This window comes from Oncorhynchus mykiss, chromosome 18 (assembly GCF_013265735.2).
Source record: "Oncorhynchus mykiss isolate Arlee chromosome 18, USDA_OmykA_1.1, whole genome shotgun sequence".
Classification (NCBI taxonomy): Eukaryota; Metazoa; Chordata; class Actinopteri; order Salmoniformes; family Salmonidae; genus Oncorhynchus; species Oncorhynchus mykiss.
Window position 1 is genome coordinate 68,314,386 of NC_048582.1, and position 72,089 is coordinate 68,386,474.

At 43.9% G+C, this 72,089-nt stretch overlaps 2 protein-coding genes, 1 long non-coding RNA gene and 1 pseudogene across 7 annotated transcripts; 3 read left to right on the plus strand and 1 right to left on the minus strand.

Annotated features, from left to right (window-relative positions):
• Positions 1–17,862: 17,862 nt before the first annotated feature.
• On the minus strand, positions 17,863–40,755 carry LOC110496744 (homeobox-containing protein 1). Of its 5 annotated transcripts, none has more exons than XM_036953595.1 (10): positions 40,621–40,755; positions 39,199–39,640; positions 37,037–37,122; positions 32,368–32,478; positions 27,617–27,904; positions 26,399–26,555; positions 22,211–22,293; positions 21,908–22,003; positions 21,278–21,396; positions 17,863–19,359 (listed from the first exon to the last, which is right to left on the minus strand). In XM_036953595.1, the coding sequence occupies exons 2-10, from the start codon at positions 39,630–39,632 to the stop codon at positions 19,213–19,215; spliced, it is 1,521 nt and encodes a 506-aa protein (XP_036809490.1). In that variant the 5' UTR covers positions 39,633–39,640; positions 40,621–40,755; the 3' UTR covers positions 17,863–19,212. The 5 variants fall into 5 exon arrangements, 4 of the variants coding, with proteins under 4 accessions (XP_036809490.1, XP_036809489.1, XP_036809493.1 ...); XM_036953594.1 differs by lacking the exon at positions 40,621–40,755 and adding an exon at positions 40,015–40,093; XM_036953598.1 differs by lacking the exons at positions 27,617–27,904; positions 40,621–40,755 and adding an exon at positions 40,015–40,093.
• LOC110496745 lies at positions 40,043–46,762 on the plus strand. The gene is made up of 4 exons (XR_002469603.2): positions 40,043–40,136; positions 40,649–40,865; positions 43,137–43,423; positions 45,316–46,762. It is a non-coding gene; the product is annotated as an uncharacterized LOC110496745 (long non-coding RNA).
• Positions 46,763–49,113: 2,351 nt separating this feature from the next.
• Positions 49,114–51,682, plus strand: LOC110496746 (gap junction beta-3 protein-like). Its single transcript, XM_021572779.2, has 2 exons — positions 49,114–49,243; positions 50,129–51,682. The coding sequence occupies exon 2, from the start codon at positions 50,222–50,224 to the stop codon at positions 51,008–51,010; it is 789 nt and encodes a 262-aa protein (XP_021428454.1). The 5' UTR covers positions 49,114–49,243; positions 50,129–50,221; the 3' UTR covers positions 51,011–51,682.
• A 15,164-nt stretch (positions 51,683–66,846) lies between these two features.
• Positions 66,847–72,089, plus strand: part of LOC118941010 — a 7,133-nt pseudogene continuing 1,890 nt past the window's right edge.

Below are 72,089 nucleotides of genomic sequence, written 5' to 3' on the forward strand. Positions count from 1 at the left end.
AACAAAAGGACTTGAGTTGCTGTATGTTATCACAATCACATCATGAGTAGTGGTGCCTTTCTTCTTCCAGGAGAGTTCATTATTCCTGTCTGCGCGATGTGCTGAGAACCCAGCTGGCTGTATGAACGAGGACAGTATATCCTGAGAGTGTTTCCATTTTAATGGGATCTGGTCAAAAGTAGGGTCATCAAGGCAAAGGGTTGCTATTTGAAAAGCATTCATCATGAAGCTGATTGAGAGAATGCCAAGAGTGTGCAATGCTGTCATCAAGGTTGGCTACTTTAAAGAATCTAACATCTAAAATGTATTTTGATTTGTTAAACACTTTTTTGGTTACTACATGATTCCATAATGTAGAAAATAGTACACATAAAGAAAAACCCTTGAATGAGTAGGTGTTCTAAAACATTTGACCGCTAGTGTAGCTTCCCTTTTTAACAGGAAGAGGGAAAATGAATATCCTCTGGATGAGCTGCTTTTCAGGTTTCTCTTTGATCATGGTGTGTCTGCCTGTGGTGTGTGTGTGTGTGTGTGTGTGTGATAAAGATCTATGCTGTGCCTCATCGTTAATGACACGCCAACATAAAAACATGCAAAAAAGAGAGAGAGAGAGAGAGGTATATAAAGAGAGAGAGAGAGCGAGAGAGATGTAGAGAGAGAGATAGATAGTGCGAGAGAGAGAGAGACAGAGATATAGAGAGATAGATAAAGAGAGAGAGAGAGGGGTAGATAGAGAGAGAGAGACAGAGAGATATAGAGAGATAGATAAAGAGAGAGAGAGAGAGGGTTAGATAGAGAGAGGGGTAGATAGAGAGAGAGATAGAGAGAGAGGGGGGGATATACAGTATATAGAGAGAGATAAAGAGAGAGATGAAGAGAGAGAGAGAGAGAGAGAGAGAGAGAGAAAGAGAGAGATTAGGAGGAAGAGAGAGAGAGAGAGATTAGGAGGAAGAGCGAGAGAGAGAGAGAGAGAGAAAATGAGAGAAAAGAAAAAGGAGAGTGTCTGGTTTTCTATTAATGCACCCAAATGTAATTCATCACAACTCTGAATATCACGAGAAATGATTAATGGGAATGTATAATTAGGCATAGAAGCCATTTTCCTGTTCGTTCCCCAATAAAAATATTCACCATCTCTGAGTTATCAGCAGTTCTCGTTCTCTCTCCAATTCTCTTTATTGGCATGACGTAATAATGTACATATTGCCAAAGCTTACTTTGGATATTTACAATATTAAAATAATAAGAATCAAAATTGTCAACAGGACAACAGTAACGACAATAACCAAGGGTCAAAACAACTGTACATTGACCAATAACAATAAGCATAGAGGACATGTACAGGTTGGCTGGTCTGTCAGACACTGTCCCTCATTTTAAGGCAGGCACCAATGTAGTGCACTGCCTACCCACAGTTCTCTATATTTTCCCCCAACAGGACGGGTAGCCTACTCTCATCAGAGAGGTCTTTGAAACCTTGAATAAGAGTTTTGCATTTTGGGAAATTACACTAGTTGTTTTATATTTTGTACATTTTGTCAGGAAATGCAGCTCTGCCTCAGGTTCTGCTGTTGTGTAGTGGTTGCACAGCCTTTCCTCTACAGGGAGCCAGGTTTTCCTGTCTACCCTTCTTAATGGCAAGGCTGTGCTCACTGAGCCTGTACTTTGTCAAGTTTTTTCTAAGGTTTTGATTAGTAACCATGGTCAAATAGTTAGCTATGGTGTACTGTCGATTTAGGGCCAGATAGCACTGCATTTTGCTTTGTGTTTGTGTTTCCCAATAAGCAATGTAGTTTTGTTTTGACTGTGTTGTAATTTGGTTTATCCTGATTGATTGGATGTTCTAGTCCTGAGGCTTCAGTGTGTTAGTAGAACAGGTTTGTTGCCCAAAAAAAGGGGACTTGTGTGAACTTAAGAACTGGAGACCTGTGGCATTGCTCTGTGCGGACTACAAGATATTTGCCAAAGTCCTCTCTAACAGACTGAAGTCCCACCTGGACTCGATAGTACATAAGGACCAAACATGTTGTGTACCGGGACGCTCAATCACGGACAACTTGTTCTTAATCAGGGACATGTTGGACTTGTCGAGAGGTTCTAATGTGAACTGTGGACTGGTCTCTTTAGATCAAGACAAGGCTTTTGATAGAGTGGACCATGAGTATCTGTTTAATGTGACGTCTGTGTTTGGGTTTGGGGAGAGGTTTTTGACCTGTGTGAAGCTGTTGTATGCTGGGGTGTCATGTATGGTCAAGGTGGGAGGGGGGCTCAGTAGGTCAGTCTGGGTGAGACGGGGCATTAGACAAGGATGCCCTCTATCTGGGCAGTTATATACACTAGCCATTGAGCCTTTTTTGAGACCGCTACGTAGGAGACTGCAGGGAGTGTGCTGGACAGGCATGGGTGTGGTGACAGGCATAGCAGTGTCAGCATATGACGTTTCTGTGATGGTCAGCAATGGTCAGGATATGCAGGCACTAGAGACCAGTTTGTAGGTGTACGAGGGAGCTTCGTCAGCTAAGGTAAACTGGGGAAAGAGCAAATCTCTGTTATATGGGGCATGGGGGGATAGTGCCCCTCCTCTGCTTCCAGGGGGTTGTGAAGGGCTTAAAGTGTTGGGGGTGTACCTGGGCTCAGAGTGGTGGGTCAGGAAGAACTGGGAGGGCCTGTCACAGGCAGTGGTGTCAAGACTGGCCAGGTGGAGGTGGCTCCTGTCCCAAGTGTCATATAGAGGGAGGGTGCCGATAATAAACTGGCTTGTCATCAACCCCCAGCTGCTCGCAGACCTGCATTGCAAGCTGGTGGACTTTTCTGGTTGGGCCATCACTGGCTGAGGGTGGCAGTGTTGTACATGACCATTCACGAAGGAGGACAGGGCCTGGTGGAACTGGAGAGAAGGGTGGCTGCTTTCAGGCTAAAGGCGGTGCAGAGACTGCTGTACCATGCTGATGTTGGCTGGAGGGAACCAGCATGCGCGCTGCTGAGGAGAGCTGGTGGATTAGGGTTGGACCGGCAGCTGTTCCTCATGAAGCTGGAGAGGCTGAGTACAGCAGGTCTCTCTGATTTTTACTCTGCAGTGCTGAGGGCCTGGCAGCTGCTAAGGCCCATTCGAGAAGGGGGGTGGAGCCTGGGATGTGGGAGGAGCCTATCTTCCACAACCCAGCCATCCCTTTGAGATTGGTTCAGTCGGCCACCCTGCAGAGGCAACTGATGGCAGCGGGTTCACTAAGGCTGGGTGACCTGCGACTGCTGGGAGAGGGGTGTAAAATCCCTGGAAGTCCTGGCAAAACAAACAGGAATAACGTATCTTAGGCTGCTGGAGAGATTCCTGGAGGAGGTACAGGAGGTACTGTCTGAGCCGGTAAGGGGAATGTTTGAGCGGCCTAAGGGGAGGGGCCACCAATGTTTCCGCCACTGCAGGTGACGGCAGAGACTGGAGACTGGCAAGGGGGTCTGGAGGACTTGTTAGATTTTAACACTCCGAACCTGAGGTAGTTTGAGGATGTGGGAGGTAAAGCCCTCTACAACCTCTGTGTTAAGGTGAGGAACATTAGGAGCCTGGGGGAGTTTGAGGGGGTGGGAGGTAAAGCCCTCTACAACCTCTGCGTTAAGGTGAGGAACATTAGGAGCCTAACAGGAGTGAAGGCACATCAGTGACAGGAGGTATGTGGGGCAGAGAGTATGGTAGGTTTTAGATGGAGGGGGTTCTACAAACACCCAGTACCAAAGAGCTCAGGGGACCTCCAGTGGAGGGTTCTACATGGAGCACTGGTCACTAACAGCTGGTTGGTACGGGTTGAACCGGGAATCGGGCAGGGGTGTCCTTTCGGTGTAATGAAAGAAATTGTGATTCATGTGTTTTCTGTGTGCGTCAGGTTAATGCCATTAATGTCTCTGTTGGAATGTCTGTGTGAGAGGTTGGGGTGGTTTTTACTGTTGGGGTGTTTATACTGGGATACAGGTATTCAAATAAGGAGAAGGCCAAATGTGTTTTGTTGAATTATCTGTTTGCTCAGGTGAAGTTGGCTATTTGGCTAACAAGGAGGAACAGGGTCAAAGGTGGGGGGATAACAGACCCTTTACTATTGTTTAATGGGATGGTCTCTGCGCGCCTCAGGGTTGAGTTTGAGTTCTATAGAATCATAAAATGTGTGGAAATGCTTCAGGAGATGTGGTGTGTTGGAGGCTGTCTGTATAGTTGGGGAAGGTGTTTCAGGAGATATGGTGTGTTGGGGGAATGTCTGTATAGTTGGGGAAGGTGTTTCAGGAGATATGGTGTGTTGGGGGGGCTGTCTGTATAGTTGGGGAAGGTGTTTCAGGAGATATGGTGTGTTGGGGGGCTGTCTGTATAGTTGGGGAAGGTGTTTCAGGATATATGGTGTGTTGGGGGGGCTGTCTGTATAGTTGGGGAAGGTGTTTCAGGAGATATGGTGTGTTGGGGGGGCTGTCTGTATAGTTGGGGAAGGTGTTTCAGGAGATATGGTGTGTTGGGGGGGCTGTCTGTATAGTTGGGGAAGGTGTTTCAGGAGATACGGTGTGTTTGGGGGCTGTCTGTATAGCTGGGGAAGGTGTTTCAGGAGATACGGTGTGTTGGGGGGGCTGTCTTTATAGTTGGGGAAGCTGTCTGTATAGTTGGGGAAGGTGTTTCAGGAGATACGGTGTGTTGGGGGGCTGTCTGTATAGCTGGGGAAGGTGTTTCAGGAGATACGGTGTGTTGGGGGGGCTGTCTGTATAGTTGGGGAAGGTGTTTCAGGAGATACGGTGTGTTGGGGGGGCTGTCTGTATAGTTGGGGAAGGTGTTTCAGGAGATACGGTGTGTTGGGGGGGCTGTCTGTATAGTTGGGGAAGGTGTTTCAGGAGATACGGTGTGTTGGGGGGGCTGTCTGTATAGGTGGGGAAGGTGTTTCAGGAGATACGGTGTGTTGGGGGGGCTGTCTGTATAGTTGGGGAAGGTGATTCAGGAGATACGGTGTGTTGGGGGGGCTGTCTGTATAGTTGGGGAAGGTGTTTCAGGAGATACGGTGTGTTGGGGGGCTGTCTGTATAGCTGGGGAAGGTGTTTCAGGAGATACGGTGTGTTGGGGGGGCTGTCTGTATAGTTGGGGAAGGTGTTTCAGGAGATACGGTGTGTTGGGGGGGGCTGTCTGTATAGTTGGGGAAGGTGTTTCAGGAGATATGGTGTGTTGGGGGGGCTGTCTGTATAGATGGGGAAGGTGTTTCAGGAGATATGGTGTGTTGGGGGGGGCTGTCTGTATAGTTGGGGAAGGTGTTTCAGGAGATACGGTGTGTTGGGGGGGCTGTCTGTATAGGTGGGGAAGGTGTTTCAGGAGATACGGTGTGTTGGGGGGGCTGTCTGTATAGCTGGGGAAGGTGTTTCAGGAGATACGGTGTGTTGGGGGGGCTGTCTGTATAGTTGGGGAAGGTGTTTCAGGAGATACGGTGTGTTGGGGGGGGCTGTCTGTATAGTTGGGGAAGGTGTTTCAGGAGATACGGTGTGTTGGGGGGGGCTGTCTGTATAGTTGGGGAAGGTGTTTCAGGAGATATGGTGTGTTGGGGGGGCTGTCTATATAGTTGGGGAAGGTGTTTCAGGAGATATGGTGTGTTGGGGGGGCTGTCTATATAGTTGGGGATGATGTTTTGGATATACGGTTGTAGAAGTGGTGTGTTGTTTTGGGTATTGCTTTTTAGTTTTTTACATTTTTATTTATTTCACCAGTTGAGGCCAAGTGCGACACAAACATCAACACAGAGTTACACATGGAATAAACAAAACAAACAACAACAGAGTTACACATGGAATAAACAAAACAAACAACAACACAGAGTTACACACGGAATAAACAAAACAAACAACAACACAGAGTTACACATGGAATAAACAAAACAAACAACAACACAGAGTTACACACGGAATAAACAAAACAAACAACAACACAGAGTTACACACGGAATAAACAAAACAAACAACGACACAGAGTTACACACGGAATAAACAAAACAAACAACAACACAGAGTTACACACGGAATAAACAAAACAAACAACGACACAGAGTTACACACGGAATAAACAAAACAAACAACGACACAGAGTTACACACGGAATAAACAAAACAAACAACACAGAGTTACACATGGAATAAACAAGCGTACAGTCAATAACACAATATAAAAAAAATAAAGTCTATATACAGTGTGTGTAAATGGCGTGAGGAAGTAAAGCAATACATGGGCCATTGTAGCGAAGTAATTACAATTTAGCAATGTGATGTTGTTTTGTATCATGTGGTAGATGGAAAGGTGAGTATGATACATATATGCAGTACAATATATATTTTGGTGTTTTACTTTTAAGGGGGGGGGGGGGGGTGGAGTTTTTAAACTAAATGAGAAACTTTCATTAAAGAAAGACCGAGAGAGCCTCTCTCTCTCTATATATATTAATAGAGTTGATCTCTATTCAACACCCTACATTAATAGAGTTCACCTCTATTCAACACCCTCAACCAATAGAGTTGACCTCTATTCAACACCCGCAACCAATAGAGTTGACCTCTATTCAACACCCTCAACCAATAGAGTTGACCTCTATTCAACACCCTCAACCAATAGAGTTGACCTCTATTCAACACCCTCAACCAATAGGGTTGACCTCTATTCAACACCCTCAACCAATAGAGTTGACCTCTATTCAACACCCTCAACCAATAGAGTTGACCTCTATTCAACACCCTCAACCAATAGAGTTGACCTCTATTCAACACCCTCAACCAATAGAGTTGACCTCTATTCAACACCCTCAACCAATAGAGTTGACCTCTATTCAACACCCTCAACCAATAGAGTTGACCTCTATTCAACACCCTCAACCAATAGAGTTGACCTCTATTCAACACCCTAAACCAATAGAGTTGACCTCTATTCAACACCCTCAACCAATAGAGTTGACCTCTATTCAACACCCTCAACCAATAGAGTTGACCTCTATTCAACACCCTCAACCAATAGAGTTGACCTCTATTCAACACCCTAAACCAATAGAGTTGACCTCTATTCAACACTCTCCATTAATAGAGTTGACCTCTATTCAACACCCTCCATTAATAGAGTTGACCTCTATTCAACACCCTTCCATTAATAGAGTTGACCTCTATTCAACACCCTCCATTAATAGAGTTGACCTCTATTCAACACCCTCACCAGAGGAAAGAGTCTGGCTGAGTTGTCTGATCCTCACAGGTGGGAATAATGTCCCTCTACTCCTTCACCTACCCCCTGATACGTGTCCAGACTCCTTCTATAGCACCACAGAGTGTTCTTGTTCTTCCTGCACTCCCGGAGAATATCCTTACCAGAAGTCCTCCATTTGCTGGAAGGTGATAATGCAGTCCCCTTGAAAAGCCACTTCCAAAACCTCTCTCCTGAATTGAACACAGGTCTCAGGTCTATGGGATAGAGTATTAAAAGGGCTAATGCTATATTTTAACCATTTTTAAAATGTTTTTTTTTAAATATACTTAAAGGGGTCCTAAAATTAAAAATATAATTGATGCATGATCCATGTAGGACCTTAAATCAATTCCATATATCAGCTTAGAACCCCTTTCAACTTTTGGATGAGTTCATGACAAATTAGCTATCGTTATCATCTGTCATCATCTTCAATGTTAACTTCCTGTAATATCCATCCTACAATAATAAACTGGGCAACAGTTATTTCACTGCAACCTCCATCTCAGGATTTTAATGGACACACAGCCATCACAGCCCCAAGTCAAACCAGCAACATCAAGATACAATCCTTTTACCACCACAACTCTGATCAGTGTTTACAACTACCACCATCACCGCCACCACCCACTACCACCATCATTCCACCATCACCACCCACTACCACCACCACCACCACCATCACCACTACCACCACCCACTACCACCATCACCACCCACTACCACCATCACCATCACCACCACCACTACCACTACCACCACCACCACCCACTACCACCATCACCATCACCACCACCACTACCACTACCACCATCACCACCCACTACCACCATCACCACCACCATCACCACCACCACCACCACCACTACCACCACTACCACTACCACCATCACCCACTACCACCATCACCACCACCACTACCACTACCACCACCACCACCCACTACCACCACTACCACCACTACCACCACCATCATCACCACCACCACCATCACCACTACCACCACCATCATTCCACCATCACCACCACCACCCACTACCACCACCATTCCACCATCACCACCACCACCCACTACCACCATCACCACAAACACCACCACTACCACCACCAACACCCACTACCACCATCACCACCACCACCCACTACCACCATCACCACCAACACCACCAACACTACCACCACCCACTACCACCATCACCACCATCACCACCACCATCACTACCACCATCACCACCACCACCCACTACCACCACCACCCACTACCACCATCATTCGCGTTGCGTCTCTGGCAACCAAACCAATAGAACGAACGACCAGCCAGCTTGGGCAGCAACCCTAGATTTGTGTTGGGACTGGCTTCCGAGTTGGATGGCGCTGTGTTAAGAAGCAGTGCGGCTTGGTTGGGTTGTGTATCGGAGGACGCATGACTTTCAACCTTCGTCTCTCCTGAGTCCGTACGGGAGTTGTAGCGATGAGACAAGTTTGTAGCTACTAATCAAATGGATACCACGAAATTGGGGAGAAAAAGGGGTAAAAAAAAATGGTATGAATAAATTCATCAAAATATGTTTTTTTTTAATGAAAATATGTCAATCATTGTCTGAATATGTTGGTAACCCGTTGTATAAATTACCTTGAAACCGGTGTTTAGAGGATATATTGTCACGTTTGCTGGCCCGAGACGATATATCCTCCAAACACAGGCTTCTCTGGCATTATAAATCTACTGTAATTTATTTAGGCAACAGTCTTGTTTACTATAGAATGGTTGAAGTGTTATTGTTTTAACTTGTTTTCATGTTTTGTTTGACACCATTCATGTTCATTTGGACATTTTGTTTTAAAACATTTCACACAGTTCTCATTTATTTTCCTGTGTATCCCGGGGTTGAAAACAACAGACATCTGAAACAGTTGACATGGGAAATAATCACATTGCTTTACTGGCTTTGTAGTTGAACATTTTTTTAACATACATTTCGGAATTTTTTTGTATATTAACTTTCATGTATAAATACTCCTCTGGCAACACATTGTACATACCATATTATACATGTCGTTGTATGTCTTTTGCCCAAATTCAATAAGAATCTGTAATGTAAGTAAAATATACAACTAGCCAATACTGTTTTTTTTTTTAAGGATTCAGTTCATTTGCATGGAAAAGAGGGACTTTGCTATTAATTGCAATTCATCTGATCACTCTTCATAACATTCTGGAGTATCAGGTAGTCACGTCATGGGTTCACCTGTTCCTCAAAAGGAAATACTGCAGGTGACCAAGGATGCTATGACCTCATGTCTGAAATATAATACTAGATAGTCATTCACTGTCTATTAAGTCATTTTGTCTAAATATCTCATATGACAACACTTTGGAAAAAGCCAATCTCTCCCGCTCCAGAATTGAAGGTTTAATTAATTCCCTAGAGTCTAGACCAGGGTTGTCCAACTCATTCCCTAGAGTCTAGACCAGGGTTGTCCAATTCATTCCCTAGAGTCTAGACCAGGGTTGTCCAATTCATTCCCTAGAGTCTAGACCAGGGTTGTCCAATTCATTCCCTAGAGTCTAGACCAGGGTTGTCCAATCCATTCCCTAGAGTCTAGACCAGGGTTGTCCAATTCATTCCCTAGAGTCTAGACCAGGGTTGTCCAATCCATTCCCTAGAGTCTAGACCAGCGCTGTCTAATTAATTCCCTAGAGTCTAGACCAGGGTTGTCCAATTAATTCCCTAGAGTCTAGACCAGGGTTGTCCAATTCATTCCCTAGAGTCTAGACCAGGGTTGTCCAATTGATTCCCTAGAGTCTAGACCAGGGTTGTCCAATTCATTCCCTAGAGTCTAGACCAGGGTTGTCCCATCCATTCCCTAGAGTCTAGACCAGCGCTGTGTAATTAATTCCCTAGAGTCTAGACCAGGGTTGTCCAATTCATTCCCTAGAGTCTAGACCAGCGCTGTCTAATTAATTCCCTAGAGTCTAGACCAGGGTTGTCCAATTAATTCCCTAGAGTCTAGACCAGGGTTGTCCAATTCATTCCCTAGAGTCTAGACCAGGGTTGTCCAATTGATTCCCTAGAGTCTAGACCAGGGTTGTCCAATTCATTCCCTAGAGTCTAGACCAGGGTTGTCCCATCCATTCCCTAGAGTCTAGACCAGCGCTGTGTAATTAATTCCCTAGAGTCTAGACCAGGGTTGTCCAATTCATTCCCTAGAGTCTAGACCAGGGTTGTCCAATTCATTCCCTAGAGTCTAGACCAGGGTTGTCCCATCCATTCCCTAGAGTCTAGACCAGCGCTGTGTAATTAATTCCCTAGAGTCTAGACCAGGGTTGTCCAATTCATTCCCTAGAGTCTAGACCAGGGTTGTCCAATTCATTCTCTAGAGTCTAGACCAGGGTTGTCCAATTCATTCCCTAGAGTCTAGACCAGGGTTGTCCAATTCATTCTCTAGAGTCTAGACCAGGGTTGTCCAATTCATTCTCTAGAGTCTAGACCAGGGTTGTCCAATTCATTCCCTAGAGTCTAGACCAGGGTTGTCCAATCCATTCTCTAGAGTCTAGACCAGGGTTGTCCCATCCATTCCCTAGAGTCTAGACCAGGGTTGTCCCATCCATTCCCTAGAGTCTAGACCAGCGCTGTGTAATTCATTCCCTAGAGTCTTGACCAGGGTTGTTCTTAAATCAGGGGTTTCTAAAACTCAAGGAGTGCACATTTGTTTTTTTCCCCTTTTTACTACACAGCTGATTCAAATAATCAACTAATCATCAAGCTTTGATCATTTGAATCAGCTGTGTAGTGTTAGAGAAAAAAAATCATGCGGCTCCTGGTTCCCGAAGACCGAGTTTGGGAAACTGTCCTTACTAACCAGTAAGTGATCAATCAAGTACAAGTGAGGAGTTCAAATCCGAAGACACTCTGCTCTCCAAAGAATGAGTTTGACACCTAATGATAAAATAATGGGAACTATGGTAACAATGTGTACCGACACAGGAATTATACTGTACTGATATACACATGGTGCTTCATATAAAATGACCTTACAAGGTCAGTCTGATGAAACCAAACAACACTGAAGTTCGTTTATATATATGTTTTATTTATTTTTGTCAGGTAAAAGCAGAGAAGAAGTGCTTTAGTCTGCGACAGCATGCAGCTTTAGGGGTCCTGTCTGTCCGTACTGAGAGCCTGAGGTAGAAGTTGCCCTTAACCACAGATCTAGGATCAGATTCCTCTCTATCAAACAAAACTGTAAGTCTCAGAAATCCCAGACCTGGGGCAACACTGTTAATGTGGGAGGCAACTCGTCTGCCTAGAGACAAGTCAAAACCTTAACCATTCGGGAGGAAGACCAAACTGACTTCAGATCATTCTCTAGTCAACTTCAACCCCATTCTACTCAGTTGGACTGGGTTAGCAGTATGATTTACTTTCCCTGAAATCCTAGTTGGGAGGATTCCCCGATTTCCTGAATATACCTCATATTTCCAAAAAGGATTTCTGGAAAACACAGGAAAAGTTATTGGAATTGTGCAACCCTAACACCAACCCTCTTATAATCCGGTCTACATACAGTGCATTGCGAAAGTATTCGGCCCCCTTGAACTTTGCGACCTTTTGCCACATTTCAGGCTTCAAACATAAAGATATAAAACTGTATTTTTTTGTGAAGAATCAACAACAAGTGGGACACAATCATGAAGTGGAACGACATTTATTGGATATTTCAAACTTTTTTAACAAATAAAAAACTGAAAAATTGGGCGCTAATATTTTCAACACCAGTAAGTTAATACTTTGTAGCGCCACCTTTTGCTGTGATTACAGCTGTAAGTCGCTTGGGGTATGTCTCTATCAGTTTTGCACATCGAGAGACTGAAATGTTTTCCCATTCCTCCTTGCAAAACAGCTCGAGCTCAGTGAGGTTGGACGGAGAGCATTTGTGAACAGCAGTTTTCAGTTCTTTCCACAGATTCTCGATTGGATTCAGGTCTGGACTTTGACTTGGCCATTCTAACACCTGGATATGTTTATTTTTGAACCATTCCATTGTAGATTTTGCTTTATGTTTTGGATCATTGTCTTGTTGGAAGACAAATCTCCGTCCCAGTCTCAGGTCTTTTGCAGACTCCATCAGGTTTTCTTCCAGAATGGTCCTGTATTTGGCTCCATCCATCTTCCCATCAATTTTAACCACCTTCCCTGTCCCTGCTGAAGAAAAGCAGGCCCAAACCATGATGCTGCCACCACCATGTTTGACAGTGGGGATGGTGTGTTCAGGGTGATGAGCTGTGTTGCTTTTACGCCAAACATAACGTTTTGCATTGCTGCCAAAAAGTTACATTTTGGTTTCATCTGACCAGAGCACCTTCTTCCACATGTTTGGTGTGTCTCCCAGGTGGCTTGTGGCAAACTTTAAACAACACTTTTTATGGATATCTTTAAGAAATGTCTTTCTTCTTGCCACTCTTCCATAAAGGCCAGATTTGTGCAATATACGACTGATTGTTGTCCTATGGATAGAGTCTCCCACCTCAGCTGTAGATCTCTGCAGTTCATCCAGAGTGATCATGGGCCTCTTGGCTGCATCTCTGATCAGTCTTCTCCTTGTATGAGCTGAAAGTTTAGAGGGACGGCCAGGTCTTGGTAGATTTGCAGTGGTCTGATACTCCTTCCATTTCAATATTATCGCTTGCACAGTGCTCCTTGGGATGTTTAAAGCTTGGGAAATCTTTTTGTATCCAAATCCGGCTTTAAACTTCTTCACAACAGTATCTCGGACCTGCCTGGTGTGTTCCTTGTTCTTTATGATGCTCTCTGCACTTTTAACGGACCTCTGAGACTATCACAGTGCAGGTGCATTTATACGGAGACTTGATTACACACAGGTGGATTGTATTTATCATCATTAGTCATTTAGGTCAACATTGGATCATTCAGAGATCCTCACTGAATTTCTGGAGAGAGTTTGCTGCACTGAAAGTAAAGGGACTGAATAATTTTGCACGCCCAATTTTTCAGTTTTTGATTTGTTAAAAAAGTTTGAAATATCCAATAAATGTCGTTCCACTTCATGATTGTGTCCCACTTGTTGTTGATTCTTCACAAAAAAATACAGTTTTATATCTTTATGTTTGAAGCCTGAAATGTGGCAAAAGGTCGCAAAGTTCAAGGGGGCCGAATACTTTCGCAATGCACTGTAGCGCTATCATAACAATAACAGGTCTTATAGACAGTCATAACTAGTCATGTGTACGACCACTGACTTAATAGCCTACTGTCTTGACACAAACCCAGATGAGGTCAGCTACTGACTAGAGTTACTGTAGATATTGGAGGTCAGCTACTTGGCTACAGTTACTGTAGATATTGAGGTCAGCTACTTTGCTAGAGTTACTGTAGATATTGAGGTCAGCTACTTGACTAGAGTTACTGTAGATATTGAGGTCAGCTACTTGGCTAGAGTTACTGTAGATATTGGAGGTCAGCTATTTGGCTAGAGTTACTGTAGATATTGGAGGTCAGCTACTTGGCTAGAGTTACTGTAGATATTGGAGGTCAGCTACTTGGCTAGAGTAACTGTAGATATTGAGGTCAGCTACTTGGCTAGAGTTACTGTAGATATTGGAGGTCAGCTACTTGGCTAGAGTTACTGTAGATATTGGAGGTCAGCTACTTGGCTAGTTACTGTAGATATTGGAGGTCAGCTACTTGGCTAGAGTTACTGTAGATATTGGAGGTCAGCTACTTGGCTAGAGTTACTGTAGATATTGGAGGTCAGCTACTGACTAGAGTTACTGTAGATATTGAGGTCAGCTACTTGGCTAGAGTTACTGTAGATATTGGAGGTCAGCTACTTGGCTAGAGTTACTGTAGATATTGGAGGTCAGCTACTTGGCTAGAGTAGATATTGGAGATCAGCTACTTGGCTAGAGTTACTGTAGATATTGGAGGTCAGCTACTTGGCTAGAGTTACTGTAGATATTGAGGTCAGCTACTTGGCTAGAGTTACTGTAGATATTGGAGGTCAGCTACTTGGCTAGAGTTACTGTAGATAGAGGTCAGCTACTTGGCTAGAGTTACTGTAGATATTGGAGGTCAGTTACTTGACTAGAGTTACTGTAGATATGAGGTCAGCTACTCGCTAGAGTTACTATGGATATCGTAGCAACCAACGCTTAGCGACCTCTTCAAAGTTAGGTAACATAAGCTGTATGTTTACTGGTTCCTATATGAGCAGGTCTACCTCACCGCTCGTCTCTACCGTGGCATAGCTTTGTCATTAGGAGGTGAAATGGTGGTGGCCCCAACTAGGGTGGGTCGACCCGCGGGAATGCGGCTTGGTGCATTTCTTGACCATCTAGGTAGGGCACAGGTGTCAAACTCATTCCACAGAGGGCCGAGTGGCTGCGTTTTTAACCGCTCCTACCTTGTACTTGATTGAGGAATTAAGGTCACTGATTAGTAAGGAACTCCCCTCACCTGGTTGTCTAGGTCTCAGTAAGGAACTCCCCTCACCTGGTTGTCTAGGTCTCCGTAAGGAACTCCCCTCACCTGGTTGTCTAGGTCTCAGTAAGGAACTCCCCTCACCTGGTTGTCTAGGTCTCAGTAAGGAACTCCCCTCACCTGGTTGTCTAGGTCTCAGTAAGGAACTCCCCTCACCTGGTTGTCTAGGTCTCCGTAAGGAACTCCCCTCACCTGGTTGTCTAGGTCTCAGTAAGGAACTCCCCTCACCTGGTTGTCTAGGTCTCAGTAAGGAACTCCCCTCACCTGGTTGTCTAGGTCTCAGTAAGGAACTCCCCTCACCTGGTTGTCTAGGTCTCAGTAAGGAACTCCCCTCACCTGGTTGTCTAGGTCTCAGTAAGGAACTCCCCTCAACTGGTTGTCTAGGTCTCAGTAAGGAACTCCCCTCACCTGGTTGTCTAGGTCTCAGTAAGGAACTCCCCTCACCTGGTTGTCTAGGTCTCAGTAAGGAACTCCCCTCACCTGGTTGTCTAGGTCTCAGTAAGGAACTCCCCTCACCTGGATGTCTAGGTCTCAGTAAGGAACTCCCCTCACCTGGATGTCTAGGTCTCAGTAAGGAACTCCCCTCACCTGGTTGTCTAGGTCTCAGTAAGGAACTCCCCTCACCTGGTTGTCTAGGTCTCAGTAAGGAACTCCCCTCACCTGGTTGTCTAGGTCTCAGTAAGGAACTCCCCTCACCTGGTTGTCTAGGTCTCAGTAAGGAACTCCCCTCACCTGGTTGTCTAGGTCTCAGTAAGGAACTCCCCTCACCTGGTTGTCTAGGTCTCAGTAAGGAACTCCCCTTACCTGGTTGTCTAGGTCTCCGTAAGGAACTCCCCTCACCTGGTTGTCTAGGTCTCAGTAAGGAACTCCCCTCACCTGGATGTCTAGGTCTCAGTAAGGAACTCCCCTCACCTGGATGTCTAGGTCTCAGTAAGGAACTCCCCTCACCTGGTTGTCTAGGTCTCAGTAAGGAACTCCCCTCACCTGGTTGTCTAGGTCTCAGTAAGGAACTCCCCTCACCTGGTTGTCTAGGTCTCAGTAAGGAACTCCCCTCACCTGGTTGTCTAGGTCTCAGTAAGGAACTCCCCTCACCTGGTTGTCTAGGTTTTAGTAAGGAACTCCCCTACTACAAGAGCACCTCCTCCCAGCTGCCCACTGCACTGAGGCTAGGTAACACGGTCACCACCGATAAATCCATGATTATCGAAAACTTCAACAAGCATTTCTCCACGGCTGGCCATGCCTTCCGCCTGGCTACTCCAACCTCGGCCAACAGCTCCGCCCCCCCCGGCAGCTACTCGCCCAAGCCTCTCCAGGTTCTCCTTTACCCAAATCCAGATAGCAGATGTTCTGAAAGAGCTGCAAAACCTGGACCCGTACAAATCAGCTGGGCTTGACAATCTGGACCCTCTATTTCTGAAACTATCCGCCGCCAATGTCGCAACCCCTATTACCAGCCTGTTCAACCTCTCTTTCATATCGTCTGAGATCCCCAAGGATTGGAAAGCTGCCACAGTCATCCCCCTCTTCAAAGGGGTAGACACCCTGGACCCAAACTGTTACAGACCTATATCCATCCTGCCCTGCCTATCTAAGGTCTTCGAAAGCCAAGTCAACAAACAGGTCACTGACCATCTCGAATCCCACCGTACCTTCTCCGCTGTGCAATCTGGTTTCCGAGCCAGTCACGGGTGCACCTCAGCCAAGCTCAAGGTACTAAACAATATCATAACCGCCATCGATAAAAGACAGTACTGTGCAGCCGTCTTCATCGACCTGGCCAAGGCTTTTGACTCTGTCAATCACCATATTCTTATCGGCAGACTCAGTAGCCTCGGTTTTTCTGATGACTGCCTTGCCTGGTTCACCAACTACTTTGCAGACAGAGTTCAGTGTGTCAAATCGGAGGGCATGCTGTCCGGTCCTCTGGCAGTCTCTATGGGGGTGCCACAGGGTACAATTCTCGGGCCGACTCTTTTCTCTGTATATATCAATGATGTTGCTCTTGCTGCGGGCAATTCCTGATCCACCTCTACGCAGACGACACCATTCTATATACTTCCGGCCCGTCCTTGGACACTGTGCTATCTAACCTCCAAACGAGCTTCAATGCCATACAACACTCCTTCCGTGGCCTCCAACTGCTCTTAAACGCTAGTAAAACCAAATGCATGCTTTTCAACCGTTCGCTGCCTGCACTGCACGCCTGACCAGCATCACCACCCTGGATGGTTCCGACCTTGAATATGTGGACATCTATAAGTACCTAGGTGTCTGGCTAGACTGTAAACTCTCCTTCCAGACTCATATCAAACATCTCCAATCGAAAATCAAATCTAGAGTCGGCTTTCTATTCCGCAACAAAGCCTCCTTCACTCACGCTGCCAAACTTACCCTAGTAAAACTGACTATCCTACCGATCCTCGACTTCGGCGATGTCATCTACAAAATTGCTTCCAACACTCTACTCAGCAAACTGGATGCAGTTTATCACAGTGCCATCCGTTTTATCACTAAAGCACCTTATACCACCCACCACTGCGACCTGTATGCTCTAGTCGGCTGGCCCTCGCTACATATTCGTCGCCAGACCCACTGGCTCCAGGTCATCTACAAGTCCATGCTAGGTAAAGTTCCGCCTTATCTCAGTTCACTGGTCACGATGGCAACACCCACCCGTAGCACGCGCTCCAGCAGGTGTATCTCACTGATCATCCCTAAAGCCAACACCTGATTTGGCCGCCTTTCGTTCCAGTTCTCTACTGCCTGTGACTGGAACGAATTGCAAAAATCGTTTGGGAAACACTGCACTAGGTCGTCCATGGAATGAGTTTGACACACCTGATCTTAGGGCTGAATCCTAACTTTTTATTCATTTAACCAGGGAAGTCTCAATGGGACTTTTTACTTTTAATTGAGCCCTGGACTTGGGGTCGGTCTTGTGCACTTGTACTTGCATATTCAGGCATATCTCTCCCATTGACTTCAATGCATGATTTAGGCAGAGGTCACAGGGTTCGGTATGTGTATCAAAAGTTCCGATTCAGCCCTGTGAGTATAATGACAACCAGTAAGACCTTGGGCGAGGGGAGAACTGCAAAATCCATATGTGAAATAAAGTGCTCCCCAAACAGAGGCTTTCATGTTCATTTATAGTCATGCTTGTAACATTATCAGCTAGCAATCATTTTTTTTTAATGACCAGGAGCACACAGCTGATGTCCAATGAACATGAAAGCACATTAAGTTCTTCTTCTTGGAACTATCTGAACTAAAAGGAATTGAGCAGGAAAGGCAGCTTTCAGTCACTCAGTACATATATAATGAGCTTATTCTAGAAGAAGGTGCTGCTTATAACACAGATACATTTTACAAGTCATGATTAACAACTTTAATAATAATAATAATAATAATAATAATAATACTAATAATATGTGGCCTAGAAGATCTCTTTTTATTTTTTTTAAACCCAAACCAGACTAGACTTTTGAGTAGCTTCTCGATGGGTTCGGCGGACTAGTGGTTCATGTCGATAAGAGAAAAGGGACATGAGTAACTCATTACTATTAGTTTTGCTACTTATGCATAATAAAATGTTCCTTTGATCATCAACATTTGTTGAGGAAAGACGACCATAAGGAAGCGTAATAAATGAAACTCCCGTGTTAGTTTGGCTTGCTGACATTACAATGAAGACAGAATACAGATGCTTTTTGTTGTCGTCGCAGAAACAGTCAACATATGATACGAAACATTCCTTTTGAACGAAGCTTATTAGAGAGAGAGAAACGTGATGATTCGTCATCATCCACCATCTTTGGGTTTACCTGAGATTCCATTTGTCCCTCAGGGTTGGACTCCTAATAACACTGACCCGGACTACTTGATTGATTGATCCCAAAGTCTAACAAGTTTACTAAGATCGGGTCAAAGACATTCAAGCTAGCAGAGAAGGCTGATATTAAATCGGAAACACTTATCGTCACACCAAAAGTTCAACTCGGCCTCGACCAAACACACCCGTCTTCACCTCATCATCAAAACACACCTGACCTGCAGGTTCAAAACATTCAGTTCCCACTCCAGTTCATTATTACGCAACCACTCGTCAAAACCTTTAAAAAATTTAAAAAATAATAATTAAAAAGTAAAGTAGCAAAGAAAATGTTAAAAGGCTGTTGAGCTTCTAGAGGATTTAACCACTTAGACCCCTGTTCTTTATAAGGAGGCGTCTTTCATTTAAGACTGTCATGGAATGCACTACATGGAGAGATAGAGATAAATATCGACGTTACTGTAAAGCATGATTACTGTATAGACACAGTGGCCTCCCTACCACTAGAGGCACCGAGAGCTATAGCACCCTTTTCAACAATTAACGCACTGACTTGTCATAACCCCTGAAGACATTCAGAGCATCTATTATTAATATATATGTTTTTTAATATGCCGTTATATATTCAAATCCACGCTCTCCCATTGGTCACTCCTCGTCCACTGTCTCTCTCTTCGATTCGTCAGCTTTCTGTTCCAGAACCTGAGAGGTGGGGCTTGGAGGGGGAAGGACCTCGACGGCAGCCAATGAGGAGGTGTCTTGTAGATCAAGGTCCTTCCTGGAAGATATCTCTTCCTGGAAAAGGAAAAAGATGAGATATTATTGGTCTCACGCTGACCAGACAGTCCGCGTTACGTGTCCCGCAAAATAAAATGTAAACATACATGTTACTCAATCATTTCATCCAAACAGCTCACACGCGCGCACTACAAGTCCCGCCTCTCCTCATTGGTTTTTAGGAGCATATACCCACGTGGGTGATTGAAAGATGAACTGAGGTCAACACTCCAGTCCAGTCCAGTCGGTGGCTGTAATGCAAGCTAGCTAAGTGTCCATGAATGTTTCAAATGGTGTTTTGACCTGTCCCCAAATGAATATAGTTGGTTCACAGTTGATTTTGGTATTTTAACCTCTATGTCTGGTGTGGATAGAGAAAATAATTTGGCCATCATGTTGCAGTTTATTGTAGAAGTTCAATGATAAGTGGTTTGGTATTAAAATGGACACTGTGCTATCTAACCTCCAAACGAGCTTCAATGCCATACAGCACTCCTTCCGTGGCCTCCAACTGCTCTTAAACGCTAGTAAAACCAAATGCATGCTTTTCAACCGTTCGCTGCCTGCACCCGCACGCCTGACCAGCATCACCACCCTGGATGGTTCCGACCTTGAATATGTGGACATCTATAAGTACCTAGGTGTCTGGCTAGACTCTAAACTCTCCTTCCAGACCCATATCAAACATCTCCAATCGAAAATCAAATCAAGAGTCGGCTTTCTATTCCGCAACAAAGCCTCCTTCACTCACGCCGCCAAACTTACCCTAGTAAAACTGACTATCCTACCGATCCTCGACTTCGGCGACGTCATCTACAAAATTGCTTCCAACACTCTACTCAGCAAACTGGATGCAGTTTATCACAGTGCCATCCGTTTTGTCACTAAAGCACCTTATACCACCCACCACTGCGACTTGTATGCTCTAGTCGGCTGGCCCTCGCTACATATTCGTCGCCAGACCCACTGGCTCCAGGTCATCTACAAGTCCATGCTAGGTAAAGCTCCGCCTTATCTCAGTTCACTGGTTACGATGGCAACACCCATCCGTAGCACGCGCTCCAGCAGGTGTATCTCACTGATCATCCCTAAAGCCAACACCTCATTTGGCCGCCTTTCGTTCCAGTTCTCTGCTGCCTGTGACTGGAACGAATTGCAAAAATCGCTGAAGTTGGAGACTTTTATCTCCCTCACCAACTTCAAACATCTGCTATCTGAGCAGCTAACCGATCGCTGCAGCTGTACATAGTCTATTGGTAAATAGCCCACCCATTTTCACCTACCTCATCCCCATACTGTTTTTATTTATTTATTTTTCTGCTCTTTTGCACACCAATATCTCTACCTGTACATAACCATCTGATCATTTATCACTCCAGTGTTAATCTGCATAATTGTAATTATTTGCCTACCTTCTCATGCCTTTTGAACACAATGTATATATAGACTCCCCTTTTTTCTACTGTGTTATTGACTTGTTAATTGTTTACTCCATGTGTAACTCTGTGTTGTCTGTTCACACTGCTATGCCTTATCTTGGCCAGGTCGCAGTTGCAAATGAGAACTTGTTCTCAACTAGCCTACCTGGTTAAATAAAGGTGTTCTCAACTAGCCTACCTGGTTAAATAAAGGTGAAATAAAAAAAAATAAAAAAATAAAAAAATCCCTGACTGAATTGTCGATTCACCGACTCACCTGAATCATTGATTCACCTGCTCTATGAATCATTGATTCACCTGCTCTATGAATCATTGATTCACCTGCTCTATGAATCATTGATTCACCTGCTCTATGAATCATTGATTCACCTGCTCTATGAATCATTGATTCAACTGCTCTATGAATCATTGATTCACCTGCTCTATGAATCATTGATTCACCTGCTCTATGAATCATTGATTCACCTGCTCTATGAATCGTTGATTCACTGACTTACCTGCTCTATGAATCGTTGATTCACTTGCTCTGTGAAGTCCTGTGGTTCCAACTCCTCCCCGTTGGATTGACAGCTCGGGCTTGGAACCTCGATACCATGACTCTCCAAGATGGCTGCCTCTGACGGGGAGAAGGCGAGAGGGAGGAGGAGAAAGAAAGCAGACAAAAAGGGTACAAACAGGGAAAGAGAAATGCTGTCCTTTATCCACTACAGTGTCAAGCTACGTGCAGCCCCTCTGCCGGCAGCTACGTGCAGCCCCTCTGCCAGCAGCTACGTGCAGCCCCTCTGCCAGCAGCTACGTGCAGCCCCTCTGCCAGCAGCTACGTGCAGCCCCTCTGCCAGCAGCTACGTGCAGCCCCTCTGCCAGCAGCTACGTGCAGCCCCTCTGCCAGCAGCTACGTGCAGCCCCTCTGCCAGCAGCTACGTGCAGCCCCTCTGCCAGCAGCTACGTGCAGCCCCTCTGCCAGCAGCTACATCTCCTACATCTGAAAATAGATATTCCAGCTAGCCTAACAATGGCTAACGTTGAACTCTTATCATAGTGCCGATACCTATCCAATGCTTTCAGGTCTAACCGAATGTGCCTGGGTGTTAGGGAAAAGGGGGTGTTTCGGTATCAGAGATTCTCACCTATATTAGCCCGTCTCTTCATCTCCTTCCGGCGGTTGGCGAACCAGTTGTACACTTTCAGAGCCGTGACACGCTCAAACTCGGACAGCTTGCATCCTGGGTAACAGTGACAGAGGAGAGATGGACAAGTGAATAGGTGAAATTTGGTGAGCCTTTTTGAACATAGGACTTAATTTGTATTAAAATAAGTTGTTTAAAAGGAGCATAAGAAAAAAGGTAGATATGAGCTCATGATAATTGGGTTGAGAATAAAGACATTGGTTACAGGTGTGTGGGTGGGCTGTGCTTGAACCACAAACTGACCAGGTTTCTGGATGACTGAGTTGCAGGCGTTAGCGATCTCCTCTCTCTTCGCTTCATCAGGGTACTGGTTCTCCATGAAGAAACTGACAGACACAACAACCAGCCAATAAGAACAGTGTTAGACAACCTCCCACCCATGGCATTAACCAATCAGAAGCTACTACTGGCCGAAACGCTACAAAACTACTGGCCTAAACGCTACAAAGCTACTGGTCGAAACGCTACAAAGCTACTGGCCGAAACGCTACAAAGCTACTGGCCGAAACGCTACAAAGCTACTGGCCGAAACGCTACAAAGCTACTGGCCGAAACGCTACAAAGCTATTGGCCGAAACGCTACAAAGCTACTGGCCGAAACGCTACAAAGCTACTGGCCGAAACGCTACAAAGCTATTGGAGCATCACTTTGAATGGAGGAAGGAAGGAGAAAACATCCAGCCAGATTAGCCTCACCCACAGCTATTAAAGTGATGCTCCAGAGGTTTGTATCGTTTCAGCCAGTAGTTCTGTATCGTTTCAGCCAGTAGTTTTGTATCGTTTCAGCTAGTAGTTTTGTATCGTTTCAGCCAGTAGTTTTGTATCGTTTCAGCCAGTAGTTTTGTATCGTTTCAGCCAGTAGTTTTGTATCGTTTCAGCCAGTAGCTCTGTATCGTTTCTGTATCGTTTCAGCCAGTAGCTCTGTATCGTTTCTGTATCGTTTCAGCCAGTAGTTTTGTATCGTTTCAGCCAGTAGTTTTGTATCGTTTCAGCCAGTAGTTCTGAAAGTAGTGCTCACGAGCTAAAACGGGTCCCTGAAAATTGCGTACTACATCATCTATTTCCTATGATGTTACATCTTGTAAAAAATTGTTTATTTTTTTAAGTGTGCAATTTGAATAGGTTACAAATCTGTAAGTGCTTAAAAAGATCCCTGACTGCATTGCTAACCAATCAAGACACTCTCATTGAAGTAGTACGGTAGATTAATGGAACACATTAGGTGGATTACATTCAGCACTGTTTACACTCTCCGTTTCTAGGCAATAAATAAAAACAAATCTCATTTTAAATAAACAAAGATTTATTGCACCACTTAATCCAACCCTCCATCTTCCTCTTTTCCCTGTCTGAATAATAATAACTTCCCCTTACAAATAAACAGCAGGAGCACTTACACCCCCCTCCGACTTCCTCCATCACACTAACCTACAGTATCGCCCTTCCAGCGGGACGGGAGTGTAAACTAGCCCATAAAGAGAAGCAGCACTGCAGTGGCGTTGCGTAATCCATAGAGCTATGTGACGGTGTGGCTGGTCTACGTGCCTGTTGTGTTCTCATTACTGAGAGTGACCTCTGCTTAGAAACATCACAGGAAGCAGAGTCGACCGCATTCGGGAAACAGTGCGACAAAAGATAATTCTTGTCCTTAGGACGCACTTGGCTTTTTATCAGTTAGAAATCCGTTATAAAAAGAAGTCCAGTTTCTAAATCAGATAGGTCATAAAAGGCATTGATGGTAAAACATCTCGTCATGACATCACCCACCACTAACATCAATAGACTCAACCACTAATAATTAGTGTAGGGGTAGAACAAAAGCCTGGACACCCCATAGCTCTCCAGGAAAAAGTTTGTTGACTACTGCAGTAATTGTGATTAAAACCAGTTCTGGATCGGTCTCCCGACATGCATTTGTAACAAATTAACAGGAATCTCAGCACGACCCCCCCCCATGTCCGAATACTGTGATATCTATGTTGACAGAGATTTGTATTCATTGAATTTAATTTGGGCAGAAGACATAAAACACATACAATATTGTGTTTACAATGTGTTCCCAGAGGAGTATTTATGAACACACTTATTTTCCCAAAAAATATTATTTAATAAATTATTTATTTATTAAAAAAAAACATATTTTGATACACTAGACTGATCTTGTCCCAGGAAGTTGAGGCATTAGCCTTCTCACCCATTCCACTGAATAACGGTTGACTAATATCGTCTTGCAATATTTGCAATTAAGCAATATTTCACCTACGATACAAATCTGTATCATGACAAATATACAAAATAGTACCTTTATTCATCAAATATCAAATCTAAATGTTATTTGTCACATACACACGGTTAGCAGATGTCAATGCGAGTGTAGCGAAATGCTTGTAATATCTTTGTGAGTAAAAGTTAACATGTAATAAATGTGTGTTAAAAACAATGTAAAACCTACAAAGCCAGTAAAGCAATGTGATTATTTCCCATGTCAACTGTTTCAGATGTCTGTTGTTTTCAACCCCGGGATACACAGGAAAATAAATGAGACCCGTGTGAAATGTTTTAAAACAAAATGTCCAAATGAACATGAATGGTGTCAAACGAAACATGAAAACAAGTTAAAACAATAACACTTCAACCGTTCTATAGTAAACAAGACAGCTGCCTAAATAAATTACAGTAGATTTATAATGCCAGAGAAGCCTGTGTTTGGAGGATATATCGTCTCGGGCCAGAAAACGTTCCAATATTTTTACATTTTTATTTAACTGAACTAAATTACTATCGCCCCCGTAGCACTCACTTCTGTCATCATGAAGTTCTTTGAGAGGCTAGGTTTTTTTTTCACCTTTATTTAACCAGGTAGGCCAGTTGAGAACAAGTTCTCATTTGCAACTGCGAATTGGCCAAGATAAAGCAAAGCAGTGTGACACAGACAACAACACAGAGTTACACATGGAATAAACAATAAACAAGCCAAACACACAAACAAGTCAATAACACAGTAGGAAAAAAGAAAGTCTATATACAGTGTGAGCAAAAGGCATGAGGTGGTAAGGCAATAAATAGGCCATAGGAGCGAATAATTACAATTTAGCAGATTAACACTGGAGTGATAAATGAGCAGATGATGTGCAAGTAGAGATATTGGTGTGCAAAAGAGCAGAAAAGTAAATAAAATAAAAACAGTATGGGGATGAGGTAGATAGATTGGGTGGGCTATTTACTGATAGACTATGTACAGCTGCAGCGATCGGTTAGCTGCTCAGATAGCAGATGTTTGAAGTTGGTGAGGGAGATAAAAGTCTCCATCTTCAGCGATTTTTGCAATTCGTTCCAGTCACAAGGCAGCAGAGAACTGGAAGGAAAGGCGGCCAAATGAGGTGTTGGCTTTGGGGATGATCAGTGAGATACACCTGCTGGAGCGCGTGCTACAGGTGGGTGTTGCCATCGTGACCAGTGAACTGAGATAAGGCGGAGCTTTACCTAGCATAGACTTATAGATGACCTGGAGCCAGTGGGCCTGGCGATGAATATGTAGCGAGGGCCAGCCGACTAGAGCAGTATCCTCCAAACACCGGCTTCAAGGGCATTATCACTTTTATACAACGGATTACCAACATATTCAGATAATGATTGACATATTTTCATTAAAAAAAACAACATATTTTGATAAATTTATTCATACCATTTCATCCTTCCACAAGATAAAGTCCCAACACAAATCTAGGGTTGCTGCCCAAGCTGGCTGGTTGTTCGTTCTATTGGTTTGGTTACCAGAGACGCGTCCCAGTCATTCAGTCTTTTTGTTCTGTATCTCTGGACGCGTCCCAGTCGTTCAGTCTTTTTGTTCTGTATCTATGGACCCGACCCAGTCGTTCGCTCTGAATGTTCCATTGACATACTGGCTGGCAACATTCTTATCCCTTGCTAGCTAGCCAACCAACTATGGCTAATTCAGTCACATCGAACAGTGCAGACAGAATAACAACTGTAGCTGCATTTGTTTAAGCTGTTTTCTAGTGGCATTTATTTGAATACATCTATAATAAATGAGCTAACGAGGTGTGATTTCACCTGGCACAGAATATGTGTTCTGTCGTCAGGACACTGTTGTTCAGAGGAGCTAGCCAACAACACGGCTAACACAATCACTTCATACTGAAGCTGGACACTGTTGTTCAGGGGAGCTAGCCAACAACACAGCTAACACAATCACTTCAAACTGAAGCCGGAAAGACTGCAAACTAGCTGTCTAGCAAATTCAACTTTATTTGATTAAATAGCAGTCGCTCTCTCTGAGAGTGCTTTTCTTCCAGGTGTGGGTCAACATAGATAATCAAATCAATCAATCAAATGTATTTATTACGCTCTTTCTACATAAGCAGACAGTTGGCTAGTCAACTGGAAAGTACTGCACTGTGATTGGCTCACCTCTCCATGATTGACTGGCACTCCTTCCTCCAGGTGAACCTGCTTCCCCTCCGCAGCCTCAGAGGACCGCCCGCCACCCCGCCCCTCTCCCCGGGGCTGACCCCCGTCCTCCAATCAGGCTCCTCCTTCACCAGGGAGCGCATCGACAGGGTAGCACCTACATGGGATGTAATGAGAGGGGGAGGAGGCGAGACAAAGGGAAGGGAGGAGGCGAGAGAAAGGGAAGGGAGGAGGCGAGAGAAAGGGAAGGGGAGGAGGCGAGAGAAAGGGAAGGGAGGAGGCGAGAGAAAGGGAAGGGAGGAGGCGAGAGAAAGGGAAGGGAGGAGGCGAGAGAAAGGGAAGGGAGGAGGCGAGAGAAAGGGAAGGGAGGAGGCGAGAGAAAGGGAAGGGGAGGAGGCGAGAGAAAGGGAAGGGAGGAGGCGAGAGAAAGGGAAGGGAGGAGGCGAGAGAAAGGGAAGGGAGGAGGCGAGAGAAAGGGAAGGGAGGAGGCGAGAGAAAGGGAAGGGAGGAGGCGAGAGAAAGGGAAGGGAGGAGGCGAGAGAAAGGGAAGGGAGGAGGCGAGAGAAAGGGAAGGAGACGAGAGAAAGGGAAGGAGACGAGAGAAAGGGAAGGAAACGAGAGGGGGAGGTGGTGAGAAAGAGAAGGGAGAAGAGGGGGAGGTGAGAGACAGGAAGGTGAGAGGTGGAGGGAGGGAGTTAGAGAAGGAGGAAGGTGAGCGAGAGGGAGTGAGAGAGTGAGGGAAGGAGGTGAGAGAGGGAGTGGGAGAGGAAGTTTAAACATCAAGAGAAAGTAACCCATTGTGACTATTAGTTATGAGAAAGAAGTGATGGTTCAATCACATGACTGTAGTATTTTAATAAGGATTTGGACTTATAGGATACACTTTTAGGATACATGACATCCCTCGGACTGACAGTGGGACACAACGTGGACACAGACAGGCATGCAGGCTATGTGATGACAGGATGTGTCAGACAGACAGGGGTCACGGAGTGCTGCAGTGTCTTTTTTTTTCATTTCATTTCTTTGGTAGTGGAACTCAGAGTTGGAGCTAAAACCTGGACTAGTAAAAACATCACCTGCCTCGTTCCTGAACAGCCACAGACAGAACTGAGGAGAGAGGGAGGGAGGGTTGAGCCCTGTAAGAGTGGTTGCCTGTTATGGGCATGGGTGGGCGGGGGGGGGCTTGCTGTTACCTGGCTGTTACCTGGCCGTTACCTGGCTGTGCCTGCTGTGCGGCAGCAGTGTACCATGGGAGGAGGTGCATCAGCAGCTCTCTCTGTCTGCCCCAGGTGGTAGAGGCAGTGGCCGCGGCCGTGGCGCCCGTAGTGGCGTTTCCCACCATCCCTGTGACGTCTCTGTCCCCTCCCCTGGCGGGTCCAGAGCCCAGGTTCTGGCCCAGGTTCTGGCCCAACCCCTGGCCGAGACCACAGAGCCCCTGGCCGAGACCACCGAGCCCTGGGCCCAGACCCGCCGGGCCGTGCTGGCTTTCACTCCATCTCAGCCCTTCATTAAGGACAAAACCAAACCAGTGGTCAGGTCAGGCCACAGACGTATCTAAGTAGGCATACAGAGTTTGGGCAATATTGGTTTAAGATTTAGGCCTAGAGTTAACAGAAGTCCTACAGTCAATCAAAATTAGATCACCTGTTTGCATGTCTATCAATATCAATTTATAATTTAATCTTACGGACTTCATCCAATCATTTTTGTGGCCACAATGTGTTAAGTTAACAAGAGAAACGTTGAGATTACTGTTCTGAATAGGTAAACAGCAGACAGGTCCAAAAGTTTAGTAATGAAGTGCCCACCAGGTAGAAAGGCATAGAGAAAGGCAACACGTTAGCATTAGGATCCTGAATTAGCATCATTGTTAGTATTAGATGGGGTTATTATGGTTAGCCTGTTAGCCATGTAGGAATGAAAACCAGCACCGGAATTCTACCTCTCCAGGATCAGGACTGAGAACCACACAGAAGCAGCATCAGCAAAGCTTTGGGGAATAAGGGAGGAGGACAGGGGGATGGCATGAAGAAGGCAGGGGTAGGTAGATTGTTCATGCATTTTGCTCATGTGACATAGGAGAGAATCACTAAAGTGACAGATTAAACATTGTAATATTTAGGCTAATGTCTTTGCTGATGTAGAATTGAGCAAACAGTTTCATTTTCAGAACACTTCTAGTGCATCTATACATTGGTCTGTGTGGATGTTTATTGTTGACATCTTATGAGGTCACGACGTTCCTGTAGCCTGGGTTTAGATGGACGGATCGTGACGTTCCTGTAGCCTGGGTTTAGATGGATCGTGACGTTCCTGTAGCCTGGGTTTAGATGGACGGATCGTGACGTTCCTGTAGCCTGGGTTTAGATGGACGGATCGTGACGTTCCTGTGGCCTGGGTTTAGATGGAGGGATCGTGACGTTCCTGTGGCCTGGGTTTAGATGGACGGATCGTGACGTTCCTGTGGCCTGGGTTTAGATGGACGGATTGTGACGTTCCTGTGGCCTGGGTTTAGATGGACAGATCGTGACATTCCTGTAGCCTGGGTTTAGATGGATTGTGACGTTCCTGTGGCCTGGGTTTAGATGGATTGTGACGTTCCTGTGGCCTGGGTTTAGATGGATTGTGACGTTCCAATTTTATAAACAATGTTTTGGTTCGTTGCTAGCTAGTTAGCTACAGTGCCTTCAGAAAAGTATTTATGCCCCTTGACCTTAGCCACATTTTGTTGTGTTACAGCCTGAATTTAACATGGATTAAATTGAGATATTGTCACTGGCCTACACACAATACGCCACTATGTCAAAGTGGAATTATGTTTTTAAAAATGTTTACAAATTAATTAAAAATTAAAAGCTGAAATGTATTGTAATGGCAAGCCTAAAGTTCAGAATTTAAAAAAAAAAGTGCTTAACAAGTCACATAAGTTGCACGGACTCACTCCGTGTGCAATAAGTGTTTAACATGAGTTTTGAATGACTACCTCATTATCTGTAAGGTTCCTCAGTCGAGCAGTGAATTTCAAACCCAGATTCAACCACAAAGACCAGGGAGGTTTTCCAATGCCTCGCAAAAAAGGGCACCGATTGGCAGATGAGCAAAAATATAAAAAGCAGACATTGAATACCCCTTATATTATGGTGAAGTTATTCATTATATTTTGGATGGTGTATCAATACACTGAGTCACTACAAAGATACAGGCGTCCTTCCTAACTCAGTTGCCGGAGAGGAAGGAAACCACTCAGGGATTTCAGCATTAGGCCAATGGTGACTTCATAAACAGTTTAACGGGTGGATCAACATTTTAGTTACTAAACAATCCTGACCTAATTGACAGAATAAAAGGAGGCCTGTACATAAAAAAAAAAAAGATTCCTAAATCCTGTTCGCAACAAGGCACTAAATTCTCTATGTTGTGCTGTGTTGTCTCTCTCGTTGTGATGTGTGTTTTGTCCTATTTTATTTGTATTTATTTTAATCCCAGGCCCCGGTCCCCACAGGAGGCCTTTTGGTAGGCCGTCATTGTAAATAAGAATTTGCTCCTAAATGACCTAGTTAAATAAAGGTTAAATAAAAAAAACAAGTAATGCAGCAAAACATTTGGCAAAATTATTGGCCTGAATACAAAGTGTTACGTTTGTATTTTTATTTTAATTTTACCTTTATTTAACCAGGCAAGTCAGTTAAGAACAAATTCTTATTTTCAATGACGGCCTTGGAACAGTGTTAGGGTTAACTGCCTGTTCAGGGGCAGAACGACAGATTTGGGGGTTTGAACTTGCAACATTCCGGTTACTAGTCCAACGCTCTACCCTGCCGCCCCAGGGTAGCCTAGCCTCATTAAGGATTGGAGAGTTTTTCAGGATAAAAAATATCTAACGGAATGCACAGCAAAGCACAGACAAAATCCTGGAGGAAAACCTGGTTCAGTCTGCTTTCCATCAGACTCTGGGAGATTCATTCACCTTTCAGCAGGACAATAACCTAAAACACAAAGCCAAATCAACACTGGAGTTGCTTTCCAAGAAGACAGTGAATGTTCCTGAATGGCCGAATTACAGTTTTGACTCAAATCTACTTAAAAATCTATGGCAAGACCTGAAAATGGTTGTCTAGCAATGATCAACAACCAATTTAACAGAGTTTGAAGAATTTAGAAAATAATACAAATGGGCAAATGTTGCACAATCCAGGTGTGGAAAGCTCTTAGAAACTGACCCAGAATGACCAACAGCTCTTAGAAACTGACCCAGAATGACCAACAGCTCTTAGAAACTGACCCAGAATGACCAACACCTCTTAGAAACTGACCCAGAATGACCAACAGCTCTTAGAAACTGACCCAGAATGACCAACAGCTGTAAACACTGCCAATGGTGATTCTAACATGTATTGACTGAAAGTGTTGAACACTTATCTGATCAAGAAACAGTATAATAGTGTTTTATTTTTTTTAATTTTACCCCTTTTTCTCCCCAATTTCATGGTATCCAATTGTTGTAGTAGCTACTATGTTGTCTCATCGCTACAACTCCCATACGGGCTCGGGAGAGACGAAGGTTGAAAGTCATGCGTCCTCCGATACACAACCCAACCAAGCCGCACTGCTTCTTAACACAGCGCGCATCCAACCCGGAAGCCAGCCGCACCAATGCGCCGGAGGAAACACCGTGCACCTGGCCACCTTGGTTAGCAGCGTACACTGCGCCCAGCCCGCCACAGGAGTCACTGGTGCGCGATGAGACAAGGACACCCCTACCGACCAAGCCCTCCCTAACCCGGGCGACGCTAAGCCAATTGTGCGTCGCCCCACGGATCTCCCGGTCGCGGCCGGTTACGACAGAGCCTGGGCGCGAACCCAGGGACTCTGATGGCACAGCTGGCGCTGCAGTACAATAGTGTTTTATTTTTAATCAATAAAAAAATAAAAAAAAACATCTTTTCACTTTGTCATTATGGAGTATTGTGTGTAAAACAAACATATTTAATCCATTTTGAATTCAGTCTGTAACAACAACCATGTGGAATAAGTCTAGGGGGGAAGAATACTTTCTGAAAGCGCTGTAGCTAACTAGCTAGCTAACTAACTAGCTAACTAGCTAGCTAACTAGCTAACTAACTAGCTAACTAGCTAGCTAACTAACTAGCTAACTAGCTAACTAACTAGCTAACTAACTAGCTAACTAACTAGCGAACTAACTAGCTAACTAACTAGCTAGCTAGCTAGCTAGCTAACTAGCTAACTAACTAGCTAACTAGCTAGCTAACTAACTAGCTAACTAGCTAGCTAACTAACTAGCTAACTAGCTAGCTAACTAACTAGCTAACTAGCTAGCTAGTCAGTTCAAATAATGACCAGAGTATAGCGGACAACATCTTAACCTGAGCTACTTTGTAAAATCATTACTACAGGAAAATAAACAAAACAACATAATTATTTCCAAGGTAATGGCAAGTTGACATTGAATAACTTAGTGTCACAGTGTCACCAAATAAAAGCAGATAATTCTGATAATTTTTTTAAAATTTTTTTAGAAGTCCTGCATCTTGTCCCAGGAGGATTTGGTATAGTTGCCATGGCAGCGCGGGGAACCACGACAACGGACATTGTGACAGTTGCAGACACTCCATGTCTGTGCGACAAGGAAACTTGACAGTCATTTAAATGCTGTTTTGACTAGCGACACCTGTCGCATTCTAATTGTTTACAGTTACAGACCAAGTATAAAATGTGGGGTGTGTTTTTATCCTACTGTATACGTTCTCTCAGACATAGTTCTCTGTACTTCACTGAACTCTCCAGCCCTCTAGAACCAGAAAAGGTGTGTGTGTGGATTCACAATGCAGGATTAGGAGTACGGGACATAGGGGAAAGGTCACAATAACAAGCAGCAGTCCAGCTAACAGAATGGAGTTGACATGAACCGCTCCCTCCCCTTAGCCGCCTCCTACACTGGTTCTTACCTGGGTTGTTTCTCTCAAGCAGGTACCAGCGGTAGAAGGCTCTGCGTTTGGAGTCACTCATCTCCAAGCCCTGCTGCAGCAACCACTGAGAGATATAGCTCTGACTGATACCTAGGGAGAAGAGAGGAGAGATAGCTCTGACTGATACCCAGGGAGAAGAGATAGCTCGGACTAATACCTAGAGAGAAGAGAGGAGAGATAGCTCTGACTAATACCTAGAGAGAAGAGAGGAGTGATAGCTAGCTCTGACTGATACCTAGGGAGGGGCTATACAGTGCATTCGGAAAGTATTCAGACCCCTTGACCTTTTCCACATTTTGTTACAGCTTTATTCTAAAATGGATTAAGTCACCCCCCCCCCAATCTACACACAATACTTGAGTAAAAGTATAAAACTATTTGGTTTTAAATATACATTACCAGTCAAAAATTTGGACGCACCTACTCATTCCAGGGTTTTTTCAATATTTTTTACTATTTTCTAAATTGTGGAATAATAGTGAAGACATCAAAACTATGAAATAACACAATATGGAGTCATGTAGTAACCAAAAAAAGTGTTAAAACAAAATACATGTTATATTTGAGATTCTTCAAAGCACCCTTTGCCTCGATGAATTAGTAGGTGTCCAAACGTTTGACTGGTACTTAAGTAGCAAAAGTAAAAAATAATTAAAAAATAATAATTTAAAATTATTATTGTTTTTTTTTTATTTCCCAGATAACCAGGGGCACTCTCCAACATTCAGACATCGTTTAAAACGAAGCATGTGTTTAGTGAGTCCGCCAGATCAGAGGCAGTAGGGATGACCAGGGATAGTGAAGTACAGATACCCCTCAAAAAACTACTTAAGTAGTACTTTCAAAGTATTTGTATTGAAGTTCTTTACAGACCTGCTCCAGAGCGCTCAGGACCTCAGACTGGGGAGAAGGTTTACCTTCCAACAGGACAACGACCCTAAGCACACGGCCAAGACAACGCAGGAATGGCTTCAGGACAAGTCTCTGAATGTCCTCGAGTGGCCCGGACTTGAACCCGATCGAACATCTCTGGAGGCCTGAAAATAGCAACGCTCCCCGTCCAACCTGTCAGAGCATGAGAGGATCTGCAGAGAAGAATGGGAGAAACTCCCCAAATAGAGGTGCGCCAAGCTTGCAGCGTCATACCCAAGAAGACTAGAGGCTGTAATCACTGCCAAAGGTGCTTCAACAAAGTACTGAGTAAAGGGTCTGAATACTTATGTAACTGTCATTTCAGTTTCTGTAATAAAAATGTGCAAACATTTCTGAAAACCTGTTTTTTTGCTTTGTCATTATCGGGTATTGTGTGTAGATTGTTGAGGGGACAAAAACAATTTAATCCATTTTAGAGTCAGGCTGTAACCCAACTAAATGTGGAACGAATCAAGAGGTCTGAAAACGTTCACAATGCTCTGTATACAGAGCCTTCAGAAAGTATTCTTACCCCTGGACTTAAGCCACAGTTTGCTGTGTTACAACCTGAATTTAAAAAATAATAAATAAATAAATAAATAAATATTTTTTTTTAAATCTCACCCATCTACATACAATACCCGAATAAATAAAGTGAAAACATTGTTTTAGAATTGTTTCGATGGGATTCAAATCTGGGCTTTGGCAGGCCCACTCAAGGACTTTCACATTCTCGTTCTGAAGACATTCCAGCGTTCTTGTTTTAGATTGGGGTCATTGTACTGTTGGAACTTCAATCGTCTCCCCATCGTCTAAGGTTGTTTGCACTCTGAAGCAGGTTCTCGTCGTGGATTTGCCTGTATTTGGTTCCACTCATTGTTCTATCTATCCTTAAAAAAAAAAGAAAAGAAAAAAAGTGTCCCAGTCCCTGCCGTTGAAAAACATCCCCATAGCATGACGCTGCCACCACCATGCTTCATGGTAGGGGTGGTGTTAAGATAGGGGATGAGCTGTGCCTGGTTCCCAGACATAGCACTTTGCATTCAGGCAAAAATGTTGTCATCAGACCATATAATATTTTGCCTCATGCTCTTGTCTTTTTGCAAACTCAAGACATTTTTTCCTCAGGAGTGGCTTCTGTTTAAAGCCCAGATTGGTGAAGTACTGTAGAGACGGTTGACCTTCTGGCAGGTTCTCCCATCTCAGCCAAGGAACTCTGTAGTTCTGTCAGGGTGGTCGCTGGGTTCTTGGTCACCTCTCTGACCAAGGTCCTTCTTGCTCGGCTGCTCAGTTTGGTCAGACGGACAGCTCTAGGGAAGTCCCATATTTTTTAAATTTCCCAATAACGGAGACCACCGTGCTCTAGAAATTGTTTGGTTGTCTTGGAATAAAACGCTCAACACTATCGACGTTGTTTAATCCCCAGATGTATGTCTGATCACAATTCTCTCAGAGATCGACGGACAGTTTACTTCATGGTATAGATTCTGCACTGTCAACTGTGGGACCTTATACAGACAGGTGTGTTCCTTTCTAAATCATGTCCAAAACAATTGGTCACGGGTGGACTCCAATCAAGTTTTAGCGATCAATCAAGGATGATTGATAGAAATTGGAGTGTCACAGCAAAGGGGTGAGAAAACACACTTTTTTCTCTCTCTCTCATTTAATTTACATAATTAATTTACATACGTTCATAAATGTGCTTAACAAGTCACATAGGTTGCATGTGTGTAAGAATGGTGTCTATTTTTTAAAATATTTGTTATATACCTCATCTCTAACTGCTTGAAGGGACTTTTTAATGCCTCGCACAAAAAGGGCACCTATTGGTAGATGGGTAAAAAATTAAAAAGCAGATATTTAATTTCTCTTTGAACATGGTGAAGTTATTAATTACACTTTGGATGGTGTATCAATACACCCAGTCACTACAAAAATACAGGAGTCCTTCCTAACTCAGTTGCCGGAGAGGAAGGAAACTGCTCAGGGATTTCACCATGAGGCCAATGGTGACTTTTTTTTTCTCTCATCACAGTCATTAAACTGAGGATGGATCAGCAACATGGTAGTTACTCCACAATACTAACCTCACTTTAAGTCCGGAATACAAAGTGTTATTGGGTTTGCCCCAAACATACAACACATTACTGAGTACCTCTATATTTACAAGCATAGTGGTGGCTGCATCATGTTATGGGTATGCTTGTCATCGTTTTTCAGGATAAAAAAAAAAAAAAAACCTGAATGGAGATAAGCACAAGCAAAATCCTAGTGGGAAAACCTGGTTCAGTCACAGAGACTCATTCACCTTTCAGCAGGACAATGACCTCAAACACAATGCCAAATCTACACTGGAGTTGCTTAACAAGAATATAGTGAATGTTCCTGAATGGCCAAGTAACAGTTTTGACATAAATCTGATTGAAAATCTATGATCAACAACCAATTTGACAGAGATAGAAGAATTTAGAAAATAATAAAAGTGGGAAATGTTGCACAATCCTGGTGTGGAAAGCTCTTAAGAGATTTACCCCAAAACACTCACAGCTGTAATCACTGCCAAAGGTGCTTCTACAAAGTATTGACTCAGGGGACTGAATACTGTATTTCAATTTACAATACATTTTCAAAAATGTCGAAAAACATGTTTTCACTTTGTCATTTTGGAGGTATTATGTGTGTAGATGGGTATGAAAAAAATATGTAATCATTTTTTTATTTTTTATTCAGGCTGTAACAACAAATGTGGAATAAGTCAAGGGGTATGAATACTTCTGAAGGCACTAACTCTGATACCTAGGGTGAGGAGAAGGAACGGACTGATTTCACCACACCTGCAATAACATCTGTAAATATGTGTAAGTATGAGTAAATATGAGGAAGGTATAAATAAGAAGCAGAGGAAGGTAGGAGATAGGGGAGGGATGAAAATGATGGGAGGAGAGGAGAAATAGTTGAAGAGAAGGAGCGCAAGTAGTAACAAATCGAATCTTATTTGTCACATGTGCCGAATACAACAGGTGTAGTAGACCTTACAGTGAAATGCTGAATACAACAGGTGTAGTAGACCTTACAGTGAAATGCTGAATACAACAGGTGTAGTAGACCTTACAGTGAAATGCTGAATACAACAGGTGTAGTAGACCTTACAGTGAAATGCTGAATACAACAGGTGTAGTAGACCTTACAGTGAAATGCTGAATACAACAGGTGTAGTAGACCTTACAGTGAAATGCTGAATACAACAGGTGTAGTAGACCTCACAGTGAAATGCTGAATACAACAGGTGTAGTAGACCTTACAGTGAAATGCTGAATACAACAGGTGTAGTAGACCTCACAGTGAAATGCTGAATACAACAGGTGTAGTACACCTTACAGTGAAATGCTGAATACAACAGGTGTAGTAGACCTCACAGTGAAATGCTGAATACAACAGGTGTAGTAGACCTTACAGTGAAATGCTGAATACAACAGGTGTAGTAGACCTTACAGTGAAATGCTGAATTACAACAGGTGTAGTAGACCTCACAGTGAAATGCTGAATACAACAGGTGTAGTACACCTTACAGTGAAATGCTTACTTACAAGCCAAATGAGAGCTTTATAAAAAAATATCCTAGAAGGAAAGACACTAATATTCATACAAAACAATGTAAACAGCGCACACTAAAAACAGACGACACAGGTTCACTAAATAAATATATATATATATATATATATGACTGCTTTACCTGTCACCTGTCCCACGATGGCCTGGGAGATCCTGCGGTTGTTGAGGAAGGTTTTAATCTCCTCCTTCACCAGGTTACTGTCCCTCCTAGAAGAACACAACAGGCACCACAGAGTGAGAACAGACAACACACTTCCTGTCCCTACAACAACAGTTACCGTCCCTCCTGCAACAACAACAATAGACACCATAGAGAAAGAACAGACAACACACTTCCTGTCCCTACAACAACAGTTACCGTCCCTCCGGCAACAACAACAATAGACACCATAGAGTAAGAACAGACAACACACTTCCTGTTTGTGGTGTGAGCAGTGGATAGAGTAACTGACATCACTACTTCCGTACAACTCAATAGATTCTCCATCTGCAGTAATGTGGATACACTGGTGGAACCAAACAAATAGTGTACATTCTACACCATGTGTTTTCTGCCTCCCCTATGTTTTCAGATAAGCTGATGAAGGAGAGCCAGAAACGAGGAGAGGAAGCCGTAGGCCTAGCTTACATGACTCCAGATCCACCACTAGTTGACTGGTTATCCATAATGTAACCTATACACACACAATCAGAGCAACCCGGCACACCTTGTATATAGACTAGGCACCGCCAGCACCCCTTGTATATAGTCTAGGCACCGCCGGGACCCCTTGCATATAGTCTAGGCACCGCCGGGGCCCCTTGTATATAGACTAGGCACCGCCAGCACCCCTTGTATATAGTCTAGGCAACGCCGGGACCCCTTGTATATAGTCTAGGCACCGCCGGGGCCCCTTGTATATAGACTAGGCACCGCCGGGACCCCTTGTATATAGTCTAGGCACCGCCGGGACCCCTTGTATATAGTCTAGGCACCGCCGGGGCCCCTTGTATATAGACTAGGCACCGCCGGGACCCCTTGTATATAGTCTAGGCACCGCCGGGGCCCCTTGTATATAGACTAGGCACCGCCGGGACCCCTTGTATATAGACTAGGCACCGCCGGGACCCCTTGTATATAGACTAGGCACCGCCGGGACCCCTTGTATATAGTCTAGGCACCGCCGGGGCCCCTTGTATATAGACTAGGCACCGCCGGGACCCCTTGTATATAGACTAGGCACCGCCGGGGCCCCTTGTATATAGACTAGGCACCGCCGGGACCCCTTGTATATAGACTAGGCACCGCCGGGACCCCTTGTATATAGTCTAGGCACCGCCGGGGCCCCTTGTATATAGACTAGGCACCGCCGGGACCCCTTGTATATAGACTAGGCACCGCCGGGACCCCTTGTATATAACCAAGTAATCATTGCCAATTATATGCATCTATTATTACGTGTTCCGTGTTCTACTTCTCTACTCATTCTCTATTTTCTTTCTCTCTGCTCATTCTCTATTTTCTTTCTCTCTGCTCATTCTCTATTTTCTTTCTCTCTGCATTGATTCGACTGTGGTTTCTGGAAAGTCTACAAACTTGCACAAGAAGCTATACTGCCAGAGACTGTCATAAAGCCTACTGCCTTCTTTAGGACCTGTATGTAAGCCTGGCTGCAATCATCTTTTTATCCATCCCTCCCTACACACCTGACCTAAATGAGTCAGTCTAACAGTAGGAGAATAAGCCAGCATCACCAGAGACTGGCTGTTGTTATCTGATGAGTTTCCTCTCCCAGAGCTAGATTCTCTGCCATTTCTTACCTTCACCTCAAATAGCCCTCCTCATCCTCTACTTTCTCTTCAGGGTTCCCTACTACCTCCCCTCACCTTCACCTCCTCTACTTTCTCTTCACTACTACCTCCCCTCACCTTCACCTCAAATACCCCTCCTCATCCTCTACTTTCTCTTCAGGGTTCCCTACTACCTCACTCCCTGCACCTTCTCCAAGTCAGTCTACTGTCCCTCCATCCTTCATGTACTCCTCCACGTCACAGTCTACTGTCCCTCCCTCATGTACTCCACCTTCTCCACATCACAGTCTACTGTCCCTTCCTCATGTACTCCACCTTCTCCACGTCACAGTCTACTGTCCCTCCCTCGTGTACTCCACCTTCTCCACATCACAGTCTACTGTCCCTTCCTCATGTACTCCACCTTCTCCACATCAGTCTACTGTCCCTCCCTCGTGTACTCCTCCACGTCACAGTCTACTGTCCCTTCCAGCCCTCACACTCTCTCCTCACCTCATGTACTCCTCCACCTTCTCCTCCAGATCCCAGTCCTCCTCTGCCATGATGTCATAGCTAAACGACTTCTGAACTCCAACCCCATGTGTGTACAGCGGTGGGGGAGAGGCCTCATAGCTGTTGCTAGGCGACAGTGAGGCGCCGTCTAGCCCAGGGGTCTGCGTTGTGGCGGATGCCAAGGAGAGGGAGGAAGAAGAGGAGGAGGAAGAGGAGGAGGGGGCCGGGGCGGAGGCTGTGGTAGGGGTAGTGTTGGTTGTGGGGTTGGCGGCGTGGGTGTCGTTGCAGTACGGGGGGCGATGGTCGGGTTCTAGCCGCTCTAGGGACTCCAAGGCCTGGATGATCTGTGGCTTGGTCATCCCTGAGAGACGGAGACGCTGAAGGAGGTCGATCTGCTCGATGGTATAGCGTGGCTCCACCTCACAACACTCCATCCTGACATCTAACGGGTTAAAACAGACATGACTTGTCCACACACACACTTCCCATAGGTCTCTAACATATAAAAAATATTACATTGAAATACTGTATACGCAGGACTTTGTTGTCAAGTTCACTTACAAAAGGTGTCTGGAGCATGAGAAAAACACCAAACGTAACTTGGGCTAAAAAATATATATATATATATTTAATGCCATGATGTTGAATGGTATATGTAGGCTACTGTACATTAATCTCTCGTGGAACAAAAAATGACAAACTTTCGCGAGATAATTTTACATTTGGGTACATTCATTGAATCTGTGCACTGACTGCAAAACAACGCGTGATTGACCCATGGCATGTACAGTGCCTGTCTGCCCTGCCTTTGCCTACCTGATAGCGGGGGAGAGAGGCGCCCTGTGGGCATCGGTTCGGGTCGCGGTACCGCAGCCGGGAGGCACCACTGTCGCATGGAGCTGCCGGAGAGCGAGAGAGAAAGGCAGGCAGATTACATGGTACGGTATTGGGAGGGAATACTGGCATCTATACGTTTGTAAATATGGCCCTGTTGCTAAATATGTTAGCCATCTGCCAAATGAGACTTGTCAAATCACTTCCACAGGCGTGCTGCAGTCAGGCACGGTTAGCTAGCGTATCGTGCTAGCTAATGATTAGCGTTCTAGCTTTATTAAAATGTGTTGACACTAGCTTGCAACTACCCATACTATAACACGGATGCATTCATTAATAAGCTACTAAAAGTAGCTCCCACTAGCTAACTTTCGCTACGTTGGATAATAGCTAGTTCATTACATGCATCTTGCAGCAGAAGCTAGCACGGACTAACTAGCAAGCTATCTACTGTAAGGGCATAAAAACCAGAGAACCTTGCACCAAAATGATCGATTGAGGATGTGAGATCATAGCATTCTAACTAATGCAGATACCGGTAGCTAGTTAATGCTAACCCGTAGCCTTCTCCCCCTCTCTCTTCCTTACCTCCCGCTGCTGTGGCAAGCTACACCAGCTGACGGTCACTCAACCGTGCACGTCGTGGACCGATCAAACTTCGTAATGGTTTCCGACGAGCTAATGAAGGTGATCCGTGCAGGGTCACATTGTCCCGGGATGCTGCAGCGGAGAAAAACCGAATCGCTAAACAGGGAGTCGGTCTCAGTTTCTGACCTCTAACCCCAACCACACTGCCCCGGAATGATATAACTAGGAAGTTATTCTTCTGGGAGGTAAAAATGAAAAATGTTATTCATTTATTATTAAGACATTCAGTGCTGGGGGAAAAAAAGTTGATATTGTGAACCTGGTCTCAGTGCATTTTGTATTAGTCCACATTTAGTGGTGGAGAAATAAAGCTTCCTCAAGCGTTGAGGTTTTCCAGTCTATTGTGTCGAAAATAGGTTCACTACTCTAGGCTTTGACCAACACAGTTGACACCTGCTGGTCAAAATAATTTAGAGCAACCAAATTATCATAGATTTATTTTTACCTTCATTTAACTAGGCAAGTCAGTTAGGAACAAATTCTTATTTTCAATGATGGCCTAGGAGAAGTGGGTTAACTGCCTTGTTCAGGGACAGAAAGGCAGATTTGTACCTTGTCAGCTCAGGGATTTGAACTTGCAACCTTTAGGTTACTAGTAGCCCAGTGGTTAGAGCAGGTAGCCTAGTAACCACTAGGCTACCTGTCTCTAACGCCTAGGCGACCCTGCTGTCCCACATCCCAGTAGCAGCCAGGGCTGGCCCTCCCATTAAACAAGATTAGGTCGTCACCTAAACCTTGAATTTGGGGCAACGTTTTGGAAATTGGCTGCCGTCCTCCGGCGCCCCTGAAGCCGCCAGCTCATAGCCATTGCTGCAGTTCCCACCTCCAACTCATTCTCGCTTCTCCCAAAGTTCACTCCCACTAACCTTGGTATCTATGGTGATGTGTGTTTTCACACAGGATTATCAACGTAATCTGCCAATTAAACTATTGTATTGTTTTTTTTTTTAAATGTTTGTGTGATGAAAATGATTAAGGCCTAACCTAGCTTGTTAACGTTAGCTAGCTACAAGTGGAAATCATTTAAGCTAAAAAATGAAGCTGTAGAGATTTGCAACCATGTCTAAGAGACAAAAACTAATCTTCAACTAATAAGAAAAGAGGCTAAATCTTTAAGTCAAAGTGATTCTCTGCTGAAATATATCAGCGTGCAGCAATGTCCGTCAACCAGTGTGGAGAAAAACAAGCAAAAACATCCAGTCAGCGGCAGTCTTGTGGGCGACAGCAGCTTGTTGATTAGAGGTGGAAGCAGAATGGCAAGAATAGGTTAAGCTAAAAGGCGGGCCACATCCTAGGCAAATAAAGGCGCAGTATTTGCCAGTGCAAAACGGCATCTCGGAACCTCGTCACGGATGGGCTGTTGCAGCAGACGACCACACCGGGTTCCATTCCTATCAGCTAAAATCAAGAAGAAGCGGCTCCAGTGGGCACGCGATCACCAAAGGTGGGAGAAGTGGGAGTTCAGGATTATAGATTAGTTTCCCGCTAGTAATTACCAGTTGGAGGACTGTTCAACTAGATTTTCCCCAGTCGTATGCGGTAACTCCCCACATTCCACTTGGTTATGATTGGGGCGTCATAAATTGTTATCAGCCACTCACCTAATCTACTCAAACACTAAACTGAGGATGTTGCAAGTATGTTTACCTAGCTAGTCCACTCAGTATGGGTATGCAATACTCCCTCGAGCTAGGTGGCACATATGAGTAAGTTTTATTTAAAGATACACTTTTCCTGACTTGAGGATTTTCAACCAAGGGTAGAAGTCCACAGGCAATTAGAGGCAGTTGTGTCAAGAGTTACAACTTTGACAACACGTGTGTCAAGAGGCTTAGTTCCAGTTGTCAGTTCTTTTGGAGGCTTGAACTGAAGAAAGGCAGGCCTACTATTACTAATACTACTTCTACTACTACTACTACCACTACCACTACTACTACTACTACTACTACTACTGCTATTACTACTACTACTACTACTACTACTACTACTATTACTACTACTACTATTACTACTAATAATAATAATACTATTACTACTACTACTACTTCTACTACTACTACTACTACTACTACTACTACTACTACTACTGCTGCTGCTTTATAACTGCCACTACGACTGCTACCTCAGGCCAGGAGGCCTGTCGAGGCAGAACTTAAATTCTACAACTTTTTATAACAGATTCTACAACTTTCACCTCCACTATGACCTGGGCCTTTTTTCAGGGCCAGCTTAGCGGGGTCAATATGTATTCCACAGTGTTCGAGTCGTATCTGTCTCTCCATGGTCTTCATCTTCAGACTCATGGTCTTCGTTGTGGCTGCTGAAAAGGTGTGGGGTTGAAGAACAGAAATACTTTTGACTGAAATCCGCACACAATGTCTGTTATGACCACTTCCTCCCTGTCTCCCATTAATATTTGTCACCTATCACTCACTCCTGGTCGTCCTGTTCTACAGGGACGAGAGGGAGCGGAAACAACATCTGAAGTACGGCGAGGGATGCACCCGTCTTTCTATGACAATACAGGGAAGAAGCACGGTGGACCTACTTCTTTAGTCTGTTATTCAAGATGGCGGAGGACGTCGTGTTCATTTTCCTGTTGTTTTACATCTACAAGGCGACCTTCTTCCCGCTGGTGGTGAAGTGCCCAGTGACCCCTGTCCCAGTGACCCCTATCCCAGTGACCCCTAACCCAGTGAACCCTGTCCCAGTTGACCCCTGTCCCAGTGAGTTGGACTACCAGGTAGGGCTATTACTAAAAACAGAGCACAACATTTTGACCTGATCATTGCTCCTACGTTTTCCCTGACCAACCGTACTAGGAAAAACTCTTGAGGCCTAAGTATAACAAAGCCAGCATGACATTGGTATCGATCAGTGCATTACTTTGTCGCTAATATGTGTACATTACAATGCATTGTTGTTACAAGAATACATTGCCTTGCAAAAGTATCCATCCACCCTTGACGTTTTTTTTTCTGTTGCATTTCAACCTGTAATTTAAATAGAGTTTTATTTTTGGATTTCATGTAATGGACATACACAAAATAGTCCAAATTGGTGAAGTGAAATAAAATTTTAAAAAACTTATTTAAAAAAATAACAAGTACAAAATTCATTAAAGTGGTGTGTGTATATGTATTCACCCCCTTTGCTTTGAAGCCCGCAAATAAGATCTGGTGCAACCAATTACCTTCAGGAGTCACATAATTAGTTAGATTGAACACATGCAGACTTGACGTGGCACATGATCTCAGTATATATACAGCTGTTCTGAAAGGCCCCAGAGTCTGCAACACCACTAAGCAAGGGGCACCACCAAGCAAACGGCACCATGAAGACCAAGGAGTTCTCCAAACAGGTCAGGGACAAAGTTGTGGTGAAGTACAGATCAGGGTTGGGTTATAAAAAAAAATGTCTGAAACTTTGAAAATCCCATGGAACGGAGCACCATTAAATCCATTATTAAAAAAATGGAAAGAATATGGCACCACAACAAACCTGCCAAGAGAGGGCCGCCCACCAAAACTCACGGATCAGGCAAGGAGGGAATTAATCAGAGAGGCCACAAAGACACCAAAGATAATCATGAAGAAGCTGCAAAGCTCCACAACGGAGATTGGAGTATCTGTCCATAGGACCACTTTAAGCCGTACACTCCACAGAGCTTTACGGAAGAGTGGCCAGAAAAAAGCCATTGCTTAAAGAAAAAAATAGGCAAACACGTTTGGTGTTCACCAAAAGGCATGTGGGAGACTCCCCAAACATATGGAAGAAGGTACTCTGGTCAGATTAGACTAAAATGTTGCCTTTTGACCATCAAGGAAAACACTATGTCTGGCGCAAACCCAACACCTCTCATCACCCTGAGAACACCATCCCCACAGTGAAGCATGGTGGTGGCAGCATCATGCTGTGGGGATATTTTTCATCGGCAAGGAGTGGGAAGCTGGTCAGAATTTAAGGAATGATGGATGGCGATAAATACAGGGAAATTCTTGAGGGAGACCTATTTCAGTCTTCCAGAGATTTGAGACTGGGACAGAGGTTCATCTTCGAGCAGGGCAATGACCCTAAGCATACTGCTAAAGCAACACTCAAGTGGTTTAAGGGGAAACATATAAATGTCTTGGAATGGCCTAGTCAAAGCCCAAACCTCAATCCAATTGAGAATCTGTGGTATGACTTAGATTGCTGTACACCAGCGGAACCCATCCTACTTGAAGGAGTTGGAGCGGATTTGCCTTGAAGGATGAGCAAAAATCCCAGTGGCTAGATGTGCCAACCTTATAGAGACATACCCCAAGAGACTTGCAGCTGTAATTGCTGCAAAAGGTGGATCTACAAACTATTGGCTTTGAGGGGGTGAATAGTTATGTACGCTCACATTTTCAGTTTTTTTGTCTTGTTTCTTGTTTTGTTTTTTACAATAATACATATTTTGCATCTTCAACGTGGTAGGCATGTTGTGTAAATCAAACGATACAAACCCCCCACAAAATCAATTTTAATTCCAGGTTGTAAGGCAACAAACTAGGAAAAATGCCAAGGGGGGTGAATACTTTCGCAAGCTACTGTATTGATTCATTTCACGTTCTAGAGAAAAATTATTCTATGGATCTTTTTGTTCCCCAGGCCAACAAAGAAGCGAGTGTTCACAGTCTTCATGCTGGTGATTAGCTTTGTGTGAATCCTCCTGGGGAAGAGGTGCAGGGGAGTGTATCGGTGGTGGAGGGCCCCGTGCTGTCAGGGAGAGGTCCCTCCCCGTTCACAATGCCAGCTACCATATCCCTGATAGGGAAAGGTGTGTGGTCTGAAAGTGGTCTGAACTGGAGAAGATGAAGATGGTTGGTGGGGATGGTGGAGTGACTAAGACAGAGAGCCCTGCACTGGGGTTACAGTGTGGTTATCTCCTAAGACTGTTATCTTTATTTCTGGTTTTGCAGGTTTTTGTTCAAGCCCAGGACTAATACATGATCAGATGCATCTAATCAAGGCGTTGATGATTAGTTGATCAGTTGTGTGTTAGTACTGGTCTGGAACAAAAGATAATAGAAAGCCTACGGAAAGTTTGTCACTACATACCATTCTGTCATATCCGTGAGACCATTCTGTCATATCTGTGAAACCATTCTGTCATATCTGTGAAACCATTCTGTCATATCTGTGAAACCATTCTGTCATATCCGTGATACCATTCTGTCATATCTATGAAACCATTCTGTCATATCTGTGAAACCATTCTGTCATATCCGTGAGACCATTCTGGCATATCTGTGAAACCATTCTGTCATATCTGTGAAACCATTCTGTCATATCTGTGAAACCATTCTGTCATATCCGTGAGACCATTCTGTCATATCTATGAAACCATTCTGTCATATCTGTGAAACTATTCTGTCATATCCGTGAGACCATTCTGTCATATCTGTGAAACCATTCTGTCATATCTGTGAAACCATTCTGTCATATCTGTGAAACCATTCTGTCATATCTGTGAGACCATTCTGTATTGTCCTTGACACCATTCTGTCATATCTGTGACATCATTCTGTCACGTCCTTGACACCATTCTGTCATATCTGTGACATCATTCTGTCACATCCTTGACACCATTCTGTCATGTCTGTGACACCATTCTGTAATGTCCTTGACACCATTCTGCCATGTCTGTGACATCATTCTGCCACGTCCTTGACACCATTCTGTCTTGTCCTTGACACCATTCTGTCTTGTCCTTGACACCATTCTGCCATGTCTGTGACACCATTTTGCCATGTCTGTGACACCATTCTGCCATGTCTGTGACACCATTCTGCCATATCTGTGTCAAAGGCACATGCACTGTTTAGACTATAAAAAATACATTTCAAGGAGTCTGATACTCCAAAATGTTGTTTGCAAAGTCACTTTTGATATGTTTAGTCATTCATTATTAGAGAATGACATCTTATCTGTTATTTGGACTGGGGACAGGTGGACTGGGGACAGGTGGACTGGGAACAGGTGGACTGGGACAACTGTCTCTAACTCTGAATGATCAGCTATGAAAAGCCAACTGACATGTACTCCTGAGGTGCTGACCTTTTGCTGACTTGTTGCACCCTCTACAACCACTGTGATTATTATTATCTGACCCTGCTGGTCATCTATGAACGTTTGAACATCTTGGCCATGTTCTGTTATAATCTCCACCCGGCACAGCCAGAAGAGGACTGGCCACCCCTCAGAGCCTGGTTCCTCTCTAGGTTTCTTCCTAGGTTCTGGCCTTTCTAGGGAGTTTTTCCTAGCCACTGTGCTTCTACACCTGCATTGCTTGCTGTTTGGGGCTTTTAGGCTGGGTTTCTGTACATCACTTTGTGACATCGGCTGATGTAAAAGGGCTTTATAAATGAATTTAATTGATTGATTTGTAGTCTTCAGTTATTGATATGCTCTTTGATACCATGTGTAATATAATTTCAAGCGTAAAGATTGTTCTAATGTGAAATAAAACATTTTAATATGACCTATGAACTATTTTTGTTGTCTTCTGTAAATATATATTTTTTAAATTCTTTCATTTTTAGCAAAAATATCATAATGATTTTCAACTTATGTAATTTGGACATGGATATATTGGGCACAATTAAATAAAAAAAAGTACATCAGATTGGATCCAAAGCCTCTTATTCATTACAGCAACCATTTATAGGCCATTTTACAGTACATACTGTCTGCTACCACCACAGCAGGTGAAACAGCGCTCCGTTAGGTGTTGAACTGAGTAGCACACTTTCAACCCTTTACACGATGTCATTCATTGGATCACATATTTTATGAAACAATCTCACAGACAATGATCATACGTTGACGTATAAACTTTGAATTAAGTTTGTTGAAGAGCCCCTCTAAAAAACGGCACATGGATCTTAATGTAACATGTTTCCCTCCCTTGTGCAGGTGGCATGCAGCTCGCAAACACCTGCAATGAAAGAGAACCACAAAATGACACACCTTGATAACGAAATGAATTAAATAATAGTTTAATGTACAGGTTGGCAGCATTAGAATGGAAGTGGTCAGTAAGCGGGGGGTGATAGACTGTACTATCTAGATTGAATGACCACTCCTAAGTGATCTGGCCAGTGCACGAAGTCTGCCCAGTCCGTGAAGTCTGCCCAGTCCGTGAAGTCTGCCCAGTCCGTGAAGTCTGCCCAGTCCGTGAAGTCTGCCCAGTCCATGAAGTCTGCCCAGTCCGTGAAGTCTGCCCAGTCCGTGCAGTCTGCCCAGTCCATGAAGTTTGCCCAGTCCATGAAGTCTGCCCAGTCCGTGAAGTCTGCCCAGTCTGTGAAGTCTGCCAAGTCCGTGAAGTCTGCCCAGTCCGTGCAGTCTGCCCAGTCCATGAAGTTTGCCCAGTCCGTGAAGTCTGCCCAGTCCGTGAAGTCTGCCCAGTCCGTGCAGTCTGCCCAGTCCATGAAGTTTGCCCAGTCCATGAAGTCTGCCCAGTGCACAAAGTCTGCCCAGTCCACGAAGTCTGCCCAGTCCATGAAGTCTGCCCAGTCCGTGAAGTCTGCCCAGTCCGTGAAGTCTGCCCAGTCCGTGCAGTCTGCCCAGTCCATGAAGTTTGCCCAGTCCATGAAGTCTGCCAAGTCCCTGAAGTCTGCCCAGTCCATGAAGTCTGCCCAGTCCGTGAAGTCTGCCCAGTCCGTGAAGTCTGCCCAGTCCATGAAGTCTGCCAAGTCCATGAAGTCTGCCAAGTCCATGAAGTCTGCCAAGTCCATGAAGTCTGCCAAGTCCATGAAGTCTGCCAAGTCCATGAAGTCTGCCCAGTTCATGAAGTCTGCCCAGTCCATGACACCTTCCCTAGCTGAATGAACTGTCTAGTCAGTCTAGATAAGAGCCTGCTGAATGAACTGTCTAGTCAGTTTACATAAGAGACGTCTTTGTCTGCTGAATGAGTCAAATGTAAATGTACAAGTGTACATTGCTGAATGGGCATGAACGCCGCTTTGGGAAGCTGACTGTACCTACAAGGCAGATTTGTTTGAGTATCAATAAAAAAAACGATATAATAGAATAATATGAATCATCATAAGGGTCACCCTATCAGTTCTCTGCGGGACTGGAGTGCCCTGTGTCTACATCCTGGTACCTCCGTACCATGGCTCCAGCTGTCCTGGCATTTAAAGGATCAGCTTTCCTGTTTGGAATCACGTTTATCTCGAAATCTGTGTCAGGGCCGGATACAGGAGGGCGTCTAGGCAGATGTAGGGTGATACCAAAACCATACTCACCTGCGTGTGTGGGGGACACTTAGTCACCATGACAACTCCGATGTTGACAGTGCATTTGATTTGAATAGGGTATTGCATCACTAACTGGCTAGTGACAAAGAGCCGAACTGATTCCAATAGCTTGCAGACCACACCTCTAGATTGTGGTTTAAACCACAACGTCCAGGCATAGACTGGCCCTTGTTAAACCCCTGGTGTTCTATAGTCAAATCAGACTGAAGTTGGAACAGGGAGAGACGGCCGAGGCTAAGATGGACGGAACATCAGCTCAGTGATCTGAAATAACTGTGAGTAGGGCTATTAAATCAATAAGTAATATTGATACGAGTCACTTTTTTTTGTGTTTGAAGGATTTTAACGTGACTTTCAAATTCCTCTAAAGGATGTGTGTTCAGCAACAAACAAATGGTCATTGACTTGTTTTTTTTCGAATATCATTCCATGTTGTTTCCACGTCATTTCAAACCACAACAATCAATGTGATGACGTTATGTCAACGATGAAAACTGACATTTTCTGGGGTTGATTTTACATTGACAACTCAACCATTGACAACTCCAATGACATACTGACATTTTTTGGGGGTTGATTTTACATTGACAACTCAACCAAATGTAAATCAAAACTAGGTGTTGAACTGACGTCTATGCCCAAGATGTTCTATGAAATCCTGGTAACAACAAAGTGTGATTTTGTGATTTTTTTTTAGACTCTTGATGGAAGGCAAAGAGTGTTTTGATAAAGCAGTCGTTTCTTTAAAAAAAACAAAAAACAAACAAACCTTCCTTTATGAAAAAAACAGCTTCAGAAGATGGAGAGAGAGAGAGTCACAGGGGAATTTGGATGAAAAGCTTGATCAGAGTCTAAATAAAAGGCAGATCTTTTAAAAGAAAAAGAAGAAAGAAATGTATTTCTATGTGACATTGAAGAGTTATAAATAAATATTATATGTTGTTCAGCCTTTTCACGCTGTTTAAAACTTAATTGAGAAAGCATTTCTACCTGTCAATATGTAGCCATCCAGTAGGGCAGGTAACGGTGATGCCAGTGTTATAGGTCAGGAACTTCATTTTAGGTAGTTCCCTTTCCCTGAAATGGCGCATGGACTGGCTCAATCCATACCATGGTCGTTCACACACTTATTAATTCATCGCCTTCTCTTCGTCCCCCAGCTTTCCATTAAAAGTCCAAAGACAGAAGCTCATCCACGCATCTGTTGGTGAAAGTTCAAAGGTGAAAGAAGGGCATCCCACTCCAATCTCACCATGGACTGGAAGACGTTAGAGGCCCTGCTTAGCGGGGTCAATAAGTATTCCACTGTATTTGGACGCATCTGGCTCTCCGTGGTCTTCGTGTTTCGAGTCATGGTCTTCGTCGTGGCCGCAGAACGCGTCTGGATTGACGATCAGAAAGACTTTGACTGCAACACCCGCCAACCCGGCTGCGCCAACGCCTGTTACGACCACTTCTTCCCTGTCTCTCACACCCGGCTCTGGGCACTTCAGCTCATCTTCATCACCTGTCCCTCTTTCATGGTCGTGTTGCACGTGGCGTACCGCGAGGAACGTGAGCGCAAGTACCGCATCACGCACGGCGAGAACGCCCGTCTCTACGACAACACAGGACAGAAGCACGGAGGACTCTGGTGGACATATCTCCTCAGCCTCTTCTTCAAGACGGCCATCGAGGTGGCGTTCCTCTACCTCCTGCATCTCATCTACAACAACTTTGACCTGCCGCGACGCGTCATGTGTGACCTCTGGCCTTGTCCTAACCAGGTGGATTGCTACAACAGCCGGCCCACAGAGAAGAGGGTGTTTACCTACTTCATGGTAGGGGCGTCGGCTGTGTGTATAGTGCTCAACGTGTGTGAGATCTTTTACCTGATAGCCATCCGGGTGCTGAGGATCAGTCATCGGGGAAGCCTCCATGCCTCACCCAAGAAGAGGTGCTCTGAGCCGGACTGGAATGGGTGTCAGACACCGGAGGCAGACTACCAGAAGGGCAACGACGCTGACTTCACCATGGAGAAGAAGAGTAGATCTATCTTTTAAGTCAGACATCAAACTTTTTACAATCAGAGCTTTATTTGACGGAAATCTTTATTGACTAAATGTTGTGAACTGAATTCGACTGTATGATCAATGTATTTTTTTTTGCCAAATTCATTGTAATTAAATGTAACTGTTTCATCAGAATATTTTTTATTACGGCCAGTGGGTCTGTACACTCCTCTGGCAGGGTGTAAGAAGACAACAGAAACAAGTTGCTCTGTCAGATCTGCCTTTTAAACCAAAGAGAAACCGTCCCCTGAGCCCCAGTTTTTAAGAACATTTAATCCAGATCAAAATTGTCCTGTGTTGTGTTAAATTCTGCTCCCACTGAAGATGTGGTCCCTCATTGTTTTTGGATGAAAACTAATGCTGAGCGATAAGTGCTTTTTAAGGTTGGTTCAGTTTATTATGAAATCATGCTTTTCAATGTAAATTCCAAAGCAAAAAAATTGAGATCATTCAAAACATTGAAAATATTCCCTTGTCTCTCTGTCAGGTCCACATTGGGTAGAAATTAATAGGAAATTACTACAAAATAACATAATATTTCAAATGGGTTTTTATTTGTTTGTTTGTATATTTATTTATTTATTATTTTTAATTCCATAAAGTCATCATCTCATCTCTGCTCAAGCAGAAGCAGTCTGCCAGCCAAACCTAACGTTATATACACTACATGGTCAAAAGTATGTGGACACCTGCTCATCGAACATCTCATTCCAAAATCATGGACATTAATATATAGTTGGTCCCCCCCTTTGCTGCTATAACAGCCTCCACTCTTCTGGGAAGGTTTTCCACTAGATGTTGGAACATTGCTGCTATAACAGCCTCCACTCTTCTGGGAAGGTTTTCCACTAGATGTTGGAACATTGCTGCTATAACAGCCTCCACTCTTCTGGGAAGGCTTTCCACTAGATGTTGGAACATTGCTGCTATAACAGCCTCCACTCTTCTGGGAAGGCTTTCCACTAGATGTTAGAACATTGCTGCTATAACAGCCTCCACTCTTCTGGGAAGGTTTTCCACTAGATGTAGGAACATTGCTGCTATAACAGCCTCCACTCTTCTGGGAAGGTTTTCCACTAGATGTAGGAACATTGCTGCTATAACAGCCTCCACTCTTCTGGGAAGGCTTTCCACTAGATGTTAGAACATTGCTGCGGGAACTTGCTTCCATTCAGCCACAAGAGTATCATCCCAAAGGTGTTCGATGGGGTTGAGGTCCCGGCGTAGGCCAGTCAAGTTCTTCCACACCGATCTCAACCAACCATTTCTTTATGGATCTCGCTTTGTGCACGGGGGCATTGTCATGCTGAAACAAGAAACGGCCTTCCTCAAACTGTTACCACAAAGTTGAAAGAGTAGAATCCTCTAGAATGTGATTGTATTCTGTAGCATTAAGATTTCCCTTCACTGGAACTGAGGGGACCGAACCATGAAAAACAGCTCCAGTACATTATTATTATTCCTCCTCCACCAAACTTTACAGTTGGCACTATGCAATGGGGCAGGTAGGGTTTCTCCTGGCATCGACCAAACCCATATTCGTCCGTCGGACTGCTGATTGTGAAGCGTGATTCATCCCTCCAGAGAATGCACTGGACCAGAGTCCAATGTGTTTCCACTGCATTTGGATGTTTAATGGCGACGAGCTTCACACCACTCCAGCGGATGCCTGGCATTGCGCACGGTGATCTTAGGCTTGTGTGTGGCTGCTCGGCCATGTAAACCCATTTAATGAAGCTCACGAAGAACAGTTATTGTGCTAATGTTGCTTCCAGAGACAGTTTGGAACTCGGTAGTGAGTGTTGCAACCGAGGACAGACAACTTTTACACGCTTCAGCACTCTGCGGTCCCTTTCTGTGAGCTTGTGTGGTCTACCAGTTTGCGGCTAAGCCGTTGTTGCTCCTGGACATTTCCACTTCACAATAACAGCGCTCACAGTTGACTGGGGGAGCTCTAGCAGGGCAGATATTTGACAAAGTGAGTTGTTGGAAAGGTGGCATCCCAATGACGGTGCCACGTTGAAAGTCACTAAGCTCTTCAGTAAGGGCCATTCTACTGACAATGTTTGTCTATGGAGATTGCATGGCTTTGTGCTTGATTTTATACACCTGTCAGCAATGGGTGTGTCTGAAATAGCTGAATCCACTAATTTGATGGGCGTATCCACATACTTTTGGCTATGTGGTTTATACGCTCCCCATACTGTACGGTCTTAGTCATCCTATATGTCTAGCCTATGCTGCAGAACTGTCTGACCAAATAATTTTACTGCTGTAGTCCTTCAAAGTAGATATATAAACAAAAATAAATAAATCAAGTAATTGAACCTGACTAGGTCAATTAGTTGTTTAATAACCAGTTGGGGGGGGGGGGGGCACTGACATGTTGGTTAATCACTACGAGAAATCTAACATACATTTGAGTAAAATATTTCTCTAGAATGAGGTGGAATCAGGCTTGTGAGCCAACACAGGATCGTCTTGATTAAATGTTGGGACCTGTAGTTTTGAAACATATTTTTTTACCCTCTTTATATTATCAATAGACAATTTGCCTTTGGTTTAACCTTTTAGAGTTTCAGGTCATCATATTTTATTGAGTTAGTTGTTTAGTTCCAGTATGCTGAAATAGGCCAAAAGGCAGATATTTACAGTTTGCAACAATTGTTTACACACACACACACACACACACACACACACACACACGTTTGCTGAATCTTTGGGCCATTTTCCCAAAACGCTAAACACACTCTACAAACTCATAGCAAAAGCAAACACGGCATTCAAAACTGTTTTAGCTCTTTCCAAAATGTTTTCTTTGCATCAAAATGACACATGTCATATGAATGGATCTGTCTACCAAACACCACACTGATCAACACAAAACACTATGAATATCCCAGCAGTAGGTTTATGATGTTATCAATACAAAACACTACTATGAATATCCCAGCAGTAGGTTTATGATGTGATCAATACAAAACACTACTATGAATATCCCAGCAGTAGGTTTATGATGTGCTCAACACAAACACTACTATGAATATCCCAGCAGTAGGTTTATGATGTGCTCAACACAAACACTACTATGAATATCCCAGCAGTAGGTTTATGATGTGCTCAACACAAACACTACTATGAATATCCCAGCAGTAGGTTTATGATGTGATCAACACAAACACTACTATGATTATCCCAGCAGTAGGTTTATGCCTTTTGCATTGTCAGTGTGACACTGTAGCCGGTTGTAAAATATTGTTACAGTAATGTATACCGACTCAAATATACATAAATAAACACACAAATGCAATACAGTAACAAAAACATTGTCATTTATTTCCAAAATGCAGTATTTTTGAACACTTGTGTTTTGTATGTAACACTTTCCAAACCCAAACAGGAGAAAACCAGGAAAAACATTCAGTAAGATAACGAGTTTTCTGTACAAAAATAAAAACATGAAAGTAGCTCATTCCTTCAAAACTATAAACACAAAAAGACAAAAATATGTGCAAACTGTAAGAAAGACATTAGGCTGCATCCTGCTTTCTATTTTGGTCTGGCTAAACAGCACCTCATCTACATCACAAGCGATGTTCTCCCTGGCTAAACAGCACCTCATCTACATCACAAGCCATGTTCTCCCTGGCTAAACAGCACCTCATCTACATCACAAGCCATGTTCTCCCTGGCTAAACAGCACCTCATCTACATCACAAGCCATGTCCTCCCTGGCTAAACAGCACCTCATCTACATCACAAGCCATGTTCTCGCTGGATAAACAGCACCTCATCTACATCACAAGCCATGTTCTCCCTGGCTAAACAGCACCTCATCTACATCACAAGCCATGTTCTCCCTGGCTAAACAGCACCTCATCTACATCACAAGCCATGTTCTCCCTGGCTAAACAGCACCTCATCTACATCACAGGCCATGTTCTCCCTGGCTAAACAGCACCTCATCTACATCACAAGCGATGTTCTCCCTGGCTAAACAGCACCTCATCTACATCACAAGCCATGTTCTCCCTGGCTAAACAGCACCTCATCTACATCACAAGCCATGTTCTCCCTGGCTAAACAGCACCTCATCTACATCACAGGCCATGTTCTCCCTGGCTAAATAGCTCCTCATCTACATCACAAGCGATGTTCTCCCTGGCTAAACAGCACCTCATCTACATCACAAGCTATGTTCTCCCTGGCTAAACAGCACCTCATCTACATCACAAGCGATGTTCTCCCTGGCTAAACAGCACCTCATCTACATCACAAGCCATGTTCTCCCTGGCTAAACAGCACCTCATCTACATCACAAGCCATGTTCTCCCTGGCTAAACAGCACCTCATCTACATCACAAGCCATGTTCTCCCTGGCTAAACAGCACCTCGTCTACATCACAAGCCATGTTCTCCCTGGCTAAACAGCACCTCATCTACATCACAAGCCATGTTCTCCCTGGCTAAACAGCACCTCATCTACATCACAAGCCATGTTCTCCCTGGCTAAACAGCACCCCATCTACATCACAAGCCATGTTCTCCCTGGCTAAACAGCACCCCATCTACATCACAAGCGATGTTCTCCCTGGCTAAACAGCACCTCATCTACATCACAAGCCATTTTCTCCCTGGCTAAACAGCACCTTGTCTACATCACAAGTGATGTTCTCCCTGGCTAAACAGCACCTCATCTACATCACAAGCCATGTTCTCCCTGGCTAAACAGCACCTCATCTACATCACAGGCCATGTTCTCCCTGGCTAAACAGCACCTAATCTACATCACAAGTGATGTTCTTCTGGAGTGACGGATCCAGCCGCTGAAAGCCCCCAACATCAACTTCACCACATCCATCCTCCATTGCCTGGAGGAGAGGCATGCGTGTGAGGGGATTGGCGGTCATACACCTTCCGTCGCCATGCCGAAAAAAACTCTTCAAATGTGTTTAGGAATGGGGAATATGGTGGGAGGTATAGAACAATACATTGTGGGTGGTCGATGCACCAGTTGCAGACCAGAGAAGCCCGGTGGAAACTCGTGCTGTCCCAGATAACAACATACCTGGTCTGCTCTGGTCCACTCCTCTGCTCGGCTGGAATGAGGATGCTATGTAGTGTGCCCAGGAATGTGATGAGAAGGACGGTGTTGTAGGGACCAAGGTTGGCATGGTGATGGAGGACGCTTTGCTGGCTGCACACATGGTGATATTCCCTCCAAGCTGTCCAGGGACATTCACAATGGCACAATAATGTTCCGTCCTCGTCCCGTTCTTTTGGCTCGGTTGAAGCCAGCCTCATCAATGTAAATATAAACGTGCTGAATTGCAGCGGCATCCAGTTCCAAGACTCTCTGAGACAGACAAGACAATATATGACATAGACTGAGAGCAGTCAATATGGTGAGGCACAATATACTGGATTACAGCACTGTAATGTGTCTATACAGTGATGATATGATAGTAAATTCACAGTTTAGTACTTGCACATATTCATAGCGCTGTTCTGTAACCCTCTCTGAGTTTCGCTCAAATTACAACCTGTAGACCAGTTTCATGCGGAGTCCAATGTAGACAAGCCCACCTGGTGAATGTTATTGAATATTGTGTCTGCAATTATGTGGTTCTGGATTTCTCCTAGTCTAATGGTATTGTTTGCCACCACCATGTTCACACTAGCCAGTCTCCTGTTCTGGTGTGAACAGCCGGAGTCTTCCACCATGGCCTGGTCATCTCTTCCACCATGGCCTGGCCGACTCTGTTCTGGTGTGAACAGCCGGAGTCTTCCTCCATGGCCTGGTCATCTCTAAGCAGAAGATCCACAAATATGATATGATTGGTTACAGTAATCTAATGTAATCTATTTTCTTTCAATATGAAATGACATTGTAACATTGGCCAACAATCACTGAGTAACAAAGGCCTACTGATGTCAGACTACAGTATACAGTACATACATAAAGAGCATAGTGTATCTACTGATATGTCAGACTACAGTATACAGTACATAAAGGGCATAGTGTAGATGAGATCTTACCGGTTCTCATTTCTGAATGTACGGATGATAGATACAACCGTGTAGCGGCTCAGGTTGGGCTGAACTCTCTGCCCAGCCTCTCTCACAGTCAATCCATGTTTTGAGCACATGGTCAACTAATGTGGCCCTGATCTCATCTGAGACAACTGTACGTCGTCATCGGTCTTCCTTTCTCTCATTCACCTCCAACTCTTGCTTCACCATTGACTTCCATTTCCCTCCAGAACAGGAGAGCTCATCTGTGGCCTTTTATATTGCTTAAAGCTCTGATTTCTAAGTGAACAATTCAGCAACTAGTGTTTACACCTGTGAGGAGTGGGTGTTGCCAATGGATGTATGGCGCTTGCCATTGTGATTAGTGTTGCTTTCCAACGGGACTAAAGAGATTTTCATTTTGAATGTTGTGCCTAATGTAGAGAACGGTGTGTAACGTTTTGTAAAAAGATCTAAACTCAGCAAAAAAAGCAACATCCCTTTTTCAGGACCCTGTCTTTCAAAGAAAATTCGTAAAAAGCCAAATAACTTCACAGATCTTCATTGTAAAGGGTTTAAACACGGTTTCCCATGCTTGTTCAATGAACCATAAACAATTAATGAACATGCACCTGTGGAACGGTCGTTAAGACACTAACAGCTTACAGACGGTAGGCAATTAAGGTCACAGCTATGAAAACTTAGGACACTAAAGAGGCCTTTCTACTAACTCTGAAAAACACCAAAAGAAAGATGCCCAGGGTCCCTGCTCATCTGCGTTAATGTGCCTTAGGCATGCTGCAAGGAGGCATGAGGACTGCAGATGTGGCCAGGGCAATAAATTGCAATGTCTGTACTGTGAGACGCCTAAGACAGCGCTACAGGGAGACAGGACGGAGAGCTGATCATTCTCGCAGTGGCAGACCACGTGTAACAACACCTGCACAGGATCGCTACATCCGAACATCACACCTGCGGGACAGGTACAGAATGTCAACAACAACTGCCCGAGTTACACCAGGAACGCACAATCCCTCCATCAGCGCTCAGACTGTCCGCAATAGGCCGAGAGAGGCTGGACTGAGGGCTTGTAGGCCTGTTGTAAGGCAGATCCTCACCAGACATCACTGGCAACAATGTTGCCTATGGGCACAAACTCACCATCGCTGGACCAGACAGGACTGGAAAAAAGTGCTCTTCACTGACGAGTCACGGTTTTGTCTCACCAGGGGTGATGGTCGGATTCGGGTTTATCGTAGAAGGAATGAGCGTTACACCGAGGCCTGTACTCTGGAGTGGGATTCGATTTGGAGGTGGATTTGGAGGTGGAGGGTCCGTCATGGTCTGGGGCGGTGTGTCACATCATCGGACTGAGCTTGTTGTCATTGCAGCCAATCTCAACGCTGTGCGTTACAGGGAAGACATCCTCCTCCCTCATGTGGTTCCCTTCCTGCAGGCTCATCCTGACATGACCCACCAGCATGACAAAGCAGGAATTGTGCTTGCAATTTTGCAGACTTGGTTTAGGGATTTGGTACATGAGTTTCAGGTTTTGGTGATTGCGTTTCAAGTTCAAATTTTAGTGTGTAAACAATTTGGAAAAACGATATAATCTTGTTATTGAGGGATCTCTCCACTTGGTGGAGCCATAGCACCATCATATATATCCTTGTCTTTGAGTACCTTTTATCAGATCAGTTCAACAACTTTAACTTAGTTTTTAACAGCGCTCAATGTTTGCAATTACGGCTCTAGTTTTTAGTCATTTTGTTTCCCAAAGTACTAAGATAACATTAATGTTGTTTACAAATGTAAAATATAAATCAAAACACAGAGTCACGTATGCCTTTAAATTCCAGACAGATCCTTCCCATTTTTTTTGGAAATAGATGCATGTGTGGTCGGGATGGACTGACACAAAAACCTATTCACAGGGTAGGAGGGAGAAGGAAAGAAGGCTGATTAAAACTGTTCAATTGTCAAAACAAAATCTGGGCAGATGATGACTAACAACAACAATACAGGTTGTCATGGAGACCAGGCAACTGAATTATCTGATTTAATAACTCTTAAATCAGACAATTAACATGCAGTCCACCAAGCTACTACGTTAGTCGTATCCGATTATAACAATGCCACTGAGCGGCAGGGTAGCCTAGTGGTTAGAGCGTTGGACTAGGAACTGGAAGGTTGTAAGTTCAAACCCCTGAGCTGACACGGAATACCAGGGGTGATGGTCGGCCCCTGAACCCACCGTCATTGAAAATAAGAATTTGTTCTTAACTGACTTGCCTGGTTAAATAAAGGTTAAAATAAAGAACATGCATCAACCAATCAATTAACAGAGATATCTATCAGACATTTCCTTTTCTGAGAGAAATCAAAACTATAATTCTCGAACCAAATACAAATATTCACCCTGTGGACCGTTTCAATACAACGTATTTCAATAACATATATATGTTTTTTGTAACATAGTCCCATAAATTGTGTTTTTCTTTAACGATAATACACGTAACTGTGGCAACTAGGACATGGGGGTAGACATCCCGTTGTCCACAGCAACGTGAGGATTATTATTATATCTTCAAACAGTCGCTGTTCCAATACCTCTTTTTTAATTTTTTCTCAAGCGTCTCTGAACCTCAGTGGTAGTTTTCCCTCTCGACCTCTGGAGGTCATTCTCACCCGTTGTAATGAGGTTGGCTGAGGTGGTGGACTGAGCGAGGGGATGGGAGTTGGCTGGCTCACAGGTGGAGCCTGTGTGCTGTCCTCGCTGGTAGACTGGGCGACTCTTTCGTTTTATCTGTCTCTCTGTAGTAGGTGACTCTGGAAAATCCTGAAGGTGTCGCCTGTTTCTCCGAGCGACGGTGCCCTGTTCAGTTTTTCCACAACGTAGGATCTCAATCTGTCCAGGGTGTAATTGAATGCCTCTTGTTATAGAAGAACTGGTGAGCCTGTTTGGCTTACTGGTCCTTCTGTTTAACACTGCCATGGCTGATGCATTTTGGTTGGAGTTTCCCCATTCAGCATGAGGACCGTCTTCTGGATCTGACATCCTGTCATGTGCTGAGCTTGCTCCTGTTTCGCTGATGGGGCGTGGCTCGGTAGCACATCAGAACCATGTGTGGGTTCTGGTTGTTTAATTTGCTTAGCTGTCTGACCAGCTCTCTCCGCAGCTCCATTTGCCTGTGGATAATAGGGACTGGAGGTGGTATGAGCCAAACCATACTTCTTTCTGGACTCCTTGAACTCAGCGCAGACAAACTGTGTAGCGTTGTCGCTAACGAGCTCGGTAGGTATCCCCCATCTTACAAACATATGTTTGAGGCGAGGGATGACCTGCTGGCTAGTGGCAGTGGGCAGGTGAGCTATTTCTGTGTCCCTAGAATAGTAGTCCACCACTAGGAGGTATTTCTTGTCCTCTAGCTCACACAGGTCAGCTGTGATCTTCTGCCACGGACCCTTAGGTAAAAGTGTCATGACAAGTGGTTCTCTCTTTTGAGTTGGTTTGTTCTCTATACAGAACCTGCATGGCTGGTGCCCGGGCCACCACACCGACATCTTGGATATTTCTCTGCACTTTGTCAGCCCACATGTGAACTTGTTGTGTATCTGTAGTAGAAAGTCTTCTCTCTGTGAAGCTGAGATGACAATCCTGTCTTGATATGGCCCAAGCCCGTCCCGCTCCGATAAATGTGCCCTCTCTCGCTGCTGTGCGGTATCCCTGTAGTGAGTGGGGTAGTTGCTCCATTCCCTGAGGCCAGGCTGTTCTGTTGTAGCCCGTGACCGTTTTGGAGGTCTGCATCGTTGCCTTGTCACCTCTCTGATGTCACCCAGCCTGTGAGCAGACACATACGCTTTGAATTCGTCTTCTGTGGCTGACATTGTTTTCTTTCATTGCGATTCTTGACAGTGTGTCAGTCACCACTAACTGCTTTCCCAGGAAACACTGCTTTCACATTGACACTCATGAGGCGCATACTGTCGTGAGCAGTCGCTGACACCTGAGTGGTGCTTTGTCCAGGTCGTACGTGTTGACCAATGGAACGAGTGGCTTATGATCTGTCGTGAGCAGTCGCTGACACCTGAGTGGTACTGAACTATACTCTACTGAACTATACTCTACTGAACTATACTCTACTGAACTATACTCTACTAAATTACAGAGTACTGTACTGTACTATACTCTACTCTACTGAACTATACTGTACTGAACTATACTGTACTCTACCGTACTGAACTATACTCTGCTGAACTGGACTGAACTATACTATACTGAACTATACTATACTGAACTATACTGTACTATACTGAACTATACTATACTGAACTATACTGTACTATACTGAACTATACTATACTGAACTATACTGTCCTATGCTGGACTGAACTATACTGTACTGTTCTATACTGGACTGAAATATACTATACTGAACTATACTGTACTGTACTGTAGTGGACTCAACTATACTGTACTGAACTATACTGAACTATACTGTACTGGACTAAATGTACTGTGCTCTACTGTACTCTATGCTAACGTACCCTACTGTGCTCTGCAGTACTGTGCTGTGATGTATAAACTTGTGAAACAAGCAGAGAATGACATTCATATCCATAATTATTTATTTCTGTGTAGAACAGATCAGGGACCCATGATGTAATTACGTTACCACGTTACCACGTTACCACATTTCCGTTACCACTTTACCACATTACCACGTTACCACATTTCCGTTACCACGTTACCACATTACCACGTTACCACATTACCACATTTCCGTTACCACGTTACCACGTTACCACATTACCACGTTTCCGTTACCACGTTACCACGTTACCACATTTCTGTTACCACGTTACCACGTTTCCGTTACCACATTACCACATTACCACATTTCCGTTACCACATTACCACGTTTCCGTTACCACATTACCACATTTCCGTTACCACGTTACCACGTTACCCCGTTACCACGTTTCCGTTACCACGTTACCACATTACCACATTTCCGTTACCACGTTACCACGTTACCACATTTCCGTTACCACGTTACCACATTTCCGTTACCACGTTACCACGTTACCACGTTTCCGTTACCACGTTACCACGTTAGCACGTTACCACGTTACCACATTTCCGTTACCACGTTACCACGTTACCACATTTCCGTTACCACGTTACCACATTACCACGTTTCCGTTACCACGTTACCACGTTTCCGTTACCGGGCGTCGTGTCGTAACTGACACCCCATTCAGACGTCTTTGAATCATCTTTCGGAGCAGATATTTACGAGTCTCTGGAAAACATGATCGCAGAAAAACCCTGAGGGAGATTTTTTAACGTAGTTCCTTTTAAAGTTTAATGTTTAAAGCATTGGACTTGATTTACTACTTGAAATCTTTCAGATACTGTGAGCGTTTGCTTCAACCTGCCTGGAGGACCAGTTGGAGGACCAGTTGGAGGACCAGTTGGAGGACCAGTTGGCCATTTTAGTCCATTTCAACCGGCAACAAGCTCAATCAAGTGCATCTTGAATATTTTAAATTATTTAAAATATTATAATAGTAATAGAATAGATAATAATAGTATAATAGTAATATTAATAGTATAGGACCCTGGTCTGTTTCACATATGTGAAGCTCATTGATGCAGATTTATTTTTTATTATCTATATAATAATAATAAATATAATATTATATAAATAATTATTTTATCTATGCAAGTCAGTTCATAACAAATTCTTATTTACATTCGAAGTCGGAAGTTTACATACACTTAGGTTGGCGTCATTAAAACTCTTTTTTTTTTCAACCACTCCACAAATGGAGATTTTGTTAATATTGGTTCCGTTTTTTCTGTGCTCCGTTTTATTTACTTAACCTCTTGATCCTACTTGAGACGCAGACGTCTCAAGTAGGCACCTGGAAATGCAAATGCGCTACGCTAAATGCTAAATGTACTCGTTAAAACTCAAACGTTCACTAAAATACACATGCAGGGTATTGAATTAAAGCCACACTCGTTGTGAATCTAGCCAACAAGTCAGATTTTTAAAATGCTTTTCGGCAAAAGCATGAGAAGCTATTATCTGATAGCATGCAACACCCCAATATACCTGAAGGGGACGTAAACAAAAGAATTAGCGTAGCCGGCGCTACACAAAAACGCAGAAATAAAATATAAAACATTCATTACCTTTGATGATATTCTTTGTTGGCACTCCTATATGTTCCATAAACATCACAAATTGGTATTTTTCCCGATTAAATCCGTCCATGTATGCCCAAAATATCCATTTGTATAGCCTGTCTGGTTCAGGAAAAAAGCTCTCTTCCAACACGCAACGTCATTATTTAAAATTATATAAGTTGCCTATATTCTTTGACAAAACACTTCAACCTACTTTTGTAACCCAACTTTAGGTATTTGTAAACGTTAATAAGCGATCAAATTGATCACTGGGCGATCTGTATTCAATAGCAGCTACTCAAGAAAACAATGTCCATTTTTCAATCTTCCAAAATCGATTGTTGTAGGCTGGATGGAATGAAGGATCTATTGGTCATGTCTCAAACGATTTTTGTCAATGAAAATGACGTTTTTGGCGACATCGTGTGGAAGCTGTAGGAATTGCATCCGTGTCCATATTTAATTTGGTGTCCTTTAAACAATACATGCAAGTGGCGCATGGATATTATTTTCAGCTTTCAGTGACCAGTTTTTCTTGCGCTTTTCGATGAAACACACGTTCTGTTATAGTCACAGCCGTGATTTAACCAGTTTTAGAAACTTCAGAGTGTTTTCTATCCACACATACTAATCATATGCATATACTATATTCCTGGCATGAGTAGCAGGACGCTGAAATGTTGCGCGATTTTTATCAGAATGTTCGAAAAAGGAAGGGCTAAGCTTTTTAACAAATAAGGAACACTCAAAATGTGTACTTATAAATCATAACAATTTTAATCAAAATACTGTAGACAGAAGTCAAAGATCAGACATCACATATACAACTGATGTCTCTCATGAGTTCTGTCCAATAAGGAAAAGTCCAAGTTGCTTTTATCATGCTTGTAGTCAACCCCCTGTGATGTCACTGCGTACGTCATTACCTGCTACTCCTCAGACCAAGCCCGTGCATACACAGCTATATACAAACTTGCAAGAGATACAGTAGTTCCAGTGTTTTCTAAGGCCTCAGCAGCAAATGTCCCCTCCCCCAAGTTGATTTATATGTATGTTTGACTAGACTCTTATCTCTTCTACTCCCTTGCAGGGCTCTATGTATCTTTGAAATGCTTTCTCAAATACCATTTTCTTTATAAGAGGCAGAGACTTAGAAAAGACTGTGGAACAATTCTAAAACCTTACAATGTATGTATATATATATATATATATATATATTGTTAATCTGTAGTCTAGGACCCTATAAATGTAGAGGAGGAGGGGTCCCATAGCCCCCCCCCCCCCTTCTATTAATACAACCTATTTTAATCAATAATTATAGTATATCAAACATTTGGTGCAGCCCCTATCATGACCCCAATTGGACCCATCATTAAAAAACTATTGTTTGGCAAGTCGGTGAGGACATCTACTTTGTGCATGACACAAGTCATTTTTCCAGCAATTGTTTACAGACAGATAATTTCACTTATAATTCACTGTATCACAACTCCGGCGGGTCAGAAGTTCACATACGGTAAGTTGACTGAGCCTTTAAACAGCTTGGAAAATTCCAGAAAATTATGTATTGGCTTTAGAAGCTTCTGATAGGCTAATTTACATAATTTGAGTCAATTGGAGGTGTACCTGTGGATGTATTTCAAGGCCTACCTTCAAACTCAGTGCCTCTTTGCTTGACATCATGGGAAAATCAAAAGAAATCAGCCAAGACCTCAGATTTTTTTTTTGTAGACCTCCACAAGTCTGGTTCATCCTTGGGAGGAATTTTCAAATGCCTGAAGGTACCACATTAATCTGTACAAACAATAGTACGCAAGTATAAACACCATGGGACCACGCAGCCGTCGTACTGCTCAGAAAGGAGACACGTTCTGTCTCCTAGAGATGAACGTACTTTGGTGTGAAAAGTGCAAATCAATCCCAGAACAACAGCAAAGGACCTTGTTAAGATGCTGGAGGAAACGGGTACAGAAGTATCTATATCCACAGTAAAACAAGTCCTATATCGACATAAACTGAAAGGCAGCTCAGCAAAGAAGCCAGACAACGGCTTGCAACTCCACATGGGGACAAAGATTTTTGGAAAAATGTCCTGTGGTATGATGAAACAAAAATAGAACTGTTTGGCCATAATTACCATGGTTATGTTTGGAGGAAAAAGGGGGAGGCTTGCAAGCCGAAGAACACCATCCCAACCGTGAAGGGAGGAGAATTATGTGGATATATTGAAGCAACATCTCAAGAAATCAGTTAAAGCTTGGTCAGAAATGGGTCTTCCAAATGGACAATGACCCCAAGCATACTTCCAAAGTTGTGGCAAAATGGCTTAAGGACAACAAAGTCAAGATATTGGCGTGGCAATCACAAAGCCCTGACCTCAATCCCATAGAAAATCTGTGGGCAGAACTGAAAAAGCATGTGCGAGCAAGGAGGCCTACAAACTTGACTCAGTTACACCAGCTCTGTCAGGGGGAATGGGACAAAATTCACCCAACTTATTGTAGGAAACTTGTGGAAGGCTACCCGAAACGTTTGACCCAAGAAAAACTATTTAAAGGGAATGCTACCAAATACTAATTGAGTGTATGTAAACTTTTGACCCACAGGGAATGTGATGAAAGAAATAAAAGCTGAAATAAATCATTCTCTCCACTATTATTCTGACATTTCACATTCTTAAAATGAAGTTGTGATCCTAACTGACCTAAAACAGGGAATTTTATGAGGATTAAATGTCATGAATTGTGTGAAACTGAGTTTAAATGTATTTGGCTAAGGTGTATGTAAACTTCCTACATCAACTATACAGTGACTGGCAAACCTGGATGACGCTGGGCCAATTGTGCGCTGCCTATGGGACTCCCAATCACAGCCGGATGTGATACAGCCTGGATTCAAACCAGGTACTGTAGTGACGCCTCTTGCACTGAGATACAGTGCCATAGACCGCTGTGCCACTCCGGAGCCCAGTACTGTAGTGAGGCTGTGTTTGGAGAGAACCAGAGATTGTTCTAGAGATGTGTAGGTCATGTTTAACAGGTAATCATTATTAATGCCTGTGACATCTCCACTGTGGTTTCAACCCTGGGACTGTGTGGTGCAGATAACAAGTAAACAGACCCTGAACGCTTGATGACAAGGTCTCTCTTCTCTGTCTTTCTCCTTATGATGTTTATCCTCTCTCTCCTGAATCTCTTTCTCTCTCCCTCTCTTTCTCGCTCCCTCTCTTTCTCTCTCCTGAATCTCTTTCTCTCTTCTGAATCTCTCGTTCTCTCTCCCTCTCGTTCTCTTTCTCTCTCCTGAATCTCTCTTTCTCTCCCCCTCTCGTTCTCTCTCCCTCTTGTTCTCTCTCCCTCTCATTCTCTTTCTCTCTCCCTCTTTCTCTCTCCTGAATCTCTTTCTCTCTCCCTCTCATTCTCTTTCTCTCTCCCTCTTTCTCTCTCCTGAATCTCTTTCTCTCTCCTGAATCTCTCGTTCTCTCCCCCTATCGTTCTCTCTCCCTCTCGTTCTCTCTCCCTCTCGTTCTCCCTCCCTCTCGTTCTTTCTCCCTCTCTCGCTATTTCTCTCCCCTGCACTTTCTATCTCTCGCTCCCTCTATTTCTCTCTCTCTCTCTTTCCCCTCTGTCTCCCCTCTCTTGCTCTCTCTCCAGGTGTGTGCTGTGCCAGTCTGGAGCAGCCCAAGGCCCTGATGAAGATGGGTCTGAGTAAGGTGCTTGTAGGACACGCTAACATCCTGATGGGGGCGCTTGTCCAAAGGGGTCTGTGCGGCGACACATCAGCCTGAACGCCTTTACTGGACTAGTGGTGAGACTGATATCTAATGTAGGACCACTGAACTAGTAGTGAGACTGATATCTAATATAGGACCACTGGACTAGTGGTGAGACAGATATCTAATGTAGGACCACTGAACTAGTGGTGAGACTGATATCTAATGTAGGAGCACGGGACTAGTGGTGAGACTGATATCTAATGTAGGACCACTGGACTAGTGGTGAGACAGAGTACCCATTTCTGTAGGGTGGTGTTGTAGGAATCCATCTGTAATGTGTATCTGTAGGGTGTTGTAGGAATCCATCGGTACTGTGTATCTGTAGGGTGTTGTAGGAATCCATCTGTACTGTGTATCTGTAGGGTGTTGTAGGAATCCAGCTGTAATGTGTATCTGTAGGGTGTTGTAGGAATCCAGCTGTAATGTGTATCTGTAGGGTGTTGTAGGAATCCATCTGTACTGTGTATCTGTAGGGTGGTGTTGTAGGAATCCATCTGTAATGTGTCTATGTAGGGTGGTGTTGTAGGAATCCAGCTGTAATGTGTATATGTAGGGTGTTGTTGTAGGAATCCATCTGTAAGGTGTATCTGTAGGGTGTTTGAAGGAAATACTGGCCATCATCCTGTGTTATAACAAGAAGAGCAGACTGCTGGTGAGTTCGCTACTGAAATATATGTTCATGTGCTATTTGTGCAATCACAAGTCCATTCACCCGGGTGAGAATCACAAGATAAGTCCATTCACCGGGTGAGAATCACAAGATAAGTCCATTCACCCAGGTGAGAATCACAAGATAAGTCCATTCACCCAGGTGAGAATCACAAGATAAGTCCATTCACCGGGTGAGAATCACAAGATAAGTCCATTCACCCGGGTGAGAATCACAAGATAAGTCCATTCACCTGGGTGAGAATCACAAGATAAGTCCATTCACCCGGGTGAGAATCACAAGATAAGTCCATTCCCTGTTCTGTGTTGGTAGCTGATTGGCCCAGTATTATCTCTGAACTGTTCTGTATTGGTAGCTGATTGGCCCAGTATTATCTCTGAACTGTTCTGTATTGGTAGCTGATTGGCCCAGTATTATCTCTGAACTGTTCTGTATTGGTAGCTGATTGGCCCAGTATTATCTCTGATCTGTTCTGTATTGGTAGCTGATTGGCCCAGTATTATCTCTGAACTGTTCTGTATTGGTAGCTGATTGGCCCAGTATTATCTCTGAACTGTTCTGTATTGGTAGCTGATTGGCCCAGTATTATCTCTGAACTGTTCTGTATTGGTAGCTGATTGGCCCAGTATTATCTCTGATCTGTTCTGTATTGGTAGCTGATTGGCCCAGTATTATCTCTGATCTGTTCTGTATTGGTAGCTGATTGGCCCAGTATTATCTCTGATCTGTTCTGTATTGGTAGCGATTGGCCCAGTATTATCTCTGAACTGTTCTGTATTGGTAGCTGATTGGCCCAGTATTATCTCTGATCTGTTCTGTATTGGTAGCTGATTGGCCCAGTATTATCTCTGAACTGTTCTGTATTGGTAGCGATTGGCCCAGTATTATCTCTGAACTGTTCTGTATTGGTAGCTGATTGGCCCAGTATTATCTCTGATCTGTTCTGTATTGGTAGCTGATTGGCCCAGTATTATCTCTGAACTGTTCTGTATTGGTAGCTGATTGGCCCAGTATTATCTCTGAACTGTTCTGTATTGGTAGCGATTGGCCCAGTATTATCTCTGAACTGTTCTGTATTGGTAGCTGATTGGCCCAGTATTATCTCTGATCTGTTCTGTATTGGTAGCTGATTGGCCCAGTATTATCTCTGAACTGTTCTGTATTGGTAGCGATTGGCCCAGTATTATCTCTGAACTGTTCTGTATTGGTAGCTGATTAGCCCAGTATTATCTCTGATCTGTTCTGTATTGGTAGCTGATTGGCCCAGTATTATCTCTGAACTGTTCTGTATTGGTAGCGATTGGCCCAGTATTATCTCTGAACTGTTCTGTATTGGTAGCTGATTGGCCCAGTATTATCTCTGATCTGTTCTGTATTGGTAGCTGATTGGCCCAGTATTATCTCTGAACTGTTCTGTATTGGTAGCTGATTGGCCCAGTATTATCTCTGATCTGTTCTGTATTGGTAGCTGATTGGCCCAGTATTATCTCTGATCTGTTCTGTATTGGTAGCTGATTGGCCCAGTATTATCTCTGAACTGTTCTGTATTGGTAGCGATTGGCCCAGTATTATCTCTGAACTGTTCTGTATTGGTAGCTGATTGGCCCAGTATTATCTCTGATCTGTTCTGTATTGGTAGCTGATTGGCCCAGTATTATCTCTGAACTGTTCTGTATTGGTAGCTGATTGGCCCAGTATTATCTCTGAACTGTTCTGTATTGGTAGCTGATTGGCCCAGTATTATCTCTGAACTGTTCTGTATTGGTAGCTGATTGGCCCAGTATTATCTCTGAACTGTTCTGTATTGGTAGCTGATTGGCCCAGTATTATCTCTGAACTGTTCTGTATTGGTAGCTGATTGGCCCAGTATTATCTCTGAACTGTTCTGTATTGGTAGCTGATTGGCCCAGTATTATCTCTGATCTGTTCTGTATTGGTAGCTGATTGGCCCAGTATTATCTCTGATCTGTTCTGTATTGGTAGCTGATTGGCCCAGTATTATCTCTGAACTGTTCTGTATTGGTAGCTGATTGGCCCAGTATTATCTCTGATCTGTTCTGTATTGGTAGCTGATTGGCCCAGTATTATCTCTGATCTGTTCTGTATTGGTAGCTGATTGGCCCAGTATTATCTCTGAACTGTTCTGTATTGGTAGCTGATTGGCCCAGTATTATCTCTGATCTGTTCTGTATTGGTAGCTGATTGGCCCAGTATTATCTCTGAACTGTTCTGTATTGGTAGCTGATTGGCCCAGTATTATCTCTGATCTGTTCTGTATTGGTAGCTGATTGGCCCAGTATTATCTCTGAACTGTTCTGTATTGGTAGCTGATTGGCCCAGTATTATCTCTGATCTGTTCTGTATTGGTAGCTGATTGGCCCAGTATTATCTCTGATCTGTTCTGTATTGGTAGCTGATTGGCCCAGTATTATCTCTGATCTGTTCTGTATTGGTAGCTGTTTGGCCCAGTATTATCTCTGAACTGTTCTGTATTGGTAGCTGATTGGCCCAGTATTATCTCTGAACTGTTCTGTATTGGTAGCTGATTGGCCCAGTATTATCTCTGAACTGTTCTGTATTGGTAGCGATTGGCCCAGTATTATCTCTGAACTGTTCTGTATTGGTAGCTGATTGGCCCAGTATTATCTCTGATCTGTTCTGTATTGGTAGCTGATTGGCCCAGTATTATCTCTGAACTGTTCTGTATTGGTAGCGATTGGCCCAGTATTATCTCTGAACTGTTCTGTATTGGTAGCTGATTGGCCCAGTATTATCTCTGATCTGTTCTGTATTGGTAGCTGATTGGCCCAGTATTATCTCTGAACTGTTCTGTATTGGTAGCGATTGGCCCAGTATTATCTCTGAACTGTTCTGTATTGGTAGCTGATTGGCCCAGTATTATCTCTGATCTGTTCTGTATTGGTAGCTGATTGGCCCAGTATTATCTCTGAACTGTTCTGTATTGGTAGCTGATTGGCCCAGTATTATCTCTGATCTGTTCTGTATTGGTAGCTGATTGGCCCAGTATTATCTCTGATCTGTTCTGTATTGGTAGCTGATTGGCCCAGTATTATCTCTGAACTGTTCTGTATTGGTAGCGATTGGCCCAGTATTATCTCTGAACTGTTCTGTATTGGTAGCTGATTGGCCCAGTATTATCTCTGATCTGTTCTGTATTGGTAGCTGATTGGCCCAGTATTATCTCTGAACTGTTCTGTATTGGTAGCTGATTGGCCCAGTATTATCTCTGAACTGTTCTGTATTGGTAGCTGATTGGCCCAGTATTATCTCTGAACTGTTCTGTATTGGTAGCTGATTGGCCCAGTATTATCTCTGAACTGTTCTGTATTGGTAGCTGATTGGCCCAGTATTATCTCTGAACTGTTCTGTATTGGTAGCTGATTGGCCCAGTATTATCTCTGAACTGTTCTGTATTGGTAGCTGATTGGCCCAGTATTATCTCTGATCTGTTCTGTATTGGTAGCTGATTGGCCCAGTATTATCTCTGATCTGTTCTGTATTGGTAGCTGATTGGCCCAGTATTATCTCTGAACTGTTCTGTATTGGTAGCTGATTGGCCCAGTATTATCTCTGATCTGTTCTGTATTGGTAGCTGATTGGCCCAGTATTATCTCTGATCTGTTCTGTATTGGTAGCTGATTGGCCCAGTATTATCTCTGAACTGTTCTGTATTGGTAGCTGATTGGCCCAGTATTATCTCTGATCTGTTCTGTATTGGTAGCTGATTGGCCCAGTATTATCTCTGAACTGTTCTGTATTGGTAGCTGATTGGCCCAGTATTATCTCTGATCTGTTCTGTATTGGTAGCTGATTGGCCCAGTATTATCTCTGAACTGTTCTGTATTGGTAGCTGATTGGCCCAGTATTATCTCTGATCTGTTCTGTATTGGTAGCTGATTGGCCCAGTATTATCTCTGATCTGTTCTGTATTGGTAGCTGATTGGCCCAGTATTATCTCTGATCTGTTCTGTATTGGTAGCTGATTGGCCCAGTATTATCTCTGAACTGTTCTGTATTGGTAGCTGATTGGCCCAGTATTATCTCTAAACTGTTTCGGTAGTTTATTGATCTCGTATTTATACTCCTCTATCACGACTCAGGATTAGACCCAGATACAGACACAGGAAGCAGATATTTTCCAATCTTAGAATATTTATTATAACAAAAGGGGCAGGTCAAGGGCAATCAGGGACAGAACAGCAGGATCAGGACAGGCAGAGGCAATCAGGGACAGAACAGCAGGATCAGGACAGGCAGAGGCAATCAGGGACAGGACAGCAGGATCAGGACAGGCAGAGGCAATCAGGGACAGGACAGCAGGATCAGGCCAGGCAGAAAGATCAGAACTGAGAAGACTAGAAAACAAAGGCTTGAGAACAGGCGAAACAGGGAAACG

Coding starts and splice junctions, on each gene's coding strand:
- LOC110496744 (XM_036953594.1), bottom strand. CDS start 40,093: ATGCGACAGTGGTGCCTCCCGGCTGCGGTACCGCGACCCGAACCGATG. Junction 26,556..27,616: donor CGCACAGCAGGCACAGCCAG/GTAACGGCCAGG, acceptor CATCCCATGTAG/GTGCTACCCTGTCGATGCGC. Junction 22,294..26,398: donor TGCCAGTCAATCATGGAGAG/GTGAGCCAATCA, acceptor TGTGTCTGTCAG/TTTCTTCATGGAGAACCAGT.
- LOC110496746 (XM_021572779.2), top strand. CDS start 50,222: ATGGACTGGAAGACGTTAGAGGCCCTGCTTAGCGGGGTCAATAAGTAT.